The sequence below is a fragment of the Phyllobates terribilis genome, unplaced genomic scaffold, assembly GCF_046119375.1.
Source record: "Phyllobates terribilis strain yellow unplaced genomic scaffold, ASM4611937v1 Scaffold_10__3_contigs__length_209671492, whole genome shotgun sequence".
NCBI classification, from domain to species: Eukaryota; Metazoa; Chordata; class Amphibia; order Anura; family Dendrobatidae; genus Phyllobates; species Phyllobates terribilis.
Genome location: NW_027362770.1, coordinates 190,187,729 through 190,259,817, shown reverse-complemented (window position 1 = coordinate 190,259,817; position 72,089 = coordinate 190,187,729). Strand labels below are relative to the sequence as shown.

Genomic DNA, 72,089 nt, shown 5'->3' with positions numbered 1-72,089 from the left:
CAGAGTCGGGTTGTGCAGTTTAGGGTATTTACTCACTGCTGATGTTCCGGTCACTCCAGCTTCAAGTGACCACCCGAGCCGTGCTGCGTCCACCAGGTCCTGGATCCAGCCAACCCCCAAGCAAGTCCGGAGCGTGACCCTGAGCTCTCCTTCTGTCCTGTCTTCTGGCCGTCCCCACCAGGGATCTACCTAGGTCCAGCTCCCTCGGGCCTTCTGTTGGGAGACCCTTGGCCTTGGGTTCCCTGACCCTACATGTGGTTTGCCTTCAGGGTAGATGTGGTGGGTGATCGTGGCAGATCAATCCTGCCCACGACCTCCGGTTCCTGGCTAAGGTGTGCTGTAGCCTCTGCCAGCTTGGGATCCGGTACCCAGTTGCCAACTCTTCACCCGCTGATGGACTTTGGGTTCTCAGAGTTCCTTTTCTGTTTCCCCCCTCTGGGTCTTTCTTGCTCCACTCTCACTCTCTCTGGGGCTTCTCTGCTCCTCTTCCTGACTCTGACAGACTGACCCTGATCTTTGATGGTGCCCACCTTATATACACCCTCTATGTGTGAGCTCAGGTGACCAGCACCCAATGAGCTCCTATCTTTACCCAGGCTGCTCCCCCTATCTGCCCCTACACTACTTGGGATGTACCACCCCCCTCCCACTCCAGCCAGGAACAGACTCGGTCGTACCTGCACATTTCTAAGTGGGAGTACCGTCGGTCTGCTCCTCGGAAATGGGATGTGTGTAGTGCATGCAGCCTACCGAGCTCAGGTCCACACTCCATCCTTACCCGGGAGTGGAATATCACACCTCTGGCTGAGGTGCAATACCCCTGTAGCAGCCGAATCCTCAGGGTGCTACATTCCCCCCTGGTAAATCACAGCACGTCCTCGGGCTGTAAGATAAAAACAACACCAAAACATACAAATTTTTGCATAAACATATAAAACGTATAAAACAACATATATTAGCATAAAACTTTTCATATAAAACATTCTCGTCGCCTCTGGCTCCTCCTCCGGTCACTGTGCAACGTGTGACCGGGTAAAGTGCGACAGTCTTTTCTTGAAAAATGGTTTTCCAATAAAACCGGTAGGGGGCGCTTTAGGACGCGCAACTATTTACAAGGGAAGGTGGCCGCTCTCAGTCCTCGGCCAGGTAATGGGAATAGGGATGACCGCTCTCAGTCCTCGGTCAGTGGGATTAAAGGGATAAACGGGTAAACAGTTCACACATGCTGGTCCCAACGGGGACTATATTAGCAACAGTAACAGTTTCAGTTCACGGTGCCCCGACGGGCAACTATATACAGCTTCTGCTTCGCTGTACTTAACGACGGCGTCCTCCTGCTCTTGCTTTATGGTTACCTTTGGCTTCAGACCCGTCCGGGTCCTCTTGCTCTTCCTCCTCACACCGCAGCTCTTCCTCCGTCAGACGATGCACATGGAGGGCGTAGGGTCCTTTGGCACACTTGTGCCGGGTGAAGGTGACCTCGTCTCCGATGTAAAGGTCACGACCTCTGTGTCCCTCCGGTAGGTGGGACTCAACGTCTCTCCTCGTCACGAAGACGTCGCCTAGGGTGCGGTGGTCTCGGATGAAGCCCCACCCATGCTGCATGTTAAACTTTATCACAGTCCCGGTGGTGCGGGGACTATGCGCTGCACGGGGGTCTCTCCTGGCCCGGCTCTTCTGCTCCGCGCTCCTTACTTGAGCTTGCTGTTCCCGGACCCGCCTCTCTCTCCGCTCCCTCTCGAAGACCTCGAGCTGTTGGCGGCAGCACTCAGCACGCTCCGCTGCAGCTGCCCGAGTCTCCTGAGTGAACCCCATGAGATCTTCTCCTGTGGGGTCCCACTCAAACTGTGCTTCCTCTAGCGGGGGCGAGACCCTCTTTACGGGCTTTGGAACCGGAATCAGGGGCTCGTCTAGGGGTCTCTCTTTCCGGAGTCGAGGATGGTGAAACTCCGGTGGCCATATGAAGGGCTGCCCATCCGGGCACGTATGTTGGGCGAACAGATCTTCTCCCAGATGCGGCACTTTTGGTCTTATGGGCGCGGTGGTGTTAGCGCCCAGGTTGCCCGGGCCTTGCGGCCAGGCCTGGGGTATCTGGAAGGTGAAGGGCACCGTAAGGACGGCGGCGCCCTGGGCTACTTGGCCCTGCGACCAGGCCGGGGGCTCCGCGGAGGTAGGGGGCGCTGTTGGTATTGCGGCGCCCGGGGGTACTAGGCCTTGCGACCAGGCTGGTGGTACTTCCTGCTTGGTCACGCTCGGGGTCGAGGCGTGTGACGTCACAGGGGTCGCGGCTGCGGTTTGAGGCCTAGTCTACGGCGGTGACGTTGCAGCGACGGGCACGGCAGGATAGACTTCGGGCTCTGCGACGGGGAGCTGGGGCAGGTACGCGGTTTCCCGGTTTGGGGTATAGACGTTCCCTTTACCTGCCTCCACTCGTTCGGCTCCCTTCTCGGCGCCGTCTTTGGCCTTGAGTCCTCCCGCGCCATCCTCAGAGGCGGTCTGTCTCCTCGTCTTGGGTGGCGTGCTCCGCTGACGGGTCTCGGTCTGCTGGGCCATTTCTCGGCTCCACTCCGCCAACGTCTCTCGCTGCACCCGGGCCATCCTCCTTGCGAGGCCCTCCAGAGCGGTCTGCGCACACTCCCGGTCTCGGGGGAGCTGTGCTAGGACCTCCACTAGGCCTAGTGGGGTCGTTGTTTCCAGCAGGCTCCTGACCAACGGGTCGGTGCTGCTCTGCTCTCCTCCTGTTGTTTCCAGCAGGCTCCTGGCCAGCGGGCCGGTGCTGCTCTGCTCTCCCTCCTCTGTTTCTAGCAGGCTCCTGGCCAACGGGCCGGTGCTGCTCTGCTTTCTCGCCATCTCCGGGTAAGCTCCTCCGAAACTCTTCTCCAGGCTTCTTGCCTCCGGGTGCGCTCTCTCCAGACTGCTCCAGGCGACACCCATCTTTTCTCTCTTGTCCTCAGTCCTCCCACTTCGAGGGCGGTCCCGGGGCCACTTGGTGATTGTCAGCTCCAGGGGCAGTTCTTTCACGCTGACAGACACCTCTAGCATCACAGTCTCTGTTGGTGGGGGCGGTTTCCACTTTTGGCGCCATTTTCGGTCCTGGCCCACGATGGGAGGTGGCCTCTTGCCACCCTCTGGCACGCCCATAATGGCGTCCGCTCTTCCAAGGCGGGAAACCTTTGGAAATGGCGGGAATCGTCTCCCAGTGGCGGGAAACTCTGCAGATGGCGGGAAAAAGCTGTTAATGGCGGACAACCGGCGGGAATCGATCTGTGATGGAGTCCGATGGCGGGGACCCTCCGGAACCGGCAGGAGACTTCTTTTTGAGGTAAACTTGTTCTTATCTTCAGGCACGCAGTACCCGGGTGTTGCGGGCACGTAATCCTGCCGACTACGCCAAAGTTGACGCGCCCCCTGGGCCATATTCTTTAGGGGAATACCCGGAGCCGGATCAGATGGGGGTTGTAGTCTTCCGAGTGGCTGTGACCCGGTCCGTGCCCAGGGTGTCAAACTCAGTTGTATGTGGCAGTCCTACAGATGTTATTAAGTTCTTAATGTCGACTACGCCACCCGTTGTATTGCGGTCACTATGGCCGCCGCTGCAGCAGGGTCCGCTGAGGCTGATGGTGTAGGTGCAGCTTTTGATGGTATAACCCCCAACGGGTGGGGTATAGCCTCAGGGGGTCAGGTGCAGAGGATGGGGGTTGTGGTGGTGCAGCATAGATATTAAGTGAAGACAGAGTCGGGTTGTGCAGTTTAGGGTATTTACTCACTGCTGATGTTCCGGTCACTCCAGCTTCAAGTGACCACCCGAGCCGTGCTGCGTCCACCAGGTCCTGGATCCAGCCAACCCCCAAGCAAGTCCGGAGCGTGACCCTGAGCTCTCCTTCTGTCCTGTCTTCTGGCCGTCCCCACCAGGGATCTACCTAGGTCCAGCTCCCTCGGGCCTTCTGTTGGGAGACCCTTGGCCTTGGGTTCCCTGACCCTACATGTGGTTTGCCTTCAGGGTAGATGTGGTGGGTGATCGTGGCAGATCAATCCTGCCCACGACCTCCGGTTCCTGGCTAAGGTGTGCTGTAGCCTCTGCCAGCTTGGGATCCGGTACCCAGTTGCCAACTCTTCACCCGCTGATGGACTTTGGGTTCTCAGAGTTCCTTTTCTGTTTCCCCCCTCTGGGTCTTTCTTGCTCCACTCTCACTCTCTCTGGGGCTTCTCTGCTCCTCTTCCTGACTCTGACAGACTGACCCTGATCTTTGATGGTGCCCACCTTATATACACCCTCTATGTGTGAGCTCAGGTGACCAGCACCCAATGAGCTCCTATCTTTACCCAGGCTGCTCCCCCTATCTGCCCCTACACTACTTGGGATGTACCACCCCCCTCCCACTCCAGCCAGGAACAGACTCGGTCGTACCTGCACATTTCTAAGTGGGAGTACCGTCGGTCTGCTCCTCGGAAATGGGATGTGTGTAGTGCATGCAGCCTACCGAGCTCAGGTCCACACTCCATCCTTACCCGGGAGTGGAATATCACACCTCTGGCTGAGGTGCAATACCCCTGTAGCAGCCGAATCCTCAGGGTGCTACATAAACCTCTAACCGATCTCACCAGGAAAGGTGCGAATACGGTCCAGTGGACTACTGAGGCTATTGAAGCGTTTGAGTATCTCAAAGAGAGGTTCAGTTCTGCCCCTATCCTTATGCAGCCTGATGAGACCAAGCCTTTTTTGGTCGAGGTCGGTGCTTCATCCGTGGGGGTTGGAGCAGTTTTGTCTCAGGAGAACAAGGGTGGAGTACATCCTTGTGCCTTCTTTTCAAGGAAATTTTCAGAAACCAAACTGAATTATGATGTTGGAAATCAGGAGTTGCTGGCTATTAAACTTACGTTTGAACATTGGCGTCATTTTTTGGAAGGTGCTAGATTTCCTATTCAGGTTTTCACAGATCATAAGAATTTGATCTATCGGGATGCTGCCAAGCGCTTGAATGCCCGTCAAGCTAGGTGGGCACTTTTTTTTTCTCGGTTTCATTTTTCTGTTACCTATATCCCTGGTACTAAGAATGTTAAAGCCGATGCTTTATGTCGCAGTTTCTCTCCTACGGTCGGTGCCAAGGAGGAGGAGAGCATTTTACAGAAAGGAGTTGTGGTGGCGGCTTTGGACTCCGTTTTGGAGAATGGGATTCTGAAAGCTCAAGATGATGCTCCATCTAACACTCCCCATGGGAGGTTGTTCGTGCCTAGAGCCTTTAGGAGAGATTTGTTTGTGGAGTTTCATGAGTCTCGGTTGGCAGGTCATCTAGGAATTTCGGAAACTAAGAGACTTATCAGTCGCAGTTTTTGGTGGCCTGGATGGCAGAAAGAAGTCATCAAGTGGGTGCGTCAATGTACTGTGTGTGCTAGGTCAAAGGCTTCACATACTTCTGCTGCGGGGTTGCTTTGCCCTCTGGAGGTTCCTAGTGCGCCTTGGACGCATCTCACTATGAACTTTATTACTGACCTTCCTGTGTCCGAGGGTTTTACTGCCATCTGGGTGGTCGTGGACCGTTTTAGTAAGAAGTGTCACTTGATTCCATTCCTTAAGTTGCCCTGCGCCAAGACACTCGCTAAGGCGTTTGTTAAGGAGATTGTCAAACTCCATGGCGTTCCCACAGATATTGTTTCTGATAGAGGACCTCAGTTTGTGGCTCGCTTTTGGCGTGCTTTTTGTGACAGGTTGGGAGTCCATTTGTCATTTTCGTCTGGTTATCATCCTGAGTCTAATGGACAGACTGAAAGAAAGAACCAGGATGTTGAACAGTTTTTGCGATGTTTTGTGGCAGACAATCAAGAGGTGTGGTCTGAGTTTCTGCCTCTCACAGAATTTGCTCTTAACAATCATACATCCTCCTCTGCTGGGTGTTCTCCTTTTTTTTGTTGTACTGGGAGACATCCGTCTTTTGGTTCGTTGTCCAAATTAGGGTCGGCGGTGCCAGAGGAGGAGAATTTTTCCTGTGATTTGGAGAGAGTTTGGACTAATGTATGTTTCAACCTTCAAGAGGCTAACAAGAAATCCAAGAAGTATTTTGACAGGAAACGTAAAGAGGTTTTGTTTACTGTGGGTGACATGGTTGGTTGTCCTTGAAGAACCTGCGGTTGAGGATTCCCTCTAAAAAACTGGGTCCTAAGTTTGTGGGTCCATTTAAAGTGCTTCAGGTTGTTAACCCGTCTGCGGTTAGGTTGGATGTCCCTACTTCCTGGAAGATTAATCCTGTGTTTCATGTTTCCTTGTTGAAAAAAGCTGACGTTTCTGATAGTGACGCCACTATCACAGTTCCTCCTGTGGTGGGAGACGGCGAATTTGAGATTTCTCGTATCTTGAATTCTAGATGGCATAGAGGGAGATTACACTATCTTGTCTCCTGGAAGGGTTTCGGTCCCGAAGACAACTCCTGGGTAAGGACGGATGATGTTTCTGCTCCTAGGCTTGTTAAAGCTTTCCACAAGAGGTTTCTGGATAGGCCTGGGCCTGGAGGATCTGGAGGATCCTCATAAAAGAGGGGGTACTGTTAGAACCCTCCTGTTAGTTTTTGCTATCTTGTGTTTTGCGGTCACTTGACCATCTGCCTTTATATTCCAGCTCCGCCCTTCTGGCTTTGCTGGACTTCAGTGTTGTTTGACTGTTTTGCTAGCCTGGTGCTTCGGTGCCTTTCTCTGTCAGTTCGCTTGGTCCCCTGGGACCTCTAGTACTTTTTGTCAGTTTGTCTTTTGTGTTCTGCAGCAACTTCTGTTAGGTGGTGTCCCATTTTTGTCCCAGTCCTTAGTACTTTTAGGGACCCCTCCCTTATCTCTATAGGTCTTCGTTCAGACTAGCCGAGGACAAAGGCGGGTCTGTTCACAAGGAACAGGCAGCCCGCTACATCGTAGGGATTCAGCTTAGTCTTACTGTAGGGACAGCTTTCCCCTATCTTTACTTAGTTTATGTTGCAGATCTTAACAATTTGGCATTACAGACATTTTCTTAGCTGTTTCACTCTAGGACCCAGCGGCTACCTCCTTCCTGCCAGGGCTGTGGAGTCGGTAAGCCAAACCTCCGACTCTGACTCCTCAAGTTCCATGACACCGACTCCATGACACCGGCTCCCTCATACATGGCTCATGTGTAAGTGATAAATTTACTGTAGCACAGATTCATCTCAGCTAAAAGTCTAGAACCTTAGATCAGGAATAGGACATTTCATAACTTTCCCAAATTCTTATGAAAAAAAATATTCCCCACAAACTGCATTGAACTACTGTATCCAATTTATTATATATTTTTAGGAGTCGGAGTTGGTCCATTTTATACCGACTCCACCAAAATGGGCTACGACTCCAACTCCACAGCCCTGCTTCCTGCTAATTAACACCCTGACCTGGGCGTTTAAATAGTTTCACTTTGCAGCAGGAAGGTGCCGGTGATACTCACATGTTTCCTTGTGAATGCTTGGATCTCTCAGACTGCGATCTTCCTCTGTGGTGCTAGGAGGACACTTGAAGTTATCTCTCTGAATACTGCTAAAGAAAAGCTACTTTTCCCCGTGTTTATCTCCCTTGCTGTCTTTAGTGGTTAGTGGGGATCGACTGTTGTTCACCCCCCCTTCCCTATCCAGGGCCAAGAGCTAGGGAAATACAGGGTTTAGGTTCGCGTGTGGCAATTGGTAAAGAACCAATATAGGAACGTTAGTTGAGACAGTGTGATATCAGATCAGCCTAGGAGGTCTCCACTAGAGATGAGCGTTGTTCTACTCGAACTGTTCGCCAATCTCAAATTCGAGCTGTTTTGGGCGGTGTTCGAGCCGGTCGGCGAACACGAACAATTTGAGAAAAATTCGGCTGTTCGAGGTTATGTTCGATAACTGTTCGTGCACCAAAATCATAACTGGATTTTTTCTCAGTAATGATGAAAATTAATGTTAATACGCAGTTTGAGTGTACAGCGGGGCGGGGGGAGGGGCAGGGGATGGATCTCTGCAGGAACAATGAAGATCTCCATTTTTTTTTCTCTTTCCCGCATTTGCAGTGGGGAGGTGCAATCTGTCAGCCTATCAGCAGCGCACACACGGAGCGAAGTGCTTTTTTTCACACAAGCAAGGGCATGTGTGATTGGCAGTGTATGTCACATGTCCTTGCCCTATAAGACCAAGCCATTTTCCCCGTCGCCACCATTTTCTCACTGCTGCAGCTGCGTGTTAGACGGCACCGCTGTTGCTGTGTGCGCTATACCTTGTTAATTTCAAGCCAATTTTCGCACAAATCTACAGATAGCTTGGGAGTAGGGAATAGTTGTGATTGCAGTCCTTTTAAGGACTAGGTTACAGCATTTCCTACGACTTTTATCAGGCAGGTCTGTGCTCTTAAATAGATAGATTGTGGGAGTAAAGACTAATTGTAATTGGAGTCCTTTTCAGGACTAGGTTACATCAGTTCCTATCAGTTTTTGCCAGGCAGGTCTGTGCCAGTGCTGTGCAAGTTTTTTTCACAGCATTTGGCTGAATCTAGCAAAACTAATCCTTTTTGGCCTATTGCAGAGTGTGTTAGTCAGTGGAGTAGCCTATCTGTGTTGCAAGATATACCACCTGTGTATAGAATACCAATTTTTTTACTGCACCTAGTGAAGTAAAATCTTTTGGGCATAGCATCATTCTATTAGTCCATCTATACTGACCTCCATCAGGTTGCAAATTAAAAATAATTTTTTTCTTCATTTAGCTCTGAAAAAATATTTGGGCTTCTAGCAGTGTGTGGGACTTGGTCTATTAGTCCATCTATACTGACCTCCAGCAGGTTGCAAATTGAATATAATTTTTTTCTGCATCTAGCTCTGAAAAAATATTTGGGCTTCTAGCGGTGTGTGGGACTTGGTCTATTAGTCCATCTATACTGACCTCCATCAGGTTGCAAATTAAAAATAATTTTTTCTTCATTTATCTCTGAAAAAATATTTGGGCTTCTAGCAGCGTGTGGGACTTGTTCTATTAGTCCATCTATACTGACCTCCATCAGGTTGCAAATTAAAAATAATTTTTTTCTGCATCTAGCTCTGAAAAAATATTTGGGCTTCTAGCAGTGTGTGGGACTTGGTCTATTAGTCCATCTATACTGACCTCCATCAGGTTGCAAATTGAATAAAAAAATTTTCTGCATCTAGCTCTGAAAAAATATTTGGGCTTCTAGCGGTGTGTGGGACTTGGTCTATTAGTCCATCTATACTGACCTCCATCAGGTTGCAAATTAAAAATAATTTTTTTCTGCATCTAGCTCTGAAAAAATATTTGGGCTTCTAGCAGTGTGTGGGACTTGGTCTATTAGTCCATCTATACTGACCTCCATCAGGTTGCAAATTAAAAATAATTTTTTTCTTCATTTAGCTCTGAAAAAATATTTGGGCTTCTAGCGGTGTGTGGGACTTGGTCTATTAGTCCATCTATACTGACCTCCAGCAGGTTGCAAATTGAATATAATTTTTTTCTGCATCTAGCTCTGAAAAAATATTTGGGCTTCTAGCGGTGTGTGGGACTTGGTCTATTAGTCCATCTATACTGACCTCCATCAGGTTGCAAATTAAAAATAATTTTTTTCTGCATCTAGCTCTGAAAAAATATTTGGGCTTCTAGCAGTGTGTGGGACTTGGTCTATTAGTCCATCTATACTGACCTCCATCAGGTTGCAAATTGAATAAAAAAAATTTCTGCATCTAGCTCTGAAAAAATATTTGGGCTTCTAGCGGTGTGTGGGACTTGGTCTATTAGTCCATCTATACTGACCTCCATCAGGTTGCAAATTAAAAATAATTTTTTTCTGCATCTAACCCAGCCAATAGTTTTGGCCTAATACCACAGTTTGGCCACTCAGCTCTGCTCGGTTCCCATCCATTGTTTTTTTGTGCAAACAACTCCAGAGTTGTGAATTAGTTAACCACCAAAATGAGTGGAAAAAGGCCTGCTGCTGGTGGAAAGGGGAATAGGCGTGTTGGGAAGGGGAAAAAAGGTTGTGTCCGTGGGGTAGGTGCAGAAGAAAGACCATCTTCCAGCCAAACTAAAATGTCTACTTCTTTTAGCGGACAATGTGATAAGATCCCTTTCTTACGGCTACGCCAATCGCTACAAATTCCAGATGAGGCACAAAAACAGCAGGTGCTTCAACGGATATCAAGTGCTCCTTTAAGTGGGCTCTCCTCCACATCAACTTCAACATCACAAATACTCCAGTCCTCAAAGGTGTCACCCAAATCGCACTTGCTTCCTCACAGCTCCCAAATCTCCAGCTGCCCGTCTGAGTATGAGGTAGAACAGATGGTTGAGTCTGCAGAGCTGTTTACTCATACTATAGCCTGGGAATCAGAGGTCGACTCCAGCGCTTCTGTGAATCCAGACGAGGAAATGATCTGCACTGATGCCCAGAATCTTTATGAGTCGGATCCAGGACCAGACGCAGAAGGTTCTGACCATAATGTAGACCCTCATTCCCAAACTGTAACTCCTGTTGGTGGAGACAATGAGGAAGACGATGATAAGACTCAAATACCTGATTGGAGCGACAACTTTAGTTTTTTGTCAGGGCAGGAACAGGTTGGCTCTGAGGACGACGGGTGTGATAACGCACAGGGTGATGATGATGAGGTCGGAGATCCCACTTACTGTCAACCCACGGTCAGCCAAGAGATGAGGTCAGCAGAGGAGGTGGAGGAAGATGCTAGTGACGACGAGGTCAGGTTGCGCCTTCCTGGACAGAGACGTAGTACTGGAAGCACGTCAACAACTGCATCCTCAAACACAACTCTGCCTCTCACCACAAGTCGTGGTGGCTCTTCAGGTCGCATGGGTGCTAAGCCTTGCATAGCCTGGGCATTTTTTCAGATCGATAAAGATGACCCAACTCGTGTTATCTGTAACATTTGTCAGCAAAAGCTAAGTAGAGGCCAAAAAATACATAGTTTGAGTACTTCATGCATGAACCGGCACATGGACATGAAGCATAAGTTGCAGTGGGAAGCTCAGTGTGCTACAATGCTGTCTAGCCGGCCGGGCCAACCACCGTCTGCCATATCTTGTGCATCTGTGGCCTCTTCATCCTCTGTGACTGGGGGGACAGCAGTCACACCTGTTTTGGGGCGCAGACCTGCCACCTCTTTACCCGCAACAGCCAGCGTGATTGGCAGGTCATCATTTTCTTTGGAGGTGGTAACACCAGCTGGTGTTGAGCGCTGTCCGACATCGATAGCACCACCTTTGGATGAAGGCAACCTAACATGTCCGCCTGCATCTTCCTCACAGACCGGCAGTTTGCCGGGGACACCCTTATCAACCCCGTCTAAGCACAATAGCCAGCCCTCGGTCCCTCAGATGTGGACAAGTAAAAGACCATTTCCTCCTAGCCATGAGAAAGCTAAGAGGTTGAATTTCACCATCTGCAAGCTCTTGGCTACAGAAATGCTGCCTTTCCGCCTGGTGGACACAGAGGATTTTCGAGACCTTATGTCCGTCGCAGTGCCCCAGTACCAGATGCCCAGTCGGCACTACTTCTCAAAGAAAGGTGTGCCTGCGCTCCACCAGCATGTCGCACACAACATCACCGCTTCTTTGAGAAACTCTGTGTGTGACAGGGTGCATTTCACCACAGACACTTGGACGAGTAGGCATGGACAGGGGCGTTACATGTCGCTGACTGGGCACTGGGTAACTATGGTGACAGCAGGACAAGGGGCTGCTGTCCAAGTCTTGCCGTCCCCACGAGTTGTGCGTCAATCCTCTTTATGTCATTTTTCCTCCACTGCTTCTGCCTCCTCAACCTCCTCTCGGTCTTCCACCTGCACCCAAAGCCTGTCTGGTCATGCCACAAGCTTTCTAACTGCGCAGAAGGGATCCTGCACACCTCCTTACTATGCTGGCAGTAGGGCTCAACGTCATCAGGCGGTTTTTACATTGAAATGTCTGGGAAATGTGAGTCACACAGCTGAGGAGTTGTGGTCAGCTCTGGAGAACCAATTTCATGAATGGTTGTCTCCACTGGACCTGAAACCAGGGAAGGCCGTGTGTGACAATGCTGCAAACCTGGGTGCGGCCCTTCGCCGGGGCAATGTCACACACGTGCCTTGTATGGCTCACGTGTTGAACCTGGTTGTCCAGCAATTTTTAGCCCACTATCCCAGACTAGATGGCCTTCTGCAGAGGGCACGGTCGCTGTGTGCTCACTTCCGCCGTTCGCATCCCGCAGCTCAGCGACTTACATCTCTACAGAAGTCGTTGGGCCTGCCACTTCACCGGCTAAAATGCGATGTGCCTACCCGGTGGAATTCAACTCTGCACATGTTGCAGCGACTGTGGCAGCACCGACAAGCCCTGGTGCAATACGTTCTGACGTATAGCCTGGGCCAACGAGATTCAGAGGTGGGGCAAATCACGCTGGAGGAGTGGTCTCAGATCAGGGACCTATGCACCCTTCTGCACAGTTTTGAAATGGCGACGAAGATGTTTAGTGCTGACGATGCCATTATCAGCATGACTATTCCGGTGATTTACATGCTGGAGCACATGTTAAACAGAATTCGGAGTCAGGTGGTGGCACAAGAGGAGGTGGAGGAAGTAGAGGAGGAGGAGTTGTATGCGGAAGGGCTAACATCTGCAAGGTCCAGACGGTCGGCAGCACCAAGGCGGCAGGCATGTGAGGGTGGGGGAGATGGTTTTACCAGGGCGCATGGTAGCAGCCAAACTAGTGAGGAAGGTGCAGGAGCCCAGGAAGAAGTGGAGGGCGAACTGATGGAAGACTCATCAGATGAGGGAGACCTTGATCACATTTCTGTTGTGCGAGGTTGGGGGGAGAGGACAGTGGAAGGAAGCATGATTGTTACCTCGCCACCAACACAACAGGGACTTGGTGCTCCTGGATGCGCAACACACATGAGTGCCTTCTTGCTGCACTACCTGCAACATGACCCTCGAATTGTGAGAATTAGAAATAATCCTGACTACTGGGTTGCCACACTGTTAGATCCCCGGTACAAAAGTAAATTTGCAGAAATTATTCCTGCCATAGAAAGGGATGCACGCATGCAGGAGTATCAGCAGAGACTGTTGCAGAATCTTACATGTGCTTTTCCACAAAATACCAGTGGTGCACGTAGTGAATCTCACAGTTCCAACTTGCCAACCGTGGTCTGTATGGAATTGTTCAATAAAGGGCCCAAAATTAAGATAACATAGATGGGAGAGGTCTCTATGAATAGGAATTCCTAAGTATTTGATACCCTGTGAGGGCCAGGCAAAGGGAAAGTTGGACTGGATGGAATCCTGTATGGATTTGGGGAGGGAGACATCGAGGGCCTCAGACTTCGCTGCATTGATTTTAAAATTTTACCATGTAACAAAGTGATCTATTTCAGCCATAACAGCAGGGATGGATATATGTGATTGAGTGATATATACTAGGACATCATCAGCAAATAGAGAGCACTTGTACTCGGTGCCTCCCACCTCAATCCACCTAATATTGGGGTTATGGCGAATTGATGAGAGCAGGTGCTCCGTCACTAGGATGTATAAGAGAGGGGACAGAGGACATCCCTGCCTTGTCCCATTGGTGATTGTGAAAGGTGATGAAAATGTTCTGACGCACCCCCTGGGCCTTGGGACACCCGGAGCCGGACCCTTTTTGGTGGATGCTGGTGGTTGTAGTCTTCGTGGCGGCGATCCGGTTCCGTGGCTCAGGGCGGTCAAACCAGTGGCGGAACTATTTATGTGGTTTTGATGTTTAAATGTCCGACTACGCCACCCGTGGATTGCGGTCAGAGTGAACCGCCGCTACAGGGCAGACCGCTAAGGCTGGTGTTGTGGGTGCAGCAGAGCGGAGCATAACTCCCCACGGGAGGAGTATAGCCTCAGGGCAGTGTATGCGGAGGATGGGGGTGATGGTGCAGGGCAGCAGCAGTAACGACACGGAGTCAGTGATGCAGTTCAGGGCCTTTACTCACAGTTCTTATTATCCAGACCACGTCTGCAGGTAACGGCTGCCCACGTCGTACTGTGCTCACCAGGTGAGGGGCTCAGACAACTCCCAGATAACTTTGGAGCGCTTCACAGGACCCCCTTTGTGTGTCCTTTGTCTGGCCTTTCTTACCAACACTTCTGTCCGGCTGCCTCGGGCCTCCTCTTGGTAAACTTGGCGCCAGTTTCCCTGACCCTATGTGGTGCCTTCCTAGCGGGTGGAGCAAGGGGCTGCGCCACATAAAATGTCAGAGCCTCTGGTTTCTAGCTGAGGGTCGTTTCCTGCCTCCACTAGTTCGGGGACCGGTCTCCCCCTTTGGCCTGACCCCTCCACGCAGGTGGATTCGGGCGTGCGGTGGCGACTCGCCCGTCCGCACCCCTGGGATCCCTTCATTCCTCGTTCCTGGAGCCTTCTCCGCTCCTCTTCCTTCCTTCTCCCTCTTGCAGGCCTGGGCCTCTGTTACTAGGCCCGCCTCCAGAGCAGAGCTCATGCAGAGCCCCTGCTCCCTGCCACTTCTGCTCAGACTTCTCTGCACTGAACTAAGATGGTGCCCACCTTTTATACTCCCTTCTCAATGCACCCAGGAACTGCTTCCTCCCTGCTCCTGCACTGCAGGGTTCCCCTTCCTCAGTGTTCCCTCCCCCCACTCCAGCCAGGGACAGGGACTGTCGTGCCCATCTCAGGGGCATATTGGTCGCCCTGCCCCACGGCAATGTGGTGTAATGCATGCAGGTGTCGGGTCCTGATCCACACTCCATCCTTATCTGAGAGTGAGATATCACACCTCTGGGTGAGGTGCAATACGTCTGTAGCAACCGAGCCCTCGGTGCTACAGTTCCATTTATCTTCAGCCTAGGTGACGTATTGTGATACAGGGTCGTGATTTTGGCTATAAAAGGGTCCCCTAGCCCCCTACCCCAAGCTTTTTAAGAGAATCATATATGGCGTGCCAGGAGACTCTATGGAATGCTTTCTCAGCATCCAACGAGAGTATCTACTTACAAATTTTTAACTGCATCTAGCCCAGGAAATACTTTGTGCCTAGTAGCAGTGTCTGCTAGTCAGCGGATTATCCCGGCTGTTAAGCAAGCTACACCACCTGTAGTTTGGACACTTAATTTTTTCAAAGGAAATGCTTCGGGACCACGGGATACTTAGTGAAGAGCATCAGGAGGCACCCCAAGGCATAGGGGCTGGGACTGGCACTAGGATGCCTTGCGGTGGACAGCCGAGCTCGATCCTTATAAAAGCTTTTTAACTGCAGCAGCTTTAGTGGACGCTACTGGAGCTGGAATTACGCGGCTGCTGGCATGAGACTTGCCCTCCAATAGATCCTTGTAAATGGATTTAAAGTGTATTCATTCAAATTAGAGGGACAATTTAAATTAAAAAGCTTAGAGCTGCCTCCACCACAGGGGGGCTCTCTCGACCCACCAGCGGACAGGCACCAGTATTGGGAGAGGGGGGCTGGCCGTCAGGGTTCACCGCGGCTCTGGCACAAACCCGGCGACACGGAGGTGGCACGGGCAGGAGCGGACTGGCCGTGTCGGCTTCTCACTTTTTGGATTTTAGAAGGGCATGACATGCCTATATCTGTGTCTCCCCCTCCTTTTACTCCTCCACCTCTTTTCTTTTCGCATGACTATATGTACTTGTCACTTTTCCATGTGTTAGTTGTGTCTTCTGAGCAGTTTGTCAGCTTTTGGACACCTTTGAAGGTGTTTTCTATGTGTTTCTATGTGTTTTTGTTTGCCTGCCATTGGTTTTAACGGTGTTCGAAGGTGTTCGACGAACAGTTCGACGAACAGTTCGGCGAACACACGGGTGTTCGACGAACCGAACCGAACTCGAACACTACGGGGGTGGCTCAACACTAGTCTCCACTCCCCCCTTTCCCTAGAGTCTGGGCTCCCTTTCCCCCCTCCCTTTGTGTCACACTTAGTCTTTCACACACCTTGCATGACATTTTGTTTGTAGTCTGTTACCATGAGACACGAAGGGATTTGTTTATTTTTTAATTAAAAATATTGGCAAAGTTGCTTCTTTTTTAATTCTGGATTAAATTAAATAATACAAATTTGTTATAAAAGTGGACACAGCATTGAAGGGCCAATTTTTCAAACTTAATTTATTCCAAAAATTATCATTTTCATTGATATAAATTGTACACACCAGTCATTAGCAAGACAGTATGAGCAGTTTACTATGGCCAATGTCAGAAGTTGCAGCAAGGTGGCACATGGAAGTCAGAGGATCGACAAGAACATAGATTGGTCTGGGATGTGATTTTTTTTGTGTGTTCCTATGGTCTAATGCCAGAAAACTAAGGGATCTGGTCTAGGAGTTGATAATTTAGGAGTTTGATTTGGGGTGTGATAATTATTTGGACTGGTTTGGTATCTGATAAGAAAGGGGTATGAGCATTTAAGGCTCTGGTTCAGGATCTGATCATTTAGTGATCTGGCGTCTGAATTTAGGGGACTGTTCAGAAGTCTAAAAAGGTGAAGGTTTTGAATGTGATACTTTAGGAACCTGGTGTTTTGAGGGTTGAAGAATTTAGGGTGCCTGTGGTCTTAAAATTTGTGGCCTGATAATTTATGGGCAAAGGGTCCTTAAATTTATATATAAAGGCCTCATCTAGGATTGTTAATTTTTGGGGTGTCATCATTTTGGTTGTCTGGCATATGATAATTTAGGGTGCTGGTCCATGGTCTGAAAATGTAGTGATTTGGTGTCTGAAGAATTTAATGTTCTGGGGTCCTAAAATTGATAGTTCTAGGACCTGATAATTTAGGGACCTGGGGCCCTGAAATGTATGGGTTTAGTGTCTTATATAAGCTTCTTGTTTGACGGTTGATAATTTAGAAGTCTGGCCTAGGGTGTGCTATTTTAGAGGTTTGGTTTGGGGTCTGATAATTTAGAGGTTTGGGGTCTATAGAATTTATGGGTTTGGTGTTGAGTTGTTCTCCTGCATTACAAACAGCTGCTCTATGTTCATGCTAAGAGGGATTTTCATTTTTTCAATATCCCCTATTGCAGCCCCACCATCATTGTGTTGGGTTCACAGGTAAAAACTGCTGTGCATTTTTTTCGCCACAATTAAGGAAAAATTAGTAAGCTAAAAAGTTCTCAGTGACTAGTGATCAGTCACTAGTGCGCCAATTTACGTATATATCCGGCTTCATTAGCCATTTATAAACGCTGGGATTTACTTACTTTTGATTTCCCTTGTGCTACATAAATGTTCGGAGTGAAAAAAAAAATTCCGACCTGTTTCCACACAGTGTGAATTAATCCAAACTTTATTTTATGTTTTGAAGATGAACCCTATTCTGAAGATCAGTGAGGTATCTATCATAATGTTTCTACCACAGGGTCTCTACAAGTCAGTACATGAGGACCTCCAAGACTAAAGCTGAGCACGTGACTCCTTTGCATAAGCCTGAGGCTGATCCACACCAACTACTAAGTTACACGATGCAAGGAATCCACTCTACAACGAAGGTTTAGGTAGAAAGTTGGTCCAGACACAAGTTTTTTAGATTTAGATAAACTAGCCTAATTTTTCTCATGTGCGGAAAACCACTTAAAACAGTGATCGCCAACCAAACTACAACCATGCATCATGAAATTCCTTTGTTATTCCTCCAGGAAATTTATGAATTAGAGACAAGTGGGTGTTACCATCTCACTTGAGAAGGGGCTACACAATCTGACTGTCAGCTCTGATTGGACAGTGTAGGGTGTAGGGACATACTTCCAACTTGTGAACCCCGATTTTTTAATATATTTCCATGAGGAAAAACAGAAGAATGAAACAAAATAGAAATTTAAGGACGGATGCACCAGAATTTGTATTTCTAGGGGAAAACAATTATTTACGTCATATCTCGTGCAGTTCTGAAATAGGATCTTTTCTTAAGAGTTAACACTTATTTTGTACTTCGCTTAGGCATCTGATACAAACAAACTATTCATAGGGTAGACCCGAAATAGGTGTGGTGAAGTGGAAAAATCGAAATAAGGCTCACTTCAGCAACATTACAGTATTAAAACGTGAAGGCATGGACAAGGTTTTAACAGTAAGTTATGATGGCCCTAAACGATTCTGTGATGACCTTACTGGAAAGGCTATAAGAAGCCATAAAAGCTATTGACCACCTTTGCACACATTTTATTTTACTGATCATTTGCATCTTAAACAAAAACTTGGCAACTTTCTAAATAATTCTTAAAATGTCCTAACATTTTTCTGCTGTACAGTCTGAGTACCTCCTTCACCTAGCTGGTTATCCTGCTGCTTCCTACATAGATGACAGCATTCTGCTCTTGATTGTTGCAACTCTCTCTGCTTTCCTTCTTTCAGTGTTAAACTAGATTAGACTAACGTGGGTCAAACGTGCCAATTTCAACAGAACAACCAACTGAGGGTATCTGGACTTTTCCCCAAGTTGTTTGGGTAAGACAGCAGTCAGGCAGTTGGTCATCAACATGTCTGATTCTTATGTTCTCGTAGAGTTACCCAGTTATAATTAAACCCTCTCTGGAGATATCTTTATGAATTTTTAATTTTTCTCTACAACAAAATTTTTTTAAAAATTGTTAAAGTTTAAAAATAAATCACCCCCCTATTTCCAGTTTTAAAATAAAAAAAAATAAAGCAATAAAAATAAACATAATAGGAATCACCATGTTTATAAAAGTCCGGTCTATCAAAATATAAAATAATTTAAGACATGTATTAAATGTGACAACAAAATAAAATTCAATACATTTCAAAACAGCAAATTTGAGGTTCTTCGACCTCTTGAATTTGTTTTTTCGTTTTCAGTAAAATTACATCTCGTCCCACAAAAGCAAGTCCTTATATAGTTATGGTGAAGGAAAAAAAAATAAAAATGATGGCTCTGGAAGCAGGCGAGAAAAAAATGTAAATGCAAAAAGGAATTTCTACATGGACAAAATTATTTCTGAGGAGCACTAGCAGTATAATCTAAGGATATACAGTACAGACCAAAAGTTTGGACACACCTTCTCATTTAATGATTTTTCTGTATTTTCATGACTATGAAAATTGTACATTCACACTGAAGGCATCAAAACTATGAATTACCACATGTGGAATTATATACTTAACAACAAAGTGTGAAACAACTGAAAATATCTATATATATAATCGTCTTATCCCGTCTGTCTGTCTGTCTGTCTGTCTATCTGTCTGTTGTGTCTGTCTTTCTGTCTGTCTTTCTGTCTGTCTGTCTGTCCAGGAAATCCCGCGTCGCTCATTGGTCCGGCAGCGGCCAATCAGCGCCGCGGGATTTCTGAAAAAAGATGGCGGCCGTTAGCAGCTCATCTGCGGGACGGAGCTGAGCGGCGATGAAGCCGGGAGATGACCGGCGCGAGGCGCTCATCTCCCAGCCCGTAGCAGCGGAAGGACCGCCGGCATCGCTGACCTCCATGCGGAAGAGAGGACCGGGGAGCGGCGCTGCGGGTCGGGATACTTCTGCTGCGAGCGCCCGCTCATGTCCCGGGTTCTCGCAGCGGAAGTATCCGCACAGGCAGCAGCGCTCCCCAGTGCTCACCAAGACGATTCGATGATTGGTCGCGGTCTTCGGACCCGACCAATCACTGATCTTAGCGCAAAAGTTAAACACCGCTGTGCTGATTGGTCGCGGACGCTGCCCGCGACCAATCACCGATTTGGGCGCCACATTTAAATATCGGCCGTGACCAATCAGCACAGCGGTGTTTAAATGTGGAGCCAAGATCGGTGATTGGTCGCGGCCGATATTTAAATTTGGTGCCCAAATCGGTGATTGGTCGCGGGCAGCGGCCTCGACCAATCAGCACAGTAGTGTTTAACTTTTGCGGCAAGATCAGTGATTGGTCGCGGGCCAAGACGGCGACCAATCACCGATTTGTGCAGCACATTTATATAGCGGCCGCGACCAATTGGATGTCAGCGCTGCTCCCCGGTCCTCCCTTCACACCCTAGGCGCATGGATGTCAGCGGCGCTGCCTGTGCGGATACTTCCGCTGCGAGAACCCGGGACATGAGCGGGCGCTCGCAGCAGAAGTATCCGGACCGGCAACGCCGCTCCCCGGTCCTCCCTTCACACCCTAGCCGCTGATGTCCCCACAGTATCCGCATGGTGTTACAAACGTCCGGACATTTGTGTTAAAAATCGCTGATTGGTCGCTGTCGCTGCCCGCGACCAATCACCGATTTGGGCGCCAAATTTAAATATTGGCCGCGACCAATCACCGATCTTGGCTCCACATTTAAACACCGCTGTACTGATTGGTCGCAGACGCTATTTAAATGTGGCGCCAAAATCGGTGATTGGTCGTGCCCAGCGTCGGCGACCAATCAGCACAGCGGTGTTTAAATGTGGAGCCAAGATCGGTGATTGGTCACGGCCGATATTTAAATTTGGCGCCCAAATCGGTGATTGGTCGCGGGCAGCGCCAGCGACCAATCAGCGATTTTTAACACAAATGTCCGGACCTTTCTAACACCATGCGGATACTGTGGGGACATCAGCGGCTAGGGTGTCAAGGGAGGACCGGGGAGCGGCGCTGCGGGTCGGGATACTTCTGCTGCGAGCAGTCGCTCATGTCCCGGCTTCTCGCAGCGGAAGTAGCCGCACAGGCAGTGCCGCTCCCCGGTCCTCACTAATACGATTCCGCTCCCCGCTCCTCACCAATACGATTCGCTGATTGGTCGCGCTCTCCGCACGCGACCAATCAGTGATCTTGGCGCTAAAGTTAAACACCGCTCTGCTGATTGGTCGCGGCCGCTGCCCGCGACCAATCACCGATTTGGGCGCCACATTTAAACACTGCTGTGCTAATTGGTCGCGGACGCCAGCCGCAACCAATCAGCGAGCTTGTCGCCAAATTTAAACAACGCTCTTCTGATTGGTCGCGGACGCCAGACGCGTCCAATCTGCGAGATTGGTGCCAAATTTAAACAACGCTCTGCTGCTTGGTCGCGGTGGCCGGCCGCGACCAATGAACGAGATGGGCGGCAAATTGAAACGCCGCTCTGCTGATTGGTCGCAGCCGGCCACCGCGACCAATCAGCGAGATGGCCTGCAAATTTAAACGCCGCTCTGCTGATTGGTCGCGGTGGCCGGCCGCAACCAATCAGCGAGATGGGCGGCAAATTTAAACGCCGCTCTGCTGATTAATCGCGGCCGGCCACCACGACCAATCAGCGAGATTGGCAGCAAATTTAAACGCCGCTGTGCTAATTGGTCGCGGTGGCCGGCCGCGACCAATCAGCGAGATGGGCGGCAAATTTAAACGCCGCTCTGCTGATTGGTCGCGGCCGGCCACAGCGACCAATCAGCGATATCGCCGGCAAATTTAAACGCCTCTCTGCTAATTGGTTGCGGTGGCCGACCGTGACCAATCAGCGAGATGGCCGGCAAATTTAAACGCCGCTCTGCTCATTGGTCACGGTGGCCGGCCGCGACCAATCAGCGAGATGGGCGGCACATTTAAACGCAGCTCTGCTGATTGGTCGCGGTGGCCGGCCGCGACCAATCAACGATATAGGCTGCAAATTTAAACGCCGCTCTGTTGATTGGTCGCCGGCCAACCGCGACCAATCAGCGAGATTGCCGCCAAATTTAAACAACGCTCTGCTGATTGGTTGATTTTATCGCCAAATCTAAACAAGCTCTCCGGTCCTCACTAACACAGTTCGCTGATTGGTCGTGGCCGCCACCCGTGACCAATCACCGATCTTGCCGCCAAATTTAAACACCGTTTTGCTGATTGCGCCGCATACATATTCTAGAATACCCGATGCATTAGAATCGGGCCACCATCTAGTCTATATATATAATCATCTTATCCCATCTGTCTGTCTGTCTCTGTCTGTCTGTCCTGGAAATCCCGCGACGCTCATTGGTCCGGCAGCGGCCAATCAGCGCCGCGGGATTTCTGAAAAAAGATGGCGGCCGTTAGCGGCTCATCTGCGGGACGGAGATGCAGCCGGGAGATGACCGGCGCGAGGCCCTCATCTCCCGGCCGGTAGCAACAGAAGGACCCCGACCGCCGGCGCCTTTGACATCCATGCGGCTATGGTGTCAAGGGAGGACCGGGGAGCGGCGCTGCGGGTCGTGATACTTCTGCTGCAAGCGGCCGTTCATCTCCCGGCCGGTAGCAACAGAAGGACCTCGACTGCCGGAGCCATCTGCGGGACGGAGATGCAGCCAGGACATGACCGGCGCGAGGCGCTCATCTCCCGGCTTCTAGCAGCGGAAGTAGCCGCACAGGCAGCGGCGCTGCCCGGTCCTCACCAATACGATTCGATGATTGGTCGCGGTCTTGCCGAAAAAGTTAAACACCGCTGTGCTGATTGGTCGCGGACGCTGCCCGCGACCAATCACCGATTTGGGCGCCACATTTAAACACTGCTGTGCTGATTGGTCGCGGACGCTGCCCGCGACCAATCACCGATTTGGGCGCCACATTTAAATAGCGGCCGCGACCAATCACAGATCTTGCAGACACATTTAAACACCGCTGTGCTGATTGGTCGCAGACGTTATTTAAATGTGGCGCCCAAATCGGTGATTGGTCGCGGGCAGCGTCCGCGACCAATCAGCACGGTGATGTTTAAATGTCAGACATTGGTCGCGGACGCTATTTAAATATGGCACCCAAATCGGTGATTGGTCGCGGGCAGCGTCCGCGACCAATCAGCACAGCAGTGTTTAAATGTGGCGCCAAAATCGGTGATTGGTCGCTGGCAGCGCCCGCGACCAATCAGCGATTTTGGACACAAATGTCCGGTCCTTAGTAACACCATGCGGCTACTGTCGGGAGATCAGCGGCTAGCGTGTCAAGGGAGGACCGGGGAGCGGCGCTGCGGGTCGGGATACTTCTGCTGCGAGCGGCCGCTCATGTCCCGGCTTCTCGCAGCGGAAGTCGCCGCACAGGCAGCGGTGCTCCCCGGTCCTCACCAATACGATTCCGCTCCCCAGTCCTCACCAATATCATTCGCTGATTGTTCGCGGTCTCCGGCCGCGACCAATCAGTGATCTTGGCACAAAAGTTAAACACCGCTGTGCTGATTGGTCGTGGCCGCTGCCCGCGACCAATCAGAGATTTGGGCGCTACATTTAAATAGCGGCCGCGACCAATCACCGATCTTGGCGCAACATTTAAACACTGCTGTGCTGATTGGTCGCGGACGCTGCCTGCGACCAATCAGCGATCTTGCCAACTCATTTAAACACTGCTGTGCTGATTGGTCGCGGACGCAAGCCGCGACCAATCAGCGAGATTGGTGCCAAATTTAAACACCACTCTGCTGATTGGTCGAGGCCACCGACCACGAGCAATCAGCGATTTTGTCGCAAAATTTAAACACCGCTCTGCTGATTTTTCGTGGCCGCCGGCCGTGACCAATCAGCATTATTGGCGCCAAATTTAAACAACGCTTTGCTGATTGCTAGCGGTCGCCGGCCGCGACCAATCAGCATTATTGGCACCAAATTTAAACATCGTTCTGCTGATTGGTCGCGGTCGTCGGCCGCTAGCGCTCTGCTGATTGGTCACGACCGCCAGCCGCGACCAATCAGCGATATTGCCGCCAAATTTAAACACCGCTCTGCTGATTGGTCGCGACCGCCAGCCACGACCAATCAGCGACATTGGCGCCAAATTTAAACACTGCTCTGCTGATTGGTCGCGGTCGCCGGCCGCGACCAATCAGCAATATTGGCGCCAAATTTAAACACCGTTTTGCTGAGTGGTCGCGGTCGCAACTAATCAGCGATTTTATCGCCAAATTTAAACAAGCTCTCCGGTCCTCACTACAACAGTTAGCTGATTTGTCGCGGCCGCCACCCGCGACCAATCACTGATATTGCCGCCAAATTTAAACACCGTTTTGCTGATTGGTCGCAGTTGCCGGCCACGACCAATCATCGATTTTAGCGCCAAATTTAAACAACGTTGTGCTAATTGCGCCCGGTCGGCCGTATACATATTCTAGAATACCCGATGCGTTAGAATTGGGCCACCATCTAGTATTGTAATAACTGTGATGTAGGCATGAGTTTAACCTAATGGATCGAGGGCCGCGATGCATTCATAAATAGACATCACTGCTGAACTGATGTACCCTCATAAGCAGGGGCGTAACAATCGTGGTCTCACTCTTTGTGCGTGAGAGGGGCCCGCCAACGCCTATTTCAGCTGAATTTGTGCCCGAGGATGCACATTCAGCTGAAATGTATCCTGGCGTAGAGACTTGATGGCTTCCTGCACTGCAATACACGCTGTTGGCAACTGACATCGGCATGCCAGTCATAGGCAGCACATGTCAGTGACGTCATGCGCCACCTATGGTGGGCACGCCAAAGTCAGCTGCTAGCCTTTGTGCTAGCTATATAAGAGGATGCTGCACATCGTGGAAGTGGAGTAAAGTAAGAAGCATCATTTATTTTAGTTTTTTAAATGTGTTGGAGAAGAGCTGCAGAATGAAGGACATTATTACTGTAAGGGGCCAGAATGACGGACATAATTACAGGAAGGGGTCCAGGATAACGGACATTATAGCGACTCAGTGTGGAAGTCATTATACCAGGAAAAGACTTAGTATAGGGGACATTATTACAGGAAGGGGCAAAGGATGAGGGTCATTATACCAGGAAAAAGCTTAGGATGGGGGACATTATTACTGGAAGGGGCCAGAATGAGGGACATAATTACAGGAAGGGGCCCAGAATGGGAGACATTATACCAGTAAGAGGCCCAGGATGGGGGACATTATAGCAGGAAAAGACTTAAGATGGGGGACATTAGTACAGGAAGGGGCCCAGGATTGGGGTCATTATTTCTGGAAAAGGATTAAAATAGGGGACATTAATAATGGAAGGGACCAATGATGGGGACATTATACCAAGGAGAGGCCCAGAATGGGGGACATCTTACCAGGAAAGTGCCTGTACTCTCTCTCCTGAGCATATTAATACCCAACGTGGCTTCATAAAACTGCTGTGTAGGCACACAGCTGGGGTCAGCCGACCACAGCCAGCAAAGAAATAGGTGTGCTGTTTCCTTTTTCTAGGGATGAGACAACGGCTGAAAGCCCGGCCAAGAGAGACAGATCCCAGACGTGATACTACATGAATGTACAAGATTGTCTGGGCCATCTAGCAGCCCCCTAAAGACTGTAATGGCTGTAACAGAGCACTGCTTATGTAAAATTGCAGCAAATGTAAATAGTTAAACAGGTCTGTAACTTTAGGAAACTTTTCAACGATCTCGAATCATGGCAACTTAATGGATAAACGATCTGTAGGAAGATCGATCTTGTGCAAGCCTAGATAGATCCACCAGGGTCTTCGTTATCTTGTAGTATCAAGCCATCGTGTTGCTAGTCTTCCTCTTCGCCTTGTTTCTTCTATTCTTCCGACCATGATGTTCTTGTCCAGTGATTTCTCGTTCTTGTCCAGTGATTTCTCTCTTCATATGATGTTTCCAAAGTAGGAAGGTGAGTAAATCTACATCCAAAAATTGAGCATTTTGAAGGACTTTTCTGGGGGCAGGTCATAAACATCTCCAATTTGGCATTCCTGTTGTTGGTAAGTGTGGTCTCCTCTGTTGCCTTCATGTTCATATTTATTTCCTGGGTATTACATTATCGCAAGAATAAAAGGCAGGGTCAAACATTCTCGATGACTAGTATTAGTTAACTAACAAGTAGCTGGAGAGTCAGGAATTATCTCAGGTACCACAAAGTGAGGGAAGGGAGTTGTGTCATTGTGGCTCTAGAGATTTCTAAACTCTTCCAGAAGATCTCCAATTTTTCCAAAAACCTTCTAAACTTTCCAGGGGAGTTGTCAAGCATATTTTATCTGCACAGACAAGTATTTCAAATCTCTCGAAAAGTGGAGTGATCACTCCTGCTGGAGCTGGTAATGAGTTCATATTAATTGGAACATAAAAATTCCCAGGATGGCGAAAAGGATAAAAAAACGTAATAAACACTATACAGAAAAACACTTTTTATAATGCACGGATATATCTGTCTGCTTCCACTAGAGGACGCTCATTGCTTAGAAGACTAAATAAGAGGCACAAGTGACTTAGTCGTTATGGAGAAAGCACTGGGACACCTACTTACACCTTCAGAAGTTGTTCTGACCTCCTATTGTAAATCCATTAATATGGATTCGCCCTTCTGCAGATATAACGGCTCACGCTCTTTTGGGAAGAACTTCTGCATTTTGGAGACCTCTGTGGGAATTTTTACCCCTTTATCCAGAAGGGCACTTGTGAGGTCAGACACTGATGTTGGGGGGAGGCCGGGATCACAATCTCTGCTCTTGGATGAGGCTGAGGTCCGGGCTCTGTGTCTATATGGAGCGTGTGCACTGGGCGCAGTCATGGGGAACAGAAAAGGGTCTTCTCCAAAACTGTTCCCATAAAGCTGAAGGCTACAATTGTCCACAATGTCTTTTGTTGAAGTATTACGATTTCCCATCATTGGAATTAAGGGGCCGAGGCCGCCCCCTGATAACAGCCCGTATTATTATCCCTCCTCCACCATCTGTACAGCAGGCACAATGTAGTCAGAGGGTAACGTCCTCCTGGAATCACCAAACCCAGACTCCTCCATCAGACGCAGATAGAGAAGAGCGATCCATCACTACACAGAACACGTCTCCTCCGGAGTCCAGTGGCGGTGGCTTTACACCACTCCATCCAACGCTCGGCATTGTGCTTGGTGATGTACGGCTGCATGCAGCTGCTCGTCCATGAAGCTCCCGGCGGGGGCGCAGTGTTTGTGCTGATACCAGAGGAGGTCTGGACTCTGCAGTTGTGGAGTCAGTAGAGAAGTGGTGACTTTTCTGCCCTCTGCTCCTCAGAACTCAGCCCCACTCTGTTCCGTCAAGGGGTCTCCACTGCAAGGCTGAGTTACTGTGGTTCCTCCACGTCTCACAGGTGAGGGGGGTAATATTTAGGACGAAAGAAATGTCAGGAATGGACTTGTTACACCAGTGGTTCCTATTACAGGACCGCGCTGGTATCAGGGAACTCTTTACCACCAGCCGTTCTGTCACATGTTAGTGAAGGCAGACCGAATGGCGAGGGCTCGGAGGATATACACTGGGGACAATGGGACTGGAGGAAAAAATGGAATTCAGCGATTAAGACATATTTCCCAATACATTTCTCCATATAGCATGAGTATACAGCAAGCTTTCAGAACCAGCCGAATTAATACCCAAGATTATGTACAGTCATCTAATCTGCACAGTTTCCTGACGGTATGTCCATACAGAGTTTTTCTGCATGGATTTCGAAGCAGACCAGCTCAAATCCTCAAAAAAAAACTTCAAATACTAGTACAAGGGTTTCTGACATGAAAGGTGTGAGGAAACCAACATTGGCGCTTGGTGCATCTTTTATATGATACCGTTCTCGATAAAACCCACTGATCAGACATCAGAAATATAAGGTGTCTGCACTGAAAATCAGAAGAAAATGATAATGAAGTGGCCATCAGGACACCCATCTACTGAGAAACTGCATTGTTAGCAAACATGGTTGGAGATTTGCTCAAGTGTCATGGTCTACTTTTTCCCCAGAGCCATTAGTGGATGATGACGAGGTCGATTTTTCCATGGAAACTCTTCCACTATAGAAGACTTTAGTGAAATAACTTGCGGACTTCTCTTGGTTCACTATTGATTGAATCGTAGACCCCCATGTACAATGAGACATATTTACGACAGGGCACCATGGGACATCATACGACAGACCTGCAGAACGAGATTATGAGGCCTGACCACATTTTCTTGATGGTTTCTAGGTATTTAACAGTCACTAATCCAAAGTCCCCAAAGTTGTAGTAGGTTGTGGTAGCCTAGATGTAGACAAACTAAAGCCAAGAACAGGGTCATCATTGGAAAAGCTGGCAGGATATGACAGGCCAGAGGATGAGACAGCGGCTTAGCCATAAACTAAGCTAAGGATCAGAACCCGAAGTAGAACAAAAGGCATCAGGCGGACAATCCAAGTATTGAGGAAAAGATAATATCTGGGAACATGGTCAGGGTCCATGTTAGAAGTTAAACCAGGAGTGAAAGCGAAGATGGAGGAAGAACCTCATCAGTCTCAATCAATGTTGCTCATGCGCCTATTGATCAGCCTATCTGGGGAGCCACAACCCAGAGTCTATAGATATCTATGTGTTACCCATACAAGCACAACTGTCTGTATCATGAAACTACATGGATTGTACCACACAAGTTCTCCCTATGGAGGGAAAGAAACGCCTATCACAGTTCCTGATAATAATCAGACAGCTCCCATAGCAAAGTGATAATGACAGAGATCATAGCAAGGCTTTCCTGACAGCTTATTTAGAAGATTATAGGGGGAGGATAATTATACTGTCTTCCTAGCACATGTTAGTGGCTCAATGTGGCCATGTGATAATCTGCTCAAATTGTTAAGCCCCCGTCTCACATAGCGATATCGCTAGCGATATCGCTGCTGAGTCACGGTTTTGGTGACTCACCAGCGACCTCACCAGCGATGTCGCTGTGTGTGACACTTTGCAGCGATCAGGCCCCTGCTGTGAGGTCGCTGATCGTTGCAAAGTGTCCTGGACCATTTTTTGGTCGTTGGCCTCCCGCTGGCCAGCACACATCGCTGTGTGTGACCAGCGGGACCAACGATCTGGCTGGTAACTATGGTAAACATCGGGTTACTAGGGGCACGCGCGCACTTAGTAACCCGCTGTTTACCATGGATACCACTCTGCTACGGTGCACGGAGGCTCCCGCGCACCGTAGCAGAGTGGTATCCATGGTAAACAGCGGGTTACTAGGGGCACACGCGCACTTAGTAACCCGATGTTTACCATAGTTACCAGCCTGCTCCTGCTTGCAGCAGGCTGGTAACGGGAGCAGGACATCGTGGAACGATTCTTTCCACGATATCGCTGCTCCCCTGATCGCTGGTGAGCCTGCCTGTTTGACAGCTCACCAGCGATGTATTAGCGATGCAGCAACGATCCCTGACAGGTCGTATCGTTGTCGGGATCGCTGCTGCATCGCTTAGTGTGACGGGGCCCTTAGGCTAAAAATCTAAAATATAAGATATCTCATCAGTAACAGATCAGTGACTGAACTGCAGGGAAGTGGGTACAATGTACATAAAAGAAGCCCATGGTGACCCCTAGTTAGACTTCTGCAGTAGAAGATGACGCTGTTATTCTATTTCTTGGCGTAATGTATAATTCATTGTGTAGTAAAGAACAGAATATTACAATCAGCCATCTTTATCCCTCACTCCAGGAGATCTGGATTTTCTGTGTCTTACATGAACTTTCATGACTTCAGTGGGTGCAAATGAGAAAGTTCATGCACTGTGCAAAAACTGGATATGTGAGCAGTAGTTTTCCCTCGCTAAAAAGTGATATCCCCAGAAAACGACCCCTCTCCCTCCATGTGATAAGTGTAACCTTAGAAAACGTCATTGATTACCTGAATCCGAAGTCAGACACCAATAGTTAAGATGTCAGACGCCTAACATTTTTCATACCCCCAAACAGACCACAAAATTTGTCAAGACCCCAGACCCCTGAATTCATTCAGACTCTAGACCAGACCCCAAAATTAATTAGGTCCCTAGATTGTAAGCTTAACCACAGAATAGGCCCCTAAACGTTTTCAGACCCTAGATTGTCACCTAAAATTAAACAGGCTCCAACCAGACTCCTAAAATTAATCAGAGGAGAATCCTAAAGTCATTTAGACACCTACTGATTCTCACCACAAACCAAATGCTAAAATTAATCGTACTCCAGGCCAGACCCTTAAAAGTAACCAGACCCCAGAAATGAACCCTTTAAATTGTAAACTTCTGCCTAGAGCGAAACTACCTTCAGGACCTGGCTCACAAGTCCAGAACTTGATTGCCGAAGGGGTGGCACATGTGATTAATTTTAGAGGTCTGAATGAATGTTGAGAATTTGTTTTTAAGGTTCTGGTTTGGAATTGGAATTAAATTTAGGTGTCTAGTCTGGGGTCTGAATTATTTTAGGCAGGGTGGCTTTAGGGTTATGGTTTAGGGATTGATTGTTAGATTCAAGGTCTGAATTAATTTTAGGAGTCTGATTTAATTTTAGGGGTCTGGTGTAGGAGAACGGCACTCAGGGGTTAAAACGCTGAAATGCCCTGCCGCTTCCAGGCCTGAACAAAACCCTGCGGAACTGATCCAGAGGAGAGAAGTTGTAGGAGGGATGGAATTGGCCAGTGCTCCGGGTCAGGTGACGCCGACAAAGCCAGCCTTGGATACAAAAGGCCAGCGCGCCATAATAGAAGAGGACTGGGCACCAAGGGAAGTGGCAATTGGTTCTGCTGCAGCTCCAGCAGCCGTGATAGTTGGCTGCAGTCGCAGATGACGACGGTCAAGCACTGAAGACCAGAGCTTCACCACTCAAGGTCCAGACTTCACCCATCGACGGTCAAACACCGAAGACCCTAACGACGCCAGTCAAGGCTTCCAACACAGACGACGCCGGTCAACAGCTGAGGACTAGCCCCCATCGATACAGACCAAGGAGACACTTGTCTTTGATCAAGTACCGAAGAAGCCCTGAGGATACTCGGCCAGAGACTCTTGCTTGTGCCAGAGATCGAAGGAGACGTGTGGGACGGGCCATCTCTTTCAGCAGAGACTTACGATACCAGGCATGGTCAGAGGGAGTCCTGCAAGTCAGATGGCTTCCGGCTGACACTAGAACGGCCCAGAGAGGACTGATAGACTTTGTTAGGAAAACGTGTGGCTAGTGAGGCGGACCAGCAGCCCTTGTTGGGTCCAGAAAGCCGCTGAAGTTCTTAGAGACTGTTTCTGCCAAGTACAGCGTTTACCCCTCTCCCAACTAGAATTAGGTTGGATTGTAGACTCCCAAGTTTATCCTGATAGTCGCCATTGTACATTAACCAATATATTGCTGGTTAATTGTTTTGTCTCTGATTCTATGAATACTGTGTCTGTATAATCTGCCTCTAATAGCAATCTATCATATTATTCTGTTAAGCAAATAAAAAAGTAGATTGTTGTTCCGCCTGGTGTCTCCACCATTGCATATAGTTCACCTGCTTACACTGGTTTGGAGTATAAATTAATTTTAGGGGTGTGATACGGGTTCTGAATTAAATTCAGGGGTTTAATCTGGGATCTTGTCTATGGTATCTAACAAACTGGACATTCAGCGTTTCCCACTCACACACCACCTCCTCATCTCGCCCTGTATCTGTCGGTGTCCCCCAAGATTCAGTTCTAGGACACCTGCTCTCCTCCATTTACACCTCCTGGGACAGCTCATAGAGTCTCATGGCTTTCAGTATCACCTCTATGCTGATGACACACAGATCTACCTCTCTGGACCGGATATCACCTCCTTCGAACCAAAATCCCACAATGTCTGTCTGCTATTTCATCTTTCTTCTCTGCTAGATTTCTAAAACTTAACATGGATAAAATAGAATTCATCATCTTTCCCCCATCTCACTCAGCCCCCCATCTGACCTATCCATCAAAATCAATGGCTGTCCACTTTCCCCAGTCTGACAAGCTCGCTGCCTCAGGGTAACCCTGGACTCTGATCTCTCCTTCAAACCACATATCCAAGCCCTTTCCACTTCCTGCCGACACCAACTCAAAAATATCTCCCAGATCCGTGCATTCCTTAATCAAGAATCTGCAAAAACAATAGTCCATGACCTCACCATCTCCCGCCTCGACTACTGCAACCTCCTGCTCTGTGGCCTCCCCTCTAACACTCTCACGCCTGTCCAATCTATCCTAAAGTCTGTTGCCCGACTAATCCACCTGTCCCCCCGCTATTCCCCAGCCTCTCCTCTCTGTCAATCTCTTCACTGGCTCCCCAGTGGCCAGAGACTCCAGTTCAAAACTCTAACCATGACATACAAAGCCATCCACAACCTGTCTCCTCCATACATCTGTGACCTAGTCTCCCGGTACATACCCGCACGCAACCTCCGATTCTTACAAGATCTCCTTCTCTACTCCTCTATCTCCTCTTCCCACAATCGCATACAAGATCTCTTCCGTGCATCCTCCCTACTGTGGAACTCTCTACTCCATCATATCGGCCTCTCGCCTACCGTGGAAACCTTCAAAAGGAACCTGAAGACCCACCTCTTCCGACAAGCCTACAACCTGCATTAACCCTTGTCTCACGACCAGCTCTACCCTCACCTACTGTATCCTCACCCATCCATTGTAGATTGTGAGTCCTCGCTGGCAGGGTCCTCTCTCCTCTTGTTCCAGTCGAGGACTTGTATTGTTCAAAGATTATTGTACCTGTTTTTTCCTATGTATACCCCTTTTCACATGTAAAGCGTCATGGAATAAATGGCGCTATAGTAATAATAATGGTATGAATTACATTTTCGGGGGCTAGTCAAGGTCCGATTTTTTAACAGGGGTCTGATCTGGGCTTAGAATGAGTTTAGGAATCTGATCTTGGATCTTAATGAGTTTAAGGGGTCTTAATTAATTTCGGAGTTTGGTCTGAATTAACTTAGATCTCGATTAATTATAAGAGTCTGGTGTCCTAATTAACTTATGGGTCTGGTCTGTTTTTCCCACTAATAAATATAAATAAATCTTGACATAAACAGTTCTACAAAGTTTGCAAAAATTTTATGAAGAAGGCATTGTTCCTGCTGGTTTTTATCTCTGACCATCTCTTGCCGGCAGACCCAGCAAGTGTCCAACTCACTTAATGAGTTCAAGAGAGGCCTGGACGCCTTTCTTGAGAACAATAAAATTACATCTTATGCTTAGTGATAGTTAATTAATCCAGGGATTTAATCTGACTGCCAGATTGGTGTCGGGAAGTGAATTTTTCCTCAATGATGTAAATTGGCCTATACCGCATGGTTTTTTTTTGCCTTCCCCTGGATCAACGCTGCGGAATAGCTGCAGTGCACAAGAAATAGGCTGAACTGGATGGACGCTTGTCTTTTTTCGGCCTTATAAACTATGTAACTATGTAACCCAAACTCCAAATTAATGGAGTCCCCCTGGTACAACGAAATATTGAAGAAGTTACTGATATTAACAAGAAAGAGACTTCTGGAAGCCTTGGACTTCAACACCAGATAAGCACAGAATTTATTGTGTCCATTCCATAAATTATTAACCACACATTTGGCATCAGACATTCACAGGAAGCCATAAATGATAGAAAATATCCCCTCCACCCCCCAGTGAGGGTGCTGATCCCTTATCAAACATGGCGGTAATATTTTGTAAGTAGAACAACATTTTATTTGGTAGATACCTGGTGCAAATATTAATTTTTTTCAATTCTGGAAAGACTTGATTGCCATCACAAGTGACAGTACATTCAGTAACTCTTCACTGACGACCACATTTTCACATTAATTAAATAAAATAGAAACCGGAGAGAAGTTTACAAGAAAAAAATGACGCCATCTATACACCCCGGCTTGTCGGATTTGGGCGACACAATTTAGGTCACATTTTTGTTATACAGTTTTACGTTTCTCTATAGTAGCTGAAATTCTGTTTAGTCTGATCCTAAAGTCGTACCTATTCCTATCTGTCCACTATTACTTTTTAACATCTGTTTGAACAGAAAGAAGTACGACTACACAGGCTTTGTTTGTAGTCTGTTACCATGGAGACACAAAGGGATTTGTATATTTTTTTTCAGATTAAAGATATTGGCAAAGTTGCTTTTTTTTAATTCTGGATTAAATTAAATAATAAAAATTTGTTATAAAAGTGGACACAGCAACCTGGTGTTTTGGTGGCTGCAGAATTTGGGGCATCTGTGGTCTTAACATTTGTGGCCTGATAATTTATGGGCAAAGGGTCCTTAATATTTATGTTTGGTGTCTGATAATTTTCTGGTCTAGAATCTGTAATTTTTGAGGTCCATGGTCTGAAAATTTAGTGATTTTGTGTCAGAAGAATTTAAGGGTCAGGGGTCCTAAAATTGATGGATGTGGGCCTGATAATTTAGGGACTTGGGGTCCTAAAATTCATGGGTTTTGTGTCTTATATAGGGGTTGATAATTTAGGGGTCTGGTCTAGGGTCTGCTAATTTAGGGATTTTGGTGTCTGAAAAATTTAATGTTCTGAGGTCCTAAAATTGATAGTTCTAGGACCTGATAATTTAGGGACCTGGGGCCCTGAAATGTATGGGTTTAGTGTCTTATATAAGCTTCTTATTTGACGGTTGATCATTTAGAAGTCTGGCCTAGGGTGTGCTAATTTAGAGGTTTGGTTTGGGGTCTGATAATTTAGTGGTTTGGTGTCTATAGAATTTAGGGGTTTGGTGTTGAGTTGTTCTCCTGCATTACAAACAGCTGCTCAATGTTCATGCTAAGAGGGATTTTCATTTTTCAATACCCCCGTTACAGCCCCACCATCATTGTGTTGGGTTCAAAAGTAAAAACTGCTGTGCATTTTTTTTCGCCACTATAAAGGAAAAATTACTAAACAAAAAAGTTCTGTGTGAACACGGTGCTGGTGTCCGGCATGATGATCAGTCACTAGTGCGCCAATTTGCTTATATGTCCGGCTTTATTAGCCATTTATAGACTCGCTGGGATTTACTTACATATGATTTCTATTTTACGTTTCGACGATGAACCCTATTCTAAACATCAGCAAGGTGTCTATCATAATCCTCCCACCACAGGGTCTCTACAAGTCAGTACATGAGGACCTCCATGACTAAAGCTGAGCACGTGACTCCTTTGCTTAAGCCCGAGGCCGATCCACACCAACTACTAAGTTACACTACGCAATAAATCCACTCTACAACGAAGGTTTAGGTAGAAAGTTGATCCAAACCCAAATTTTTTAGATTTAGATAAACTGGCTTAATTTTTCTCATGTGCGGAAAACCACTTAAAACAGTGATCGCCAACCAAACTACAACCATGCATCATGAAATTCCTTTGTTATTCCTCCAGGAAATTTATGAATAAGAGACAAGTGGGTGTTACCATCTCACTTGAGAAGGGGCTACACAATCTGACTGTCAGGTCTGATTGGACACTCCCAACTAGTGAACCCCAATTTTTTTTATATATTTCCATGAGGAATAAAACAATATACCGTATAATGATGGTAGGGTATGAGATATATTTTTGTCTTTTGTAGGTTTTGCTTCTTTTTGCTAGTGTGAACATGCTCCTATTTCTTGCATGTCTACCATCTTAGACCTCAGTTTACATTGCTTGGTTTTTTGTCTTGTTTGCATTCTGTGCAATTTAAGGGTGTGGCATCCCCTTTGTTGAGCTGATTAGTATATATGTAGCTTACCACGGGCCTAGGTGGTCTGGAGTTGGGACCCGGTCCTATTTGTCTACCCTTTTATATGCATTACTTCAACTTTGATATACAGTAAGGTTTTTAATATAGGCAGTATAGGTACCGTCCCAATTTAGGGTCACCTTGCCGCTGGTGGGACGGCTTGTATACTTTTTTTGATCAAAAATAGTTCACTAAGTACCCTATATTTATTATGCAACTTTGCTTTACATTTATATATAATGATGGTAGGGTATGAGATATATTTTTGTCTTTTGTAGGTTTTGCAGGAATAAAACAATGTAGAATTCTAAGGACGGATGCACCAGAATTTTTCATTTCTAGGGGAAAACAATTATTTACGTCATATCTCGTGCAGTTCTAAAATAAGGTCTATTCTTAGGAGTTAACACTTATTTGGTACTTCGCTTAGGCATCTGATACAAACAGGCTGCTGATAGGCTATACTAGCAATTAGGAGTATTCCTTATATGAAAAGAAGTGGAGAAAATTGAAACAAGGATCACTTCAGTATTGAAACTTGAAGGCATGGACAAGGATTAAACAGTAAGTTATGATGGCAGCAAACTATTCTGTGATGACTTTACTGGAAAGCTATAAGAAGTCATAAAGGCTATGGTCACCTTTGCACAGAATTTTTTTTATTGATCATTGCATCTTAAACCAAACACTTGGCAACTTTATAAATAATTCTTAAAATGTCCTAACATTTTTCCGCTGTACAGTCTGAGTAACTCCTTCACCTAGCTGGTTATCCTGCTGCTTCCTATAGACTGTAGATGACAGTACACTGGTCTTGATCGTTGCAACTCTCTCCGCTTTCCTTCTTTCAGTGTTAAACTAGATTAGACTAACGTGGGTTAAACATGTGAATTTTAACAGAACAACCAAGTGAGGGTTTCTAGACTTTTCCTCAAGATGTTTGGGTAAGACGGCAGTCAGGCAGTTGGACTTCAACATGTCGGATTCTTATTTTCTCATAGAGTTACCTGGCAGAACCTTATTCTCTCCATACAGAACACATGCACATTTGGCCAAGTTGAGAGAGGGTGGGAGTAGGACGCAAAGCTGTCAACCAAACAAGTGTTTGGCTTACAGGCATCTAATGTGTATGGCCAGCCAAAGACTCACCATTTTTCTGCTGCAGAGGCTGTGTAACTTCTTCTGGTTATTCTGCTGCTTCTAAGAGAGCACACTGCTCTTGACTATGGCAACTCTCTTTGTTTTCCTTCTTGCAGAGTTAAGCTAGTCCTAAATATTACAATAATGTGGGTTGAATGCACCAATTTTGACAGGATGACAAAATAAAGACATCTTTGTTTTTCCCCAAGATGTTGGAAATCACTGGCTGATTCTTTTTTTCAAAGAAGATAACCTGCGGTCAGAGGTGTTTGGCAGCACCTTATTTCCCTCTCTCTATACAGAACACAGGCACACTTGGCCAAATCAAGGGAGGGTGGGAGCAGGACGCAAAGCTTTCAACCAAATAAGCATCGGCAGACAGGTATCTAATGTGTATGGCCTGCCAAAGACTTTAAACATTTTTCTGCTGTAGAGGTTGTGTAACTTCTTTGACTAGCTGGTTATCCTGATTTTCCCTAGCTAGTATACTGTCTTTGGCTGTAGCAACTCTTGGCAGCACCTTATTTCCCTCTCTCACGCACACTTGGCCAAGCCAAATAGGATTGGGGAAAGGAGATAGCTGTCAATCAAACAGGAGTATGGCAGACATATATCTAATGTGTTTGGCAAGCCTGAAAGATAGAGGCGGGGAGTGGTAGGTTGAGAAGGTTGCAGGACAGATGAGAGTAAGGAGAAGTGAAAAAAGCATCCTAGTCTTCAGGGAGGGCAGGACACTCAGACTGTACTGAATCAGATAGGGAGAAAAGCACACAATGCAGACTTTGCAGGGGAAAATCAGTCCAGGAATGAAGTTTTGCTGATACATGAGAGTTTGTGAAGACAGACCTCACAAGCAGCATGTATTACTTTGAGGGACACAATCACAGGATAAAAGAGGTAAACTGAATATTAAGGGGTATGGGAATCTATGAAAGAATGAAGATGAGACTAAAACTAAGTGCAACTCACGTTAACCACTAACTTTTGCACAAACCATTTCTTCTATGTCAAGGGTGTCCATAGCCTTTAATAGTACACAACGTATACTATAATACAGTACAATTTGATAACGCAGTTGCGATGGCAGAACACATCCTAATCAGTAGACTACATACAAAAAAAACAGTAATTCAAGTGAGAGTTGTATGCAATGTGCTTCGAAAAATAAGCCATAGCCAAGACACCCCGTATACAAGACACAGACAACAACGTCGAGAATTTAGTATGGAGCTGGCATTCACATTCACAATCGCCACGAAAATGATGACAACATTTCTAGAACTCCAAGGCCAAGGATGGGACGTCCTATTGGATATTTATCCCGCACTTAAATACATTCTGAACAGTGTTCACAGTTTTTCTGCTGCGGAAAGAGAAAATTCGACTCATCTCCGACAACAGTAGTAATAGAAAGATGCATAAGTTATACCATAGACCTGTACCATCTGCCTTGGTACAGAAATGCCCTTTTAAGCAGCATATATATATATATATATATATATACAAATACATTTCCCCATCTGGTGGGGCAGCTAACAGTACAAGGACATGCGGCTCCTGCGCATCGCTTCGCTTATTAAGTAGGCCGGACTTAATTCTGGTTCCTCCGTCATAACTACTATGTTCTGCCATTCGCATGTCAGGTTCGATTTCTTTATCGCATCCACGACGCTCAGAGCATAAAGGCAGTCATCGAAGGTGGCCGCCATGGTCAACGGCCTGCCGTCCCATGTTCTCCTGTCTTCCTGGTCTTCAAACGCTAGCCGCACCGCCTGTACCATTTTGATAGTTCCTCTAAGGTACGGGGAAGGGATGTCACTAAAAGCCTTTTCAGGCAAAAGGGAATTACTGATGGGTGTGGGGTCTTTTAAGAGTAATTCTCGCTCGGAGGAGCTGTTATTCTGTCCGTAGAGATCTGTCCCCATGACAATTAGTCTACCGGATGATCCTACCAATGTTATGTGTTGTTTAAACTCCCCGGGTACGTTAAAGTTGAGCGTCACCGTACAACACACTCCACCTTCGAGGACCATCTGAAATGTGCAGAAGTCGTCGCTGGTTATCTGCCGGATTCCCTTTATGTGGTCCGTCTGCTTGACGAAGGTTTTCAGAAGTCCGTGGACCTTCACCGCTTTCTGGTTAGTTAGGAAAGTCAAGAGGTCAATGATGTAGCTACCGACAGAATGCAGCCCACCACCGCCCATCAGGTCGTCACAGCTCCAGTTGTATTTTTTGCCCAGTAGACTTCCACCGTGGACCTGGACCTCGCACACTTGAAGTTCCCCCACGTATCCTTCTTGTATAAGCTGCTTCATCTTCACAAAAGCGGGAAGAAATCTCAAGACGTTTCCCATGATGCTCATGAGCTTGGGATAATAGTGGGCAGCCGACATCATACGAAACGCGTCGAGAGGTGTCGCTGTTCTGTCGCAGATGACGTTTTTACCAATACCTGCAGGAGAAGAAGATAAGAATTAGATATACATATACCACTATGGAAAAATATTGTTTCTTAAATTTCTGGAAAATAAAAACTCAATACCGATACCAGAAGGAAAAAACTAATAATTGCAAATACCCTTTTCTAGAGCAATGGATATTTGAGAACACCTCATATTTCCAAACGTTTGTCCATCATTGGTTCCTCATTCAATACTTAAGTTTAGTCAGAGACTAATCATTGTCCAAATCCAGTCCGGTGGTCCAGATGAACAGGCCCCGAAGACCTGCCACCATACATACAATGGAAGAGGATAATGTTACCTAGACCGGTGGTCCAGATGAACAGGTCCCGAAGACCATTCGCCATACATGCATTGGTAGAGGACAATGTTACCTCCAGTGTATTCAGTCGAATAACAAACCAGATCTTGACGATATCCAGCGCCAGGATGTTCTGTATAGATTTTATTTTAGGTCTGAAATTCTGAATAAATTTTAGGGGTCTGAGATCATTTTAGGAGTGTGTTCTGGGGTATTAACTAATTTTACGAGGTGGTGTGGAGTCTGATTGTTTTCAATAGCAATGAATAGTAAATAATACTACAGAGTTTGCGAAATGTTGAAAAATATATGCCATCTTTACTGACGGACCTTTATCTTTACCGCAGAGTACCTCTACTCCATGGTATGACACTATATTTTAGGAAATGATTAGGAACACAATTTTTTCACAATTGGTCTTCTCTACAACACACGCCCAGAAGTTTCTGGAAATTTAAGACATACAGGAATTTGCTTCAGAAATTTGCCATCTTTACTGCCGGACCTTTATCTTTACAGCAGACTAAAATAAATCTCCTTACTAAAATTAGTTGAGTACCTCTACTCCATGGTATGACACTATATTTTAGGAAACGATTAGGAACACTATTTTTTCACAATTGGTCTTCTCTACAACACACGCTCAGAAGTTTCTGGAAATTTAAGACATACAGGAATTTGCTTCAGAAATTTGCCATCTTTACTGCCGGACCTTTATCTTTACCGCAGACTAAAAAAAATCTCCTTACTAAAATTAGTTGAGTACCTCTACTCCATGGTATGACACTATATTTTAGGAAATGATTAGGAACACAATTTTTTCACAATTGGTCTTTTCTACAACACACGCTTCTGGAAATTTAAGACATATAGGAATTTACTTCAGAAATTTTAAATAATGTCTGACAATGTAGACTTTTTGCCAATAATACACTGTGAGTCAATGACTCGGACTCCATGAATAATACTCAAACATATTTTTTTTTTGTGTTCAAACTTCTAATACAGTCATTAAAGGTAATTATTGTCTTATTGGTCATTCATTAAATATCCACCAAACAATTCTTAGTAGGTTCATAAAAATGTACCCAAGACTACACTGTGACTACTCATATAGTTCCAGTTCCAGCCCACGATCCTGGAGGTCAGATGTGAGGATTGCTTCACTACTTATTTACCTAATATATCAAAAATTGCCGATTAATCAAGTCCAGCAATTTTCGATCTTGACGAAGGGTCATGTTGGAGTCAGAAACGCCTGATTCATTAAGAGGTGCACACGAAAGTGGCATGAAAACGCCAAAAGTTGCACATTTTTTTGAACAAATCTGCACCAGATTTACACCACAATTTCACGTAATTGTTTTGTTGATTCATGGCCATAGTTAAAACACAGGCACAAGTCCACCATGTCCAATCTGTAATTCTAACTTGGTTATCCAGAGGAAGGTCATCCTCTCTTGAGTCAGAAATTAATTGTCCCACGTTAGGGGAAAAATTTCTAATATCGTAAAGTAAATCCCCAGATCTGCAAAAATCTAGAACTCGTAACCTTTTATATTAATATTTTTTTTTCCAGGAAGGCATCAAGACTACTCCAGAAGATGATGAATGAAATCAACCATTGTGTGGACAGTTCCATAATCTCATTGCTCTTACAGTAAAGAATCCCTGTCTGCGGTGATGGGGAAACCCTTCCTCTAGATGTAGACCATGCCCTCTTATCGTTGTTGCAGTCTAAGGTATAAACAAAATCATTATGTCCATCAAGGCTTTAGGTTTGGCGCACGCAAAAGATTTCAGGGGCTCTTCTAGAAAACGGAAAAAATATTTCTGAGGGTTGTTTTTTGGATGACTTATTCTGTCAGTTGTCCTTGGCGGACAAATATCAATAAATCACCGCCATCCCTAGTCTTGTTTCAAGGCTCTTTACTGGATCAGACCTTGACTTACACGGTAGCTATCTATATATTGAGCTCCAGTTTTAAGAAGGGTGATATCAGTTCTGGACACTCCTTGATATCAGCACAGGCACAAAAGAAATGGTTACTCGAAAAATACACCGCTGCTCGGGGACCTCCCGGAGAAGTCTGTCGGACGCTGTAAATTCGCCAGCAATCAATTAGTACGATCGTTCAGCAAAGAAGATGAATGAGAATCCAAGAACCATTAGCTCCAAACTGAATATTGATGCTCGCTGCATATTTTATACGATGGCCTCTATCCCCGTGATCACTCTGTTTATGGAGTCGCGGGCGCAGTACCGGAGTCTTGGAGTATTATTCGGCTGAATGCACTTTCTTTATAATTTTTTGCATAAATTCTCCAAATAAATATAAGGCGATTCCCATGTCCAATGGCTAGAACCACTGCTCCGAACCAGCTTATCGGTCATCAGCCCGAGGATCCTGGAGCATTTTTTAAGGGGTATTCTGAAAATGGACATATAAGGCCCACAAGGATTAATTTCTTATAAATACAAGTTTCATCTCTTGGACCTGCAGCTAAGTTGACAACAGGATCTGCAAAGTGAAGTGGCACTGAGGCTGAATTTGATGGAAAGGTGCTTGGGTAATTCTAATAGGCTGTGCAGTGTGTATGTGCAGCCATCTCCCTAGACTATGCAGTGTGTATGTGCAGCCATCTCCCTCGACTGTGCAGTGTGTATGTGCAGCCATCTCCCTAGACTGTGCAGTGTGTATGTGCAGCCATCTCCCTCCACTGTGCAGAGTGTGTGTGCAGCGATCTCCCTAGACTGTGCAGTGTGTATGTGCAGCCATCTCCCTCCACTGTGCAGAGTGTGTGTGCAGCGATCTCTCTAGACTGTGCAGTGTGTATGTGCAGCCATCTCTCTAGACTGTGCAGTGTGTATGTGCAGCCATCTCCCTCCACTGTGCAGAGTGTGTGTGCAGCGATCTCTCTAGACTGTGCAGTGTGTATGTGCAGCCATCTCCCTCCACTGTGCAGAGTGTGTGTGCAGCGATCTCTCTAGACTGTGCAGTGTGTATGTGCAGCGATCTCCCTCCACTGTGCAGTGTGTGCAGCGATCTCCCTCCACTGTGCAGTGTGTATGTGCAGCCATCTCCCTCGACTGTGCAGTGTGTATGTGCAGCCATCTCCCTAGACTGTGCAGTGTGTATGTGCAGCCATCTCCCTCGACAGTGCAGTGTGTATGTGCAGCCATCTCCCTAGACTGTGCAGTGTGTATGTGCAGCCATCTCCCTCGACTGTGCAGTGTGTATGTGCAGCCATCTCCCTAGACTGTGCAGTGTGTATGTGCAGCCATCTCCCTCCACTGTGCAGAGTGTGTGTGCAGCGATCTCCCTAGACTGTGCAGTGTGTATGTGCAGCCATCTCCCTCCACTGTGCAGAGTGTGTGTGCAGTGATCTCTCTAGACTGTGCAGTGTGTATGTGCAGCCATCTCCCTCCACTGTGCAGAGTGTGTGTGCAGCGATCTCTCTAGACTGTGCAGTGTGTATGTGCAGCCATCTCCCTCCACTGTGCAGAGTGTGTGTGCAGCGATCTCTCTAGACTGTGCAGTGTGTATGTGCAGCCATCTCCCTCCACTGTGCAGAGTGTGTGGGCAGCGATCTCCCTCCACTGTGCAGTGTGTATGTGCGGCCATCTCCCTCGACTGTGCAGTGTGTATGTGCAGCCATCTCCCTAGACTGTGCAGTGTGTATGTGCAGCCATCTCCCTCGACTGTGCAGTGTGTATGTGCAGCCATCTCCCTAGACTGTGCAGTGTGTATGTGCAGCCATCTCCCTCGACTGTGCAGAGTGTGTATGTGCAGCGATCTCCCTAGGCTGTGCAGTGTGTATGTGCAGCCATCTTCCTCGACTATGCAGTGTGTACGTGCAGCCATCTTCCTGTTGAATATGGAGGACTTTACAGAAGGATTTGGTATGTACACAGGAGATTTGCCAGCTTTTCTATTTCGCTAAGTCTCCTAGACATTCTGAGACTGTTAGCAAGTACAATACATATTTTTTTTACCAGTATCTATCATATTTTTTTTCCCAGCAAAACGTTGGCTTCAACAAACACCATAACGCAAGTATGAACAGTATACACAGTTATATCCTCCTCTAGCAGCAACTACTCCTTTAGTTGCAGCTTTATCTTCCTCTGCAAGCGGATTACTTTTTTTACAAGCAGCTGTCTTTGTCCTCTAACAGTTTACTCCTTTATTGTGACCGCACTAGCTTCATCTTGCTTCATGCACCCCAAACGTCATGGGGTCAGCATTTGACTTCAAAATCGTGCGGAAACTGAATATCACGGTGAGTGGAGTTTTGAATGCATGCAGCATTGTGAAATGAATCACCCTTACAAGCAGCTGTATCCTCTGCCTCTTCTTGGAGATTAACCTTTTACAAGCAGATGTGTCTTCCTCTAGTTGTATAACCCTTTGCAATCAGCTGTGTCCTCTTCTAGCTGAATAACTCTTTACAAGCAGCTATGTCCTCTAGCTGAATAACCCTTTACAAGCAGCTGTGTCCTCCTCAAGCCAATTAACCCTTTAGAACCTAATTAACCCATTACAAACAGCTGGATTCTCCACCACTAGCTGGGCTGAATAATACACAGGAAAATCTAATGGCTGATATTTAACAATTTTCTATATAAAGTAAACTTCAAGCTCCCGTCTAAAGGCAAAACTATATGTAGCTTGATTGTTCTACTGCTGATGCATTCATTTGCCTGGTCTGAGATCACTTTTAATCAGCTTATGAGAAAAATAGGTAAATTGGTTCATCCATTGTGTTCTATGCAAAAACCGGAAATTGACAAACCTTGATGGTGACATCTGTCAATTTTGACTGGGCAAGTGGCCAAATTTACAGTCACAAGTTCCCTCTTGTAGGACTCAGTAAGCAGACACTAAGAGTATCTAAACCTATTTTGGCGGACTTAATATTATTTTTTTTTACTTTGGGGGGCCCATATGGTAATGTGTAATATAAAACTGCCTATATAGTATGTGGTTAAAATGCTTATGCAACTCTAAGTATTTTTTTTAAAGTTTGATTGGTTTAGGGTGGTTTTAGAAGTTTTTAGGAATAAATGTATTTGCGACAATTTTCCTTACATTTTTTTATTAACTTTTATAAGAAGCTCATTTACCAGAGTAACATTTGGTGACTTTCCTGACATTTGTGCGCTCTTCCGGCCTTGATTACTTTCAGGAAGTTGCTTTGTTCGCGACTTAACAAACCATTTCCACTTTTATTTTGCCGGCCACTCTACATCGATTTAGTAAGGGAGAAACACTTTCTCCTGCCTGAAGCTCGTCCTCCTCCTCCTCCCCAGATGAAAGAAATTTCCTTACTTCTGACAGAAAAAAAAACCTGTCCTAGGACTCATCAATGAATATAATCCTTGAGCGTTACCATTAGACTTGGTCTCTATGAAGTCCAAAGTCAAAGGTAAATGCTATAAATGTCCACGGCGGGAAGAGTCGTCATTAATGAAACAGTAAAACAGGGCAGAAGCTCAGTAAAAAGACATCTACAACAACAATTAGTTAACAAGCCACAACATGGGAACGAGGACCTTCCACTAAATGCACTTGGCCGACTGTAGGAAATATATAGCGTTCAGGTAACAAGACTAACCCGTTGGAAAAATATGAAAAATTAAAGGGGTACTCCAGCCACATCAGTTGCTTTAGCATCATATGGGCAGTTAATATTCTTTTTATAGCTGTCGGACCAACACTCATTTGGCCAACAGTTATCTTTCCTCCATACTGATGTTCTTCCAGCTCAGATGAGCCGTCATGGATGGGGAGGGTGGAGCAAGCCGCTGCCCAACTTATCTGGTAACAGCTTATCTGCCTGGGGAAGAAAAGGATCGAGCGATTGAATTCAAGCTGTCTGATCCTTCTTTGTCCCAATATCATTTGTAAGGGAAGAGTCTGGAGGTCCCATAAACATTTGATGGTTGTCTGATCCTGACGAAAACTGAGGGTTCAGTCAATTTAAGGGATTATTCCCATCCCTAAAAATGATCACCAAAGACTTATCTGATAGCGGCTTATCTGCCTGGGGAAGAAAAGGATCGAGCGATTGAATTAAAGCTGTCTGATCCTTCTTTGTCCCAATATCATTTGTCGGGGAAGAGTCTGGAGGTCCCATAAACATTTGATGGTTGTCTGATCCTGACAAAAATTAAGGGTTCAGCCAATTTAAGGGATTATTCCCATCCCTAAAAATGATCACCAAAGACTTATCTGATAGCGGCTTATCTGCCTGGGGAAGAAAAGGATCGAGCGATTGAATTCAAGCTGTCTGATCCTTCTTTGTCCCAATATCATTTGTCGGGGAAGAGTCTGGAGGTCCCATAAACATTTGATGGTTGTCTGATCCTGACAAAAACTAAGGGTTCAGCCACTTTACGGGATGATTCCCATGCCTAAAAATGATCCCTAAACACTTATCTGGCAGCAGCTCATCTAGCTGGGGAACAAACGAGTCGGGTGAATAAATTTTAACTGCCTGATCCTTAAAAGTTATCACCTGTCTAAAGGATAAAAGTAAACCACCAACGAGTCCCCCACCAACCTTCAGAATGGTGCTTTGAAATTCCCCATCAGAATGGAGTGCTGGTCGCACATTCGCTTCGTTCATTCTCTACGGGAGTAGTGGAGATAACACTCTGTCCATTCTGATGAGGCATTTTAGGACACTGTTCTAAGGATCTATGAGGGATTTGGTTATTATAGGAGTTTTTAGAGAAGAAACTCTCCAAATCTATCTCAAAAACTCTTGAACTCCTGCTCCAAAAACTCAACAAAAAGACTCAGTCTGCATTCACCATTAGAGAAGTAACTTCTAACCGTGTGCCCTGCTGATACCCAACATTTACTTGCAAATCTTCTCAGTCCATACCCCAAACACAAGATTAACCAGAAGTAGTGCCCCCTACTGCACAATTCAGGTACCTATTCGTGGAGACGTTACCATTTAGCAGGGAGGATGTGTCTCTAATTCCTGACACACAAATTATACTGACAGAAAGGTTTTCTAGGCAGGACTCGCCTTTCCAGAAATTCCTGCTGTGTACTGCTCTGGGGGACACACACCCTGCGGTTTAGGCCGAGCAGAATATATATCAAGAAGCAAATATTTATACATCGATGAACAAACAGATGTTCTTCTACCTTAAAGGGGGACTGTAAAATGACACCCTACATTCTGAAAACGAGAGGATGCAACCCTTTAACATACAGTCAGGCCCTATTGTAGCTCAGCGCAGAATTTATGGGGTTAGATCACAAAATGTCTTCCTGCTATGACCTCCAGAAATCAGCTTTAATCTCTGCCAGAAACCTGACAGTAAAGGTGTTCAGTTTTCCTGCACTGTCCCCACAGGAGAAGTGCAGTATTACATTTTTTTTCCATTTATATCTATGGGATGCCATGACTAAGAACCCTTTAATACTTTGGGTTCTTAATGTCTTGGCTTTTTTGGCTATATTTTTTTAAACATGGAATATTTGTAATTTTTATACTTCATATTGAAATAAATTACATAGGTTTTTATCTGCAAGACGAATTTCATGTTGATCTGGATCCAGCAGCTGGTGGCTGCTCTAGCTGCTGACTGCTCTAGCAGCTGACTTCTCTAGTTGCTGACCGCTCTAGCTGCTGACTGCTCTACCTGGTGACTACTCCATCTACTGACTGCTCTACCTGCTAAATGCTCTATCTGCTGACTGCGCTACCTGGTGACCACTCCATCTACTGACTGCTGTACCTGTTAAATGCTCTATCTGCTGACTGCGCTACCTGGTGGCCACTCCATATACTGACTGCTCTACCTGCTAAATGCTCTATCTGCTGACTGCGCTACCTGGTGGCCACTCCATCTACTGACTGCTCTACCTGCTAAATGCTCTATCTGCTGACTGCGCTACCTGGTGGCCACTCCATCTACTGACTGCTCTACCTGCTAAATGCTCTATCTGCTGACTGCGCTACCTGCTAAATGCTCTATCTGCTGACTACTCTACCTGGTGATGACTCCATCTACTGACCGCTCTACCTGCTAAATCCTCTAGCCACTGACTGCTCTATCTACTGAGTGCTGAACCTGATGACTGCTCTACCTGGCGACTGCTATATCTACTGATTGCTCTACCTGCTTACTGCTCTGTCAGCTGACTGCTCTACCTGGTGACTGCTATATCTACTGATTGCTCTACCAGCTGGCTGCTCTAGCTGCTGATTGCTCTATCCGCTGACTGCTCTACCTGATTACCACTCCATTTACTGACTGCTGTACCTGCTAAAAACTCTAGCTGGTGACTGCTCTACCAGCTGACTGCTCTATCTACTGAGTGCTAAACCTGATGACTGCTCTACCTGGCGACTGCTATATCTACTGATTGCTCTACCTGCTTACTGCTCTGTCTGCTGACTGCTCTACCAGGTGACTACTATATCTACTGATTGCTCTACCTGCTGGCTGCTCTAGCTGCTGATTGCTCTATCCGCTGACTGCTCTACCTGGTTACCACTCCATTTACTGACTGCTGTACCTGCTAAAAACTCTAGCTGGTGACTGCTCTACCAGCTGACTGCTCTATATGCTGATTGCTCTACCTGCTGACTGATTTACCTGTTGACTGCTCTAGCTGCTGACTGCTCCACCTGCTGACTGCTTTACATGTCGACTGCTGATCACTTTACATGCTGACTGCTCTAGCTGCTGACTGCTCTACCCGGTATATCATACTGTCACGTTACTTGTCTAAGAACTTTGCAGTGAGGTAAGGAAGCATTATTTTGATTTGGAGAACTCTATATATCTGTGGTGGCAGGAACACAAGTCATTTCAGTTAAAGTGGTTGTATAGTGATAACTTATAGATAAGTAGGGGTCTAACCGCTGGGACTCACAAAAGGGCACACTTATCCATGCTTGACCACTGCTCCATTCATTCCGTATAGGGCTGTACAAGCAATTTGACCCCCCTCGAACACTAAGTTATCACCTTCTCCGTTGACAGGTGATAAGTAATATTCACTGGGCAACCAATTTAATGATGGGTACATCCTCTGCGAGGCGCAATTACAGGTCTGTGGTCGGCAAAGAACAATATTCTTTTGTTGACGCGACGTTCTACTGATCAGTTTTACACACACATTAGATAGATACTTGGTACCTGATACTAGAGTCAACGCTCTTCGCAGCTGCATAGATAGTAAGGTTGGACTTAGACCAAGGTCAGGCCTTTCCATTAAAGAATAAGTGTACATGTATTTGCACAGAGACACATACGTAAAGATTAAAACTCTGATCAGCCAGGACATTACTACCACTTGCCCAATACCATATAGCTCGCCATCTCTGACCCATCGAGCAGTGGACTCCACCAGACCTCTGAAGAAGTCTCTTGAAAGCCAAATCTCTGAATTCAACGAGTAAGATTTTTGATTGCACACAACGGACTATGGGAAATAGTAGACATGTTCTGGGACCAGGTTTGGCACAGTTTCGCTTCTTTATATAAACCTTCTAAATATAAAGCCCAAGTATTTAGGCCTCGGATGTAGCATGAGTGACTAAGTACATGGCACATTATTAGTAGCCGCACAAATGCCATACTTGGAATATTTCTCCTCGATGCCGTCGTCATTTTTCCCGTCAATTATAAGGAATGTAAACCAGGATAATGAAACCTTTCTACATGTTCCTTCATTTCTATGAGCCGTCACGCTTGATCTATGGGCCTGCGCTGCAGATCTACAAAGTGGGAGGCCGACAGCTCGTAATGAATATTAATGCCAGTTCCTGCCTCGTAGAGAGTGTGAGCACCGATGACGCAAGTCCTGATGTCGGCTCAGGAGGCTTCTCCTCTAATTCATCGCCACCATTGCACCTTGACAAGCTCAGTCCCATTTGCACTATCACATCTCCAGACAGTACGCAACTGGGATAGATGGGGGTCCCACTACGGGTCGGAAATTCATTAATCAATTTTCTGCCTCTTCTTCTTTGTACCTGTGAACTGGTGCCCAGATTTTTGAATTTTCCATATAAGACCACATCTATGGTTTCTAAGGTGAAAATATTTCGTCCCTATCCTGCAAAGTCAATGCACGACACTACAATATTCAGCTGGCTTTAAAGCAGCTGATTGACATTGACATGAGAAAACCAGAAGGAAACAGGCTAGAACCTGTCTGATTTACAACGACCGTCAATTTACACCGTAAATGTGCAACTGTCAATAAGTTGCTGGTGGATCAAGGTTTGTCAGACTATATGTGACCTTTTACAAAAAGTGGTGAAACTTCAAGAGCAATGTGCAGCAAGTGAACTCAAATCATGGCAACTTGATGGATGAACGCTCGGTAGGAAGATGGATCTTGTGCAAGCCTAGCTAGGTCCACCAGGGTCTTCTCCACTGTTATCTTGATTGTATCAAGCCACCGGGTTGCTGGTCTTCCTCTTCACCTTGCGCCTTCTATTCTTCCAACCATGATGTCCCTCTCCAGTGATTGTTCCCTTCGTAAGATGTATGCAAAGTAGGCAGGTCATAGTTTGGTGATCCTTGCTTCAAGTGACATGTCTGGCTTGATTTGTTCCAAAATTGATTTGTTTGTTCTTCTCGCCATCCATGGTTTTTATAGCATCCTTCTCCAGCACCACATTTCGAAGGCATTCGAGGGGAGTTTACTTCATTATTGCAACTTTTGAAAATTTAAGAAAAACTTTTTTTTTTAGGAAAAAAAACAAACAAACAAACTTGCTTTTAGGGAAAGTTTACAAGGCTCCAAGAAAAACCTCTCAAAAGTCAAATATTTAAGGCTTCTTGTGTCCCAGAGTGTTGGCGAAGGTTTTAAGAGGGGACGTTAAGGCCACAAATTTATGGTGATGCAAACCCTCTCCTCGGCAATTATTGTAAAAAAAAAAAAAAATCAATTACTGATAGAATAACGATTTTGCAGAGTCTACCAGGCCTCTGTTGTTCCTCCTGGAAAGGTTTGGATATAGAAATTGTGCTCACAGTCAAATTATTTGCGGAGATGGAGATCGCCTGGTGAAATTGACTGTGTCGTAATAGGGAGGAAACACATGAAGTATTGGTAAAGTAGACTTTCACGTGTAGATGCCTGTCTGATGCAATGTACGACACTCCCTGCCGGGTTTCTGTGGTCATGATGCTATTATAAAAGAGGAAAGGAAGCAGATGACATCGCACAGGAGCCGTCATTGTACTAATACAGGGTCTTGTTATTCTAAGCTAAAAAAACGCCGCCCTGGACCGCGGTAATGAATGTTGCATCCTTCCTGTCTTAATCGTCTAAGTAAGACATACGAAAAGCAAGTAAAATGTGGATATTGAAAAAAAAAATGCATATTATACAGTAAAGATCTTCCAGCAAGGACGGGATTCTGTTCTATCTATTCTTATATATTATGGAAAATTTATAAAGAAATAAAAAAAAAAATTTTTTCTATAAATTTTCTCTAAAATCCCTAGTTTTGTGAATTCTAGTAGAAAAACCTCATCTACTTGCCGGGTACTATAATCCGCTACGGATTTTGACTACCTAAAGTCACTAGTGACATACGCAGCAAATCCGCCACTTGTAAAGCTTGGTTTTACACATAATACTTTTCAGAAAAAAGGAGTTGCCGGCCTTAGGATACAAGTCTGCAGTCAGTCTATATGAATACTCATTGTGCGCACAGTGAGGATTCTCCGGTTCTGGGAGCGCATGACAGCGCATGTGATTTTCGGTCATATGCCGACTAGACGTGCACGGCCTCGGCACGTCTAGTCGTAATGTGGCTGAAAGTATGCAAAATACATATGTGCTGTCACGCGCCCTCCGCTCCTAGCACAGGAGAAGCCTCACAGAACTCACTCTGCGCGCAGTGAGGATTCACAAGTCTGCAGCCACGGACCGGGAAATTCACGCGTCTGTAGTCATATATAGGGATTGCAGACTTGTACCCTAAGGCCGAACAACCACTTTAAAGCCCCCTCATACACTTTAGATAGCTGACAGACAATCATTTAGTATGTAGCTATCTTGCATGACTCACCCATATTCAGGGGCGCTCGCTCGTCCAAGCTCTTCTAGGTTCTCTATGAAAAAGCCGCTGCCAAACACCTCTGGCAGTGGCTTATATATTAGAGAACAAATAATTGTCAGTCCGAAATCGGACATGAGGGATCTTTACCTCCCCCGACATCATCTATCTAGAGAGAGTTGAAGCCACCTTACACTCACTTCGGCTAAACCCGTCCACATTAGTCTAATGTGTATGAGAGCCTTAAAGGTAAACCATCAACAGACTGAACAGAAAAACATAATTTTGGAACTGAGTGTTGGGCCGGTTTTACACATCCATGCCGAAAAGACTGTGCTTGAATTGGAATACCTGCCTCATATATATATATATACCTGGAGACCAGATGAACAGACCAAGAATTTCAAGTCAAGCACAATTCATGTTTCAAAGACGTGTGAAACCGGCCTTACAGGTAGACCTTTACTAGACTGACCGCCCTTTCTGGTCCTTCATACCCAGTTACTAGATTTCCTGGAGACCTGTGGTCTGTCTACCACAAAACATAAAAAAAACCTTGAAATCTTATGGGCTTTGCTTGTTGAATGTTTTAAAAGAATAGCAGCTTTCTTCCTTAGGCCTCGTTCAGACGTCCGCTTTTCACCTAACTGTTTTATCCAGTTTTTTCCCAGATATAACACATACCCATTATACTCTATGGCGGCGTTAGCATGTTCGTATTTTTTGGACCGTGTGACTTCAACGTGTCTGTTTTTCATCCGAGTCATGGTCAGATTGTTGTAACTGGCACCAGCTGCACGCTCCATTTAATTTGTTGCAGAAAGTGATACTATAATATACCGTAGCTACCAACATTTACATTAAAGGGGTTTTCCAACTCTTTTTTTACCTGTTACAGAGCCCCCAAAATACCTTTTATGATCTTGTTGCTATTTAGACAATCCCGATTACACTTGCGCACACCTGCTTCTTTACGTGCCACGCTACTGTGGTGGTTTTCTGCCAACCTAGCCAACCTCTCTCAGCTTGCATAGTGACCAAATCTGACCTCCCTACTCCTCTATTATCTCACCCACTTTGTAGCCAAGCGCCATCTTGATATCCTAATTCTGACCTTCATCAGGCTGAACATATGCGCAAGGGAAAAGAAGGCACTGAGGGTGCGTGGAGGATTTAAGTCCCCCGTACACATGAAGTCAGCTGAACCCGGGTTAGGGCGACAGTTCAATGTCTATGTGGGTGCTGATGGCCAATGGAGATGTTGATCGCGTATGTCCAATTTCAGATTGTCGATCTCTGAGATACGGCCAACATGTCCGCCGGTGGCATTGTCACAAAGAACACAGGAGCTCTTGGCCGAGCAAGTACTTCCGAGTATAGGAGTGTCGGACAAGCTGACTGTCGGACGAACGGTCTACCCAAATACACAAGTACTGGTAGATCTCAGGAGCCTCCATGGGTGGCTTAATTACAAGTCCCCAATGGCGGCCATATTGTTATTATGGTTACACGAGGGTTCAAATGCTAGGAGACACCATGATATAATCGATGAATGATATCTAACAAACATATGGGATATATGGAATATCTATATCTATATGGCTGAGAAAATCCCAATTTTCAGGCACTCAATGCACTGAAACTTCTCCCTTCCTTTCTATTAAAAATAAAAATCTCCAAAATGGCTAATAAAATCAAGTATTTCGTCCAATTTTTGGATCGGATACATAAAAATATAAAAAATAACGTGAGCAGTAATTATCCCGAGGCCTGAAACTGAGCACCTAGGCCTCAATTATCAAAACAATGTTGTGTTACCCCTAGCAACCAATCAAAGTGCAGCTTTCATTTCACCGGAGCACTTTTACAAATGAAAGCTGAGCTCTGATTGGTTGCTAGGGGCCAGAGAGACAGAGGTCTGTCACACAGTTTTGATAAATGGCGCCCCTTATTGGAGCGGTTTTATCTCCTCATTAAATATAATTATGTCCTTACGTTAGTAACTAAAACTACCGTATGGGATATAAATGTGACGGTGGTGGGGAGTTTCTATGCTAAATGTTTACACGGTCCGAGAACCTATGGAAGGGTTAGGGACCAAAAATGGCGACACGATAGATGGTAAACGACGCAATAAAAACCCCAAAAAGTAAAATATATGGTATAAAAAGAAATAATGGAGCACAATTCATAAGAGATTCCCAGGGATATGCTGGCACAAAATGAAACCCGTGCCCTTCATACTATTGTATTCACCGGTGTAAACATCTGAACAATTGGTCAGGATGTGGGTGGAGGAAGGCGGTCACTGAGTCGCTTCCTCCATGTGTAATGCTGACTAACGGAGACGGAAAACGCAGCCCTGTATTCTGATGTCGGAGAGTAAGGCACTAAATATAATCTGTAGGACCCTCAGACGTGAGCGCAAACGGGATATCGGGACCCTAAGTGGCATTATTACATGCGATTTGCCATAAGTTGTAATATCACTATATACTAGTACCTTATTAATACCGTCATACAATGCATAAATAAAAAGCGCATTATAGTGGCTAAATAATACTACTACACTGTACCCAAAATACAGTAGTCCTATACAGTGTCAAACTATGGGCCACAACGAACACACAATACTTTTTGTTAACTCATAAGTTGTAATTCCACCATACAGCGTATTATTAATACCGTCATACAATACATAAATAAAAAAAGCATTATAGTGGCTAAATAATACTACCACACCGTACCCAAAATACAGTAGTCCTATACAGTGTCAAACTATCGGCCATAACGATCACACAATACTTTTTGCCAATCCATAAGTTGTAATACCACCATACTGTGCCTTATTAATACCATCATACAATGAATAAAAAGCACATTATAGTTGCTAAATAATACTACCACACTGTACCCAGAGTAAAGTGGTCCTATACAGTGCCAAACTGTCGGCCACAACGATCACATAATACTTTTTTCCAATCCATAAGTTGTAATATCACTATACAGTGTCTTATTAATACCGCCATACAATGCATAAATCACAAGTGCTTTATAGTGGCTAAATAATACTACCACACGGTACCCAAAATACAGTGATCCTATACAGTGGCAAACTATCGGCCACAACAATCACATAATACATTTGGCCAACCCATAAGTTGTAATACCACCGTATAGTGTCTTATTAATACCATCATACAATGCATAAATAAAAAGGGCTTTATAGTGGCTAAATTATACTACCACACCGTACCCAAAATACAGTGATCCAATACAGTGCCAAATTATCAGCCACAACGATCACACAATACTTTTTGCCAACCTTGGCTTGACTTATTTTTCTGCTTATTAAATTTTGAAGTCGATCTCGAGAAATTAACACTTTTCTTTTGTTTACAGCTTGTTGCCAAGGAGACGACCACCGCTGCCGTCTAGTTTGTTGGCACTGGTCGGGACTGAGAGGCAGAAGGACGTTCCAGTGATCTAGGCCAGCTTCAATAGCGCTTACAAGCTCAATAGTAAAAGAGTTTGTAAGCACTGCACATGTTCTACTGTCTAGCAGTGGTGGTTGGTCTCCAAGGTAATGAGCTGTAAACAAAAGAAAAGTGTTAATATCTCAAGAACGGTTGAAAGGGGTAAATTGCAGAATTGCTTGTACTTACAAGTTCTATCTGACGATATCCATTTTGGAAGATGGGAAAAAAAACCTTTAAGGGGCAGGAAACTATAACGCATGAGCTCTTCTAATTGGGTTTAATGGGTGGAGACACAGTACCTGGTGGCATAATATAAATATAAAGGTTTCCTATATCAGATCGGTGGAGGTCCGTCACCCGGGACCCCCACAGACCGGCTTCGGACAGAAATAAACAGTATACATAGCACAGTGTAGTGGTCACTCCGGGTACTGCAGCTCCTATTCACTATGGTCAACAACAAAAAATGTAATTTATAATCACATATCAGTTCCGCTAATAGGTGGAGGAGCTCAGGGGCTCATTTACAGGAATCAATAAGACACTGAACTGCGCCCAACATAGATTTTTCCATCTTTTTGTCGACAGTAACCACCAGGCACCGGATCCAGGAAATGTAAATGAAATGTTTTACATCATTAGTTAATTTTTAATGTAAGTATGAAAGATAGTCTCAAGTATATCATCTATACACAACATATATCTCATATCTCAAAAACGTGACGGTTCCCGAAGCCTCAGAAAATTAAAGGGAATGTGTTAGCAAATTTGTCGCTATGTAATCTGAGATTAGCATGAGTCCCTGATTCCGGCGATGTGTCATTTATTAGGCTGTGTGTTGTGGTTTTAATAAAATCAATGTTTTATCAGAAGGAGATTATCGCTGCCGGACTAGGTGTCTCGTGCCTACTAGTCAACTGTTTTTGTAACCCCGCCCCCATTGGAATGTTCACAGGAAGCTGCCAATCAGGGGTGTGGGCGGGGCTACACACAGCTCAGCATTCCGAAGACTACAGAACTGGAAAAGGAACAAAAATGAAATTTTTTTTAGAAAGACTGCTACAAATGGGGCAAAAATATAAGAAAAAAAAATAAAGGGGTTTTTTTGGGGAGGGGAAGGAAAAGCTGAAAATCTCCTTGATTAAAGAAAAGTATGTAGATAGCTAAAACAAAAAAAAACAACTCCTTACATATAAAAGTCAGGACAGGAGCTGTGATGTGACTGTAAATTTCTGACGCCAAAATGGTTAAAATATTCCTCTAAAGTTGTAAAAAAAAAAATGGAATAAAATGAAAAATAAATAAATAATAAAAATAAAAAAATAATAATTTAAATTTTTTTTACAAAAATAAATAAATAAAATAATAATTAAAAAAATGTAACTAAAAAATCCTTTCAATAATATTTCCGGAGTTTGAGTACCGGAAGGTCTAATCTCAGCTCCAAATGAGAGAATTCAGTAAATGTTCTAATCTAAAGGGTACGGACGCCTTTTGGGGCAATTTTCTTCCAACCACATGTATTTTTGGCTAAAAATCATTTTTGCAATTGGGTTTCATTAAAAATTTTCCATCGTTTTCCTTCTATACCTGTTGTGCCGTTTATTGCTGGCTGCAAAATGAGCTAACTGAGTATCCAGTAGCGAGCTCGCTCTCACGGGTGAGTTTCTAACTCTTCTCTTCATTTTTCCTAGCCGATTTATGACCTTATAGAAAATTGAGCTAATTTTTCACGTATTCATAAATCAGCTGAGAGGAGCGGTAAAAAATGAACTCACTGTCGGATTCTCAGTTAACTCATTCTGCAGCCACTACGACACAGAAGTTCTAGAAATCAAACGGTGCCAACCTTTTAATGCAACCCAACTGCGAAAATGATTTCTAGAGTTCAATTTCCTAAAGAGGTTGTCCAGGACAAGGAGCGACCAAATATCAGATGGAAGCACGCACCTGTCGCCCCCCCCCCACCATGATCAGCTTTTTGCAGGTCCCTCAGTCTACAGAGTGTAGTGTAGTGGCCATTCTCAGGTACAAAAAGTTCAGCTGCCATTGAAGCGAATAGCATCTGAGTTGCAGTACCTGAAAACGGCCACTAAACAAAGTGTGACGCTGTGCTGTTCCACGTTTCTGGATCTTGGAGTGGGGTCTGGTGTGTTGGACCCCGCCAATCTGATAGATAGCCTATTCTAAGGAGAAACCCTTTAAACCTCTACGAATGGAGGCCACCGATCCCTGACCCTTGTTGGGTAGGAGTAAAGATTTTTGGGGGGGCCCTTCTCCTTTCGGAGCGGTCTTCTGATAGGCGGCACTGGAGTAGGAAAAGTGGGAAGTGATCTCAAGATTACAACCTTAACCACAAAAAAAGTCATATGCAAAAGTAAACACACCCTGAAGAAGGACGGAGAGCGGTCACAAGCAGCAATGCGGAAAAGCTGGAATTACTGGTAATGGAAGATCTGAGACAAACCGGCTACCGTGTAAAAGTCAAGAGCCCGGGCTGATCCGGGATCCTCCACTTCGAGGAAAGGAGAAGAAGGGGCGCGTGTATCATTCACATGTCTTTATTAAACACTTCGGTGCAGGGACTGCGGCAGGGGCAGAGCAGCGCTGCCCTGCCCCCGCCCCGACGTGCAGCAGCGTGATGAGGTCATCACGCCACGCTGTGACCTCATCGCACTGCTGCTGTCGCCAGTGCGCAGAAGAGGCAAGGGTGCGCCGGAAAAAGTAAGCGCTCCAAGAGAAGCAGAAGATTAAACATCCTATTGTAGGAGGAGGGTTTCTGTTACTATGAGCCCACAATATGGGGTAAGGGGGGAGAGGATTGTGAAGGAGGCACAGTATGCAGAGGGGCAGGGTGTGGGGGAAGTAATATGGAAAGCTGTGTGGGATGGGGGTTACGGAGAGCTTTGTGGGGAGGGGGGAATTATGGGGAGGAGCTGTGTGTGGGGGTAAATTATGGAGAGGCGCTGTGGGGGGTAATATTAAGGAGAGGAGCTGTGTGGGAGGAATATTAAAGAGGAGCTGTTTGTGGGAATATTTTGGAGAGGAGCTGTGTGGGGGGGATTACAGAGAGGAGCTGTGTGGGGGACTGTTAAGGAGAGGAGCTGTGTGGGGGGATTACAGAGAGGAGCTGAGTGGGAGGGATATTATGAAAAGGAGCTGTGTAGGGGGAATATTATGGAGGAGCTGTGTGTGGGGGGATTACGGAGAGGAGATGTGTGGGGGGAATATTACAGGGAGGAGTTGTGTGGGGGGAACATTATGGAAACAAGCAGTGTGGGAGAGCCATTATGCAGAGGGACAGTGTGGGGGGTACTATGGAGAGGGGCAGTGTGGGAGAGACATTATGGAGAGGGGCAGTGTGGGAGAGCCATTATGTAGAGGGACAGTGTGGGGGGTACTATGGAGAGGGGCAGTGTGGGAGAGACATTATGGAGAGGGGCAGTGTGGGAGAGACATTATGGAGAGGGACAGTGTGGGGCATTATGGAGAGGGGCAGTGTGAGAGAGACATTATGGAGATGGGCAGTGTGGGAGAGACATTATGGAGAGGGACAGTGTGGGAGGATATTTTGGAGTAGGGCAGTGAATGTGGGAAGGGGTATTTTATAGAGGGCCAGTGTGGGAGAGACATTATGGAGAGGGGCAGCGTGGGAGAGACATTATGGAGAGGGCAGTGTGGGAGAGACATTATGGAGAGGGGCAGTGTGGGAGAGACATTATGGAGAGGGGCAGTGTGGGAGAGACATTATGGAGAGGGGCAGTGTGGGAGAGATATTATGTAGAGGGGCAGTGTGGGAGAGACATTATGGAGAGGGACAGTGTGGGGGGTACTATGGAGAGGGGCAGTGTGGGAGAGACATTATGGAGAGGGGCAGTGTGGGAGAGACATTATGGAGAGGGGCAGTGTGGGAGAGACATTATGGAGAGGGGCAGTGTGGGAGAGACATTATGGAGAGGGGCAGTGTGGGAGAGACATTATGGAGATGGGCAGTGTGGGGGGACATTATGGAGAGGGACAGTGTGGGAGGATATTTTGGAGTAGGGCAGTGAATGTAGGAAGGGGTATTTTATAGAGGGCCAGTGTGGGAGAGACATTATGGAGAGGGGCAGTGTGGGAGAGATATTATGGAGAGGGGCAGTGTGGGAGGACATTATGGAGAGGGGCAGTGTGGGAGAGACATTATGGAGAGGGGCAGTGTGGGAGAGACATTATGGAGAGGGGCAGTGTGGGAGAGACATTATGGAGAGGGGCAGTGTGGGAGAGACATTATGGAGATGGGCAGTGTGGGGGGACATTATGGAGAGGGACAGTGTGGGAGGATATTTTGGAGTAGGGCAGTGAATGTGGGAAGGGGTATTTTATAGAGGGCCAGTGTGGGAGAGACATTATGTAGAGGGGCAGTGTGGGAGAGACATTATGGAGAGGGGCAGTGTGGGAGGACATTATGGAGAGGGGCAGTGTGGGAGAGACATTATGGAGAGGGGCAGTGTGGGAGAGACATTATGGAGAGGGGCAGTGTGGGAGAGACATTATGGAGAGGGGCAGTGTGGGAGAGACATTATGGAGAGGGGCAGTGTGGGGGGTACTATGGAGAGGGGCAGTGTGGGAGAGACATTATGTAGAAGAACAGCGTGGGGCATTATGGAGAGGGGCAGTGTGAGAGAGACATTATGGAGAGGGGCAGTGTGAGAGAGACATTATGGAGAGGGGCAGTGTGGGGGGCATTATGGAGAGGGGCAGTGTGGGAGAGACATTATGGAGAGGGGCAGTGTGGGGAGCATTAAGGAGAGGGGCAGTGTGGGAGAGACATTATGGAGAGGGGCAGTGTGGGAGAGACATTATGGAGAGGGGCAGTGTGGGAGAGACATTATGGAGAGGGGCAGTGTGGGAGGGACATTATGGAGAGGGGCAGTGTGGGAGGGACATTATGGAGAGGGGCTGTGTGAGAGAGACATTATGGAGAGGGGCAGTGTGGGAGACATTATGGAGAGGGGCAGTGTGGGAGAGACATTATGGAGAGGGGCAGTGTGGGAGGGACATTATGGAGAGGGGCAGTGTGGGAGAGACATTAAGGAGAGAGGCAGTGTGGGAGAGACATTATGGAGAGAGGCAGTGTGGGAGAGACATTATGGAGAGGGGCAGTGTGGGAGAGACATTATGTAGAGGGACAATGTGCGGGGCATTATGGAGAGGGGCAGTGTGGGAGAGACATTATGGAGAGGGGCAGTGTGGGGGGATATTATGGAGAGGGGCAGTGTGGGAGAGACATTATGGAGAGGGGCAGTGTGGGAGGGACATTATGGAGAGGGGCAGTGTGGGAGAGACATTATGGAGAGGGGCAGTGTAAGGGCAATATTATGGAGAGGGGCAGTGTGGGATGGATATTATTTGCTGGAAGCACACTAAGGGGCAATTATTTATTCAGGGGTGCAGAATGGGAAATATCTTTATTTATGGGGCAGTACTTGCATTTTTAAGGGCACCGTATCGGGATGTGCTCCTGAAGACAGAGAAGAGGGAAGTCTGCAGAGACGAGCGCTGGGCATGAAATCTCATCATGGCATCTGTACTATAAGGTACCTGGATGCAAATGTGAATTTGTGATCCTGCCTGTGTCTCATCAGGGTTGTGGTTCCTGTATGGTCCGCAGTCTGATGGCTGGTAACAACAACTCACATTATCTACTTACCATTGTTAAGGACATACTGGGAGTTGCAGGTTTACATGATGCAAGTGTGTATGGGGCTGATCTGAAACTGCAATTGATCACTGTGATAATCTTGGTGATGTATTCCTGTACTGACGTTGGTTCTGGCACTTCTTTCATGTACTGATGGTAGTTCTGGCCCTTCATTCATGTACGGACGGTGGTTATGGCCCTTCATTCATGTGCTGACGGTGGTTCTGGCACTGCTTTCATGTACTAACGGTGGTTCTGGTACTGCTTTCATGTACTGACGGTGGTTATGGCCCTTCATTCATGTACTGACAGTGGTTCTGGCACTGCTTTCATGTACTGACGGTGGTTCTGGCACCGCTTTCATGTACTGACGGTGGTCCCGGCACTGCTTTCATGTACTGACGGTGGTTCTGACCATGTAGCAATCCATACCATGCTTTATATTAAAACTGAAAAATCCTCAAAATGTAGTTTTGAGATTATGAGAAGGATTTAATTTAGTTTCTGCTCAATGATTTTTTTGAAGCAGAAACTCTCAAAATCCTTCTCAAATACTCAAAACTTGGTTCTGCAGACGCATTCATGTAAATACCCCTTTAAATTTTTTGCGGCCCTTCGGATTGTTTCAGTATGACAATGTGGCTCTTGGACCAAAAAAATTTTGTGCACCCCTGAAAAAAGTCATCGAGCCTGGGAAGAGATTGTGAGATGATAAAGGACCGACGGCGGAGATTCTGCACCCAGACCGGACTACGAATGTGACGGAGATTGAGTGAAAATGATGTTTTCTAAGTAAATAATATAAAAATGTTGAAACTTGAGCAAGATCTGATCCCAGAGACACAAGGAATCATCCCAAGTAATAATAATTGAGTGATTCTTCTACAGAGAGTGCCAGATTTAGTCAAACTACACATCCGGCACGAGCAACTTCTGACTTTGTTCCTCATTTATGACCACTGAATTGGCTCTCATGTTCCCGGGTGAAACCAAAACCCAATGACAGCCTCTAACTAACGGCCAACGAGTTGCTAAAATTGAAAAAAAAAAAGAAGCAAATTTGCAATAGGTGCTCAGTAAGAATCTGTTTCCATGGTAACAGACTACAAACAACCCCTGTGTAGTCTGATCCGGCAGCTATACGTCCTATCTATCCCACAACATTACAAAAATACAATAAGTAGAGGGAAAAATATCAGTTTGCAGGATCTGACTACACAGAATTAGCTTGTAGTCTGTTACCATGGAGACGCATAGCTCTGCGCAGGAGCTGTACAAACAAAACTAGGAAATATTTCATCGAGATCTGATACAAAGTTGATTTGTTTCACATCGTAGATATTGAACGTTTCAAAAATGGTTTCAGGAAACGGCCCCCAGTAATGAGGTTACTGTCTCCGGACTCAGGGAAGTTATCGGCCTCGGACTTTAGCTCAGGAATATATTCACACATGAGGGATTTGCTACAACGATTTCTGCAGTCGTTCTATTCATCTATAAGTGCCCAAAACTATGAGCTGACGACGGATAGATAATAGATAAATAATTGATAGACATGGTGCCAGTGTGTGGTCACCATGGTGATGTCCCCTCCATCCCTGCAGTGTGTGGTCACCATGATGCTGTCCCCGCCATCCCTGCAGTGTGTGGTCACCATGGTGCTGTCCTCTCCATCCCTGCAGTGTGTGGTCACCATGGTGCTGTCCCCTCCATCCCTGCAGTGTTTTCACCATGGTGCTGTCCCCTCCATCCCTGCAGTGTGTGGTCACCATGGTGCTGTCCTCTCCACCCCTGCAGTGCGTGGTCACCATGGTGCTGTCCCCTCCATCCCTGCAGTGTGGTCACCATGGTGCTGTCCTCTCCTCCCCTGCAGTGAGTGGTCACCATGGTGCTTTCCCCTCTATCCCTCAGTGTGTGGTCACCATGGTTCAGTCCCCTCCATGCCTGCAGTGTGTGGTCATCATGGTGCTGTCCCCTCCATCCCTGCAGTGTGTGGTCACCATGGTGCTGTCCCCTCCATCCCTGCAGTGTGTGGTCACCATGATGCTGTCCCCACCATCCCTGCAGTGTGTGGTCACCATGGTGCTGTCCTCTCCATCCCTGCAGTGTGTGGTCACCATGGTGCTGTCCCCTCCATCCCTGCAGTGTTTTCACCATGGTGCTGTCCCCTCCATCCCTGCAGTGTGTGGTCACCATGGTGCTGTCCTCTCCACCCCTGCAGTGCGTGGTCACTATGGTGCTATCCTCTCCTCCCCTGCAGTGTATGGTCATCATGGTGCTGTCCCCTCCATCCCTCAGTGTGTGTGGTCACCATAGTGCTGTCACCTCCATCCCGGCAGTGTGTGGGCACCATGGTGCTGTTCCCTACATCCCTGCATTGTGTGGTCACCATGGTGCTGTTCCCTCCATCCCCGAAGTGTGTGGTCACTATGGTGCTGTCCCCTCCATCCCTGCAGTGTGTGGTCACCATGGTGCTGTCCTCTCCACCCCTGCAGTGTGTGGTCACTATGGTGCTATCCTCTCCTCCCCTGAAGTGTGTGGTCACCATAGTGCTGTCACCTCCATCCCGGCAGTGTGTGGGCACCATGGTGCTGTCCCCTACATCCCTGCATTGTGTGGTCACCATGGTGCTGTTCCCTCCATCCCCGAAGTGTGTGGTCACTATGGTGCTGTCTCCTCCATCCCTGCAGTGTGTGGTCACTGTGGTGCTGTCCTCTCCATCCCTGCAGTGTGTGTTCACCATGGTGCTGTCCCCTCCATCCCTGCAGTGTTTTCACCATGGTGCTGTCCCCTCCATCCCTCAGTGTGTGGTCACCATGGTGCTGTCCTCTCCACCCCTGCAGTGTGTGGTCACCATGGTGCTGTCCTCTCCACCCCTCAGTGTGTGGTCATCATGGTGATGTCCCCTCCATCCCTGCAGTGTGTGGTCACCATGGTGCTGTCCCCTCCATCCCTGCAGTGTGCGGTCACCATGGTGCTGTCCCCTCCATCCCTGCAGTGTGTGGTCACCATGGTGCTGTCCTCTCCATCTCTGCAGTGTGTGGTCACTATGGTGTTGTCCTCTCCTCCCCTGCAGTGTGGTCACCATGGTGCTGTCCCCTCCATCCCTCAGTGTGTGGTCACCATGGTGCAGTCCCCTCCATCACTGCAGTGTGTGGTCATCATGGTGCTGTCCCCTCCATCCCAACAGTGTGTGGTCACCATGATGCTGTCCCCCCATCCCTGCAGTGTGTGGTCACCATGGTGCTGTCCTCTCCATCCCTGCAGTGTGTGGTCACTATGGTGTTGTCCTCTCCTCCCCTGCAGTGAGTGGTCACCATGGTGCTTTCCCCTCTATCCCTCAGTGTGTGGTCACCATGGTTCAGTCCCCTCCATGCCTGCAGTGTGTGGTCATCATGGTGCTGTCCCCTCCATCCCTGCAGTGTGTGGTCACCATGGTGCTGTCCTCTCCTCCCCTGCAGTGTGTGGTCACCATGGTGCTGTCCCCTCCATTCCTCAGTGTGTGGTCACATGGTGCTGTCCTCTACATCCCTCAGTGTGTGGTCACCATGGTGCTGTCCTCTCCTCCCCTGCAGTGTGTGGTCACCATGGTGCTGTCCTCTCCATCCCTGCAGTGTGTGGTCACCATGGTGCTGTCCTCTCCATCCCTGCAGTGTGTGGTCACCATGGTGCTGTCCTCTCATCCCTCAGTGTGTGGTCACTAAGGTGCAGTCCCCGCCATCCCTGCAGTGTGTGGTCACCATGGTGCTGTCCTCTCCTCCCCTGCAGTGTGTGGTCACCATGGTGCTGTCCTCTCCATCCCTGCAGTGTGTGGTCACCATGGAGCTGTCCTCTCCATCCCTCAGTGTGTGGTCACTAAGGTGCTGTCCCCGCCATCCCTGCAGTGTGTGGTCACCATGGTGCTGTCCTCTCCTCCCCTGCAGTGTGTGGTCACCATGGTGCTGTCCTGTCCTCCCCTGCAGTTTGTGGTCACCATGGTGCTGTCCCCTCCATCCCTGCAGTGTGGTCACCATGGTGCTGTCCTCTCCTCCCCTGCAGTGTGTGGTCACCATGGTGCTGTCCCCTCCATCCCTCAGTGTGTGGTCATGATGGTGCTGTCCTGTCCTCCCCTGCAGTGTGTGGTCACCATGGTGCTGTCCCCTCCATCCCTGCAGTGTGGTCACCATGGTGCTGTCCTCTCCTCCCCTGCAGTGTGTGGTCACCATGGTGCTGTCCTGTCCTCCCCTGCAGTGTGTGGTCAACATGGTGCTGTCCTCTCCATCCCTGCCGTGTGTGGTCACCATGGTGCTGTCCTCCATCCCTGCAGCTTGTGGTAACCATGGTGCTGTCCTCTCCATCCCTGCAGTTTGTGGTAACCATGGTGCTGTCCTCTCCATCCCTGCAGTGTGTGGTCACCATGGTGTTCTCCCCTCCATCCCTCAGTGTGTGGTCACCATGATGCTCACCCCTCAGTGTGTGGTAACTATGGTGCTCATCCCTCAGTGTGTGGTCCCAATGGTGCTGTCCTCTCCATCCCTCAGTGTGTGGTCACCATGGTGCTGTCCTCTCCATCCCTCAGTGTGTGGTCACCATGGTGCTGTCCTCTCCATCCATGCCGTGTGTGGTCACCATGGTGCTGTCCTCCATCCCGGGAGCTTGTGGTAACCATGGTGCTGTCCTCTCCATCCCTGCAGTGTGTGGTCACCATGGTGCTGTCCTCTCCACCCCTGCAGTGTGTGGTCACCATGGTGTTGTCCCCTCCATCCCTCAGTGTGTGGTCACCATGGTGCTCACCCCTCAGTGTGTGGTAACTATGGTGCTCATCCCTCAGTGTGTGGTCACCATGGTGCTGTCCTCTCCATCCCTCAGTGTGTGGTCACCATGGTGCTGTCCTCTCCATCCCGCAGTTTGTGGTCACCATGGTGCTGTCCTCTCCATCCCTGCCGTGTGTGGTCATCATGGTGCTGTCCTCCATCCCTGCAGCTTGTGGTAACCATGGTGCTGTCCTCTCCGTCCCTGCAGTTTGTGGTAACCATGGTGCTGTCCTCTCCATCCCCTGCAGTGTGTGGTCACCATGGTGCTGTCTTCTCCATCCCTGCAGTGTGTGGTCACCATGGTGCTGTCCTCTCCATCCCTCAGTGTGTGGTCACCGTGGTGCTGTCATCTCCATCCCTGCAGTGTGTGGTCACCATGGTGCTGTCCTCTCCATCCCTGCAGTGTGTGGTCACCATGGTGCTGTCCTCCATACCTGTAGTTTGTGGTCACCATGGTGCTGTCTTCTCCATCCCTGCAGTGTGTAGTCACCATGGGGCTGTCCTCTCCTCCCCTGTAGTGCGTGGTCACAATGTTGCTGACCCCTCCATCCCTGCAGTGTGTGGTCACCATGGTGCTGTCCTCTCCTCCCCTGCAGTGTGTGGTCACCATGGTGCTGTCCCCTCCATCCCTTAGTGTGGTCACCATGGTGCTGTCCTCTCCATCCCGCATTGTGTGGTCAACATGGTGCTGTCCTCTCCATCCCTGCCGTGTGTGGTCACCATGGTGCTGTCCTCCATCCCTGCAGCTTGTGGTAACCGTGGTGCTGTCCTCTCCGTCCCTGCAGTTTGTGGTAACCATGGTGCTGTCCTCTCCATCCCTGCAGTGTGTGGTCACCATGGTGCTGTCCCCTCCATCCCTCAGTGTGGGGTTACCATGGTGTTCACCCCTCTGTGTGTGGTAACTATGGTGCTCATCCCTCAGTGTGTGGTCACCATGGTGCTGTCCTCTCCATCCCTCTGTGTGGTCACCATGGTGCTGTCCTCTCCATCCCTCAGTGTGTGGTCACCATGGTGCTGTCCTCTCCATCCCTCAGTGTGTGGTCACCATGGTGCTGTCCTCTCCATCCCTCAGTGTGTGGTCACCATGGTGCTGTCCTCCATCCCAGCAGCTTGTGGTAACCATGGTGCTGTCCTGTCCGTCCCTGCAGTTTGTGGTAACCATGGTGCTGTCCTCTCCATCCCTGCAGTGTGTGGTCACCATGGTGTTGTCCCCTCCATCCCTCAGTGTGGTCACCGTGGTGCTCACCCCTCAGTGTATGGTAACTATGGTGCTCATCCCTCAGTGTGCGGTCACGATGGTGCTGTCCTCTCCATCCCTGCAGTGTGTGGTCACCATGGTGCTGTCCTCTCCATCCCTGCAGTGTGTGGTCACCATGGTGCTGTCCTCTCCATCCCTCAGTGTGTGGTCACTAAGGTGCTGTCCCCGCCATCCCTGCAGTGTGTGGTCACCATGGTGCTGTCCTCTCCTCCCCTGCAGTGTGTGGTCACCATGGTGCTGTCCCCTCCATTCCTCAGTGTGTGGTCACATGGTGCTGTCCTCTACATCCCTCAGTGTGTGGTCACCATGGTGCTGTCCTCTCCTCCCCTGCAGTGTGTGGTCACCATGGTGCTGTCCTCTCCATCCCTGCAGTGTGTGGTCACCATGGTGCTGTCCTCTCCATCCCTGCAGTGTGTGGTCACCATGGTGCTGTCCTCTCATCCCTCAGTGTGTGGTCACTAAGGTGCTGTCCCCGCCATCCCTGCAGTGTGTGGTCACCATGGTGCTGTCCTCTCCTCCCCTGCAGTGTGTGGTCACCATGGTGCTGTCCTCGATCCCGGGAGCTTGTGGTAACCATGGTGCTGTCCTCTCCATCCCTGCAGTGTGTGGTCACCATGGTGCTGTCCTCTCCACCCCTGCAGTGTGTGGTCACCATGGTGTTGTCCCCTCCATCCCTCAGTGTGTGGTCACCATGGTGCTCACCCCTCAGTGTGTGGTAACTATGGTGCTCATCCCTCAGTGTGTGGTTACCATGGTGCTGTCCTCTCCATCCCTCAGTGTGTGGTCACCATGGTGCTGTCCTCTCCATCCCGCAGTGTGTGGTCACCATGGTGCTGTCCTCTCCATCCCTGCCGTGTGTGGTCATCATGGTGCTGTCCTCCATCCCTGCAGCTTGTGGTAACCATGGTGCTGTCCTCTCCGTCCCTGCAGTTTGTGGTAACCATGGTGCTGTCCTCTCCATCCCCTGCAGTGTGTGGTCACCATGGTGCTGTCTTCTCCATCCCTGCAGTGTGTGGTCACCATGGTGCTGTCCTCTCCATCCCTCAGTGTGTGGTCACCGTGGTGCTGTCATCTCCATCCCTGCAGTGTGTGGTCACCATGGTGCTGTCCTCTCCATCCCTGCAGTGTGTGGTCACCATGGTGCTGTCCTCCATACCTGTAGTTTGTGGTCACCATGGTGCTGTCTTCTCCATCCCTGCAGTGTGTAGTCACCATGGGGCTGTCCTCTCCTCCCCTGTAGTGCGTGGTCACAATGTTGCTGACCCCTCCATCCCTGCAGTGTGTGGTCACCATGGTGCTGTCCTCTCCTCCCCTGCAGTGTGTGGTCACCATGGTGCTGTCCCCTCCATCCCTTAGTGTGGTCACCATGGTGCTGTCCTCTCCATCCCGCAGTGTGTGGTCAACATGGTGCTGTCCTCTCCATCCCTGCCGTGTGTGGTCACCATGGTGCTGTCCTCCATCCCTGCAGCTTGTGGTAACCGTGGTGCTGTCCTCTCCGTCCCTGCAGTTTGTGGTAACCATGGTGCTGTCCTCTCCATCCCTGCAGTGTGTGGTCACCATGGTGCTGTCCCCTCCATCCCTCAGTGTGGGGTTACCATGGTGTTCACCCCTCTGTGTGTGGTAACTATGGTGCTCATCCCTCAGTGTGTGGTCACCATGGTGCTGTCCTCTCCATCCCTCAGTGTGTGGTCACCATGGTGCTGTCCTCTCCATCCCGCAGTGTGTGGTCACCGTGGTGCTGTCCTCTCCATCCCTGCCGTGTGTGGTCACCATGGTGCTGTCCTCCATCCCTGCAGCTTGTGGTAACCATGGTGCTGTCCTCTCCGTCCCTGCAGTTTGTGGTAACCATGGTGCTGTCCTCTCCATCCCCTGCAGTGTGTGGTCACCATGGTGCTGTCTTCTCCATCCCTGCAGTGTGTGGTCACCATGGTGCTGTCCTCTCCATCCCTCAGTGTGTGGTCACCGTGGTGCTGTCCTCTCCATCCCTGCAGTGTGTGGTCACCATGGTGCTGTCCTCTTCATCCCTGCAGTGTGTGGTCACCATGGTGCTGTCCTCCATACCTGTAGTTTGTGGTCACCATGGTGCTGTCCTCTCCATCCCTGCAGTTTGTGGTTACCATGGTGCTGTTCTCTCCATCCCTGCATTGTGTGGTCACCATGGTGTTGTCCCCTCCATCCGTCAGTGCGTGGTCACCATGGTGCTGTCCCCGCCATCCCTGCAGTGTGTAGTCACCATGGGGCTGTCCTCTCCTCCCCTGTAGTGTGTGGTCACAATGTTGCTAACCCCTCCATCCCTGCAGTGTGTGGTCACCATGGTGCTGTCCTTTCCTCCCCTGCAGTGAGTGGTCACCATGGTGCTGTCCCCTCCATCCCTTAGTGTGGTCACCATGGTGCTGTCCTCTCCATCCCGCAGTGTGTGGTCAACATGGTGCTGTCCTCTCCATCCCTGCCGTGTGTGGTCACCATGGTGCTGTCCTCCATCCCTGCAGCTTGTGGTAACCATGGTGTTGTCCTCTCCGTCCCTGCAATTTGTGGTAACCATGGTGCTGTCCTCTCCATCCCTGCAGTGTGTGGTCACCATGGTGTTGTCCCCTCCATCCCTCAGTGTGTGGTTACCATGGTGTTCACCCCTCAGTGTGTGGTAACTATGGTGCTCATCCCTCAGTGTGTGGTCACCATGGTGCTGTCCTCTCCATCCCTCTGTGTGGTCACCATGGTGCTGTCCTCTCCATCCCTCAGTGTGTGGTCACCATGGTGCTGTCCTCTCCATCCCTGCCGTGTGTGGTCACCATGGTGCTGTCCTCTCCATCCCTGCAGTGTGTGGTCACCATAGTGCTGTCCTCTCCATCCCTACAGTGTGTAGTCACCATGGTGCTGTCCCCTCCATCCCTCAGTGTGTGGTCACCATGGTGCTCATCCCTCAGTGTGTGGTCACCATGGTGCTGTCCTCTCCATGCCTCAGTGTGTGGTCACCATGGTGTTTTCCTCTCTATCCCTCAGTGTGTGGTCACCATGGTGCTGTCCCCTCCATCCCTCAGTGTGTGGTCACCATGGTGCTGTCCTCTCCATCCCTCAGTGTGTGGTCACCATGGTGCTGTCCTCTCCATCCCTCAGTGTGTGATCACCATGGTGCTGTCCTCTCCATCCCTGCAGTGTGTGGTCACCAAGGTGCTGTCCTCTCCATTCCTACAGTGTGTAGTCACCATGTTGCTGTCCCCTCCATCCCTCAGTGTGTGGTCACCATGGTGCTCATTCCTCAGTGTGTGGTCACCATGGTGCTGTCCTCTCCATGCCTCAGTGTGTGGTCACCATGGTGTTGTCCTCTCCATCCCTCAGTGTGTGGTCACCATGGTGCTGTCCTCTCCATCCCTGCAGTGTATGGTCACCATGGTGCTGTCCTCTCCATCCCAGCAGTGTGTGGTCACCATGGTGCTGTCCTCTCCATCCCAGCAGTGTGTGGTCACCATGGTGCTGTCCTCCATCCCTGCAGTTTGTGGTCACCATAGTGCTGTCCTCTCCATCCCTGCAGTTTGTGGTCACCATGGTGCTGTCCTCTCCATCCCTGCAGTGTGTGGTCACCATGGGGCTGTCCCCTCCATCCCTCAGTGTGTGGTCACCATGGTGCTGTCCTCTCCATCCCTCAGTGTGTGGTCACCATGGTGCTGTCCCCTCCATCCCTCAGTGTGTGGTCACCATGGTGCTCATCCCTCAGTGTGTGGTCACCATGGTGCTGTCCTCTCTATCCCTGCAGTGTGTGGTCACCATGGTGCTGTCCTCTCCATCCCTGCAGTGTGTGGTCACCATGGTGCTGTCCTCCATCCCTGCAGTTTGTGGTCACCATAGTGCTGTCCCCTCCATCCCTCAGTGTGTGGTCACCATGGTGCTGTCCTCTCCATCCCTCAGTGTGTGGTCACCATGGTGTTGTCCTCTCCATCCCTCAGTGTGTGGTCACCATGGTGATGTCCTCTCCATCCCTGCAGTGTGTGGTCACCATGGTGCTGTCCCCTCCATCCCTGCAGTGTGGTCACCATGGTGCTGTCCTCTCCATCTATGCAGTGTGTGGTCACTATGGTGTTGTCCTCTCCTCCCCTGCAGTGTGGTCACCATGGAGCTGTCCCCTCCATCCCTCAGTGTGTGGTCACCATGATGCTCTCCCCTCCATCCCTGCAGTGTGTGGTCACCATGGTGCTGTCATCTCCATCCCTGCAGTGTGTGGTCACCATGGTGCTGTCCTCTCCATCCCTGCCGTGTGTGGTCACCATGGTGCTGTCCTCTCCATCCCTGCCGTGTGTGGTCACCATGGTGCTGTCCTCTCCATCCCTGCAGCATGTGGTCACCATGGTGCTGTCCTCTCCATCCTTACAGTGTGTGGTCACCATGGTGCTGTACTCTTCTCCCCTGCAGTTTGGGGGCACCATGGCTCTCAGGCCCATCAGTGTTGGCACACCCTCCCCCGGCCGCACTCACCGAGGGTCTTCACGGCCACCTGCTTGGTGAGGGGCGGCGGCAGGTTGATGCAGACCAGGTCCACGTCTTGGTGCAGCAGGACGTCGTCTATGCGGCTGGTGTAGTAGGGGACGCTCATCTCCTTGGCCAGCTCCTCCGCCTCCTCCGGGGTCCGGCCCCATAGCGCCTTCACCGAGAAGCCCTCGTCCTTCAGTAGCGGGATGATGACCCGGGAGGTCAGGCTGGTGCCGAACACCCCGACCCCGGGCAGCATGGCGCCCACTGCGGCTCAGCGCTGCCTGCTGGGGGCGCCGCTCACCTCCCGGGGGGCTGCAGGGGCCGCGCTCATCCTGCAGGGGCCGCGCTGCTGCCGATCCACAGACAATGCGGAGCGATCCCGGGGAGCGGAGGGGGCAGCAGAGGGGGCGGCCGGGCGCTGCACAGCCGGCGGGTCAGTCGCCTTCTGCCATGATCGCAGGTTGCTGCTTCCCCTCCTCAGCGCTGTGGGTGGAGGCAGCTGCTGTCACCTAAAGTCTGCCTGTTCCTGCAACGCCCCCTCCCGGGCTTCACCCGACACTGTTAACCCTTTCCCTGCTGCAGGATGCCAGCAGTGGTCCAGAACTGCTGCCCGAGGACCCAGCCGGTGTCTGCCAGAGCCAGAGGCCCTAAATGCTATATACTGGCCTCACCCTGCCTGTATACTGTCCTCACCCCGCCTGTATACTGCCCTCACCCTGCCTGTACACTGCCCTCACCCCCGCCTGTATACTGCCCTCACCCCCGCCTGTATACTGCCCTCACCCCCGCCTGTATACTGCCCTCACCCTGCCTGTATACTGTCCTCACCCCCGCCTGTATAATGCCCTCACCCTGCCTGTATACTGCCCTCACCCCCGCCTGTATACTGCCCTCACCCCCGCCTGTATACTGCCCTCACCCTGCCTGTATACTGCCCTCACCCTGCCTGTATACTGTCCTCACCCCGCCTGTATACTGCCCTCACCCCGCCTGTATACTGCCCTCACCCCCGCCTGTATACTGCCCTCACCCTGCCTGTATACTGCCCTCACCCCCGCCTGTATACTGCCCTCACCCCCGCCTGTATACTGCCCTCA

General features: G+C 47.9%; 1 protein-coding gene across 1 annotated transcript; it reads right to left on the bottom strand.

The window, feature by feature from the left end:
• Positions 1 to 33,150: 33,150 nt before the first annotated feature.
• On the bottom strand, positions 33,151 to 71,561 carry LOC141164811 (glucose-fructose oxidoreductase domain-containing protein 1-like). The gene is made up of 2 exons (XM_073650382.1): positions 70,996 to 71,561; positions 33,151 to 38,950 (listed from the first exon to the last, which is right to left on the bottom strand). Exons 1-2 carry the CDS (start codon positions 71,246 to 71,248, stop codon positions 38,031 to 38,033), a joined length of 1,173 nt encoding a protein of 390 aa, XP_073506483.1. The 5' UTR covers positions 71,249 to 71,561; the 3' UTR covers positions 33,151 to 38,030.
• Positions 71,562 to 72,089: the final 528 nt, after the last annotated feature.

Bases quoted from the DNA above. Each gene is read 5' to 3' on its own strand.
- LOC141164811 (XM_073650382.1), bottom strand. From the start codon at position 71,248: ATGCTGCCCGGGGTCGGGGTGTTCGGCACCAGCCTGACCTCCCGGGTC. The intron at 38,951-70,995 runs GTGAGTGCGGCC...CTTCTCCTGCAG, and splicing joins GGTGGCCGTGAAGACCCTCG to GTATTGGTAAAAACGTCATC.